The 72,089-nt window shown below is 36.6% G+C and overlaps 1 protein-coding gene across 1 annotated transcript; it reads left to right on the top strand.

Annotated features, from left to right (window-relative positions):
• The first annotated feature begins 22,805 nt into the window (after nt 1–22,805).
• Nucleotides 22,806–52,794, top strand: ARFC1 (ADP-ribosylation factor C1). The gene is made up of 2 exons (XM_089396253.1): nt 22,806–23,608; nt 52,197–52,794. The coding sequence occupies exons 1-2, from the start codon at nt 23,417–23,419 to the stop codon at nt 52,548–52,550; spliced, it is 546 nt and encodes a 181-aa protein (XP_089252379.1). The 5' UTR covers nt 22,806–23,416; the 3' UTR covers nt 52,551–52,794.
• Nucleotides 52,795–72,089: the final 19,295 nt, after the last annotated feature.

The raw sequence follows: 72,089 nt of genomic DNA, 5'->3' as shown, positions 1-72,089 counted from the left end.
GAGGTCAAGAAAAAGTCTCTTGGAGAGCATTTACCACATGAGATGATTAGCTCCCGTTCAGAGAAATTTTAAGCAGAAGCTCTAGTAGAAGATATGGATCTAGATGACCCATGACTAATTGCCCTTGCAGAAGAATGACATGGAAAAGATGTGAAGGAAGTGCCAAAATGTGAGGCTAAGATTTTGTATAAGCCCTATCTTCGAAGCTAGCAATTGGGCTTGAGTTCTTCATAATCTAGTCTTGGGGTTCAAATGATGGATTTCAAGGTGGTTTCCTGGCAAGAAAAATACGCGAAAAAAATAAGGTTGTAAGAGCAATAAGAAACTTATCCAAAAAGATGGTGAACAATTAGTCAATTCGAGGAAAGTCATGCAAATGTCAGAAGCATTTTGTCCCTTGAAATCTTGAATCCTTGAGAAATTTTCTATGTTATTATGATTATCGTATTAATTTTCTTATTGTTTATTCTTGATAGACAACACTTGTTACTCTAAAATATCTCTAAAATTTTAATTTTTTTTTTTTTAAATTCAAACTATATACAATTTTTTGTGATTAATAAAAAAAATCTTTCTATCCTATATATAAATAAATTTTAAATTAAGTTAATTAATATTTATTTTATATATATAAAAGGTTAAATAAATGGAAAAATAAATCAACAAAATACTTTATTCATAACTTAAACATCTATAACCTTTTTCACTTAAAATTAACATGTTATTAAAATTTTATAATTTAAAAAAAAATAAAATTAAAAAACCATAATCCGCATTTCAAAAACTTGTTTTTAATAATTTATTTCAAATTAAAAATAAAAAATAAATCTCCGTAGTGCTAACATGTTTTAAACAAGTGAATATTTTATAAATCTCCGTAGTGCTAACATGTTTTAAACAAGTGAATATTTTACGAAGTAGTTAAAGTAAACAAAATGTAAAGTAAAAAAAGAATTTAAAAAATAAAATAAAAATAAACTATAATGACCTAAAATAATATAAGATTTGTGACATCAATAAATAATTGTTTTAATAAAAAAATAAAATTAAAATATATATAAGTTTTAAGGTGATCTTTATTTTAAAATTTATTAATAATAATATATAAAAAATTACTTAGATTTTTAATAAATATTTTATTCTATTTAAAGCTACACTTTTTGGGAATCTTTTTAGCATAAACATAAATTCTAATTTATAATAAAAGCACTGGGATTTGACTCAGAATTATTACAAAGCACTGGGATTTAACTCAGAATTATTACAATTTTTCTAAAAAAGCGCTGCTAAAATATTTTGAGGATTTGAGATTGAGCATATAAGTCCAATTCAAATCTTTAATCAAGAACTCCACAATAAAAAAAAAATGTTCTTATTTCAGCTAAAGATTTTCCAAAATATTCCTAAGATCGAAATACATTTGCATCTCATTCTCAACTATTTGTCACTTTAACTTTGACTTACTTCTTGTTTTCCTTGGCGAGATATTTTTTGCCTTTTTTCCAACTTTGGTCCATCCCGTGTTATCTGATGAATCTGGCAAGTTCCCTGTTTGGTGACGATCTCTACTAGCAACTTCGTCCTTTTGGCTCCTTAATGACTCTTCATCCTCTGTCTGATTAGCCCAAAAAGTTACTTGTTCAATTTTATTTTTTGAAGAAACACAAGAGAAGGCATTATTCTTAGGGCTCTTTTGAGCAGGTTCCTCTTCTTAAGTTGGGTCCAATTGAGTTTTTATGACTTCCGCATCTTCTTGCCCATATTGTGCCTCTTGCATATCCTCTACCCTATCCTAGGGTTCTTCTTCCTTATAAATTGCATATTGTTCTCCCTGAGCGCCTCCTCACCATTTGGGCTTCCAGTTGCTTTTTCAGGTTGTCTACATATTGCCGATTTTCATGGCTTCAGGTCAGTTTTTGACTGTATGCATGTCTCATAAAATGCTCAGCACCAAAATGAGATATTCTCATAGTCAAACTTTTGAACCCACAAGTAATTTGTGTTTCTCAAATTTAGTTTTGTTGGAAAACCCTTGTTGAAATCCATCTCTACACAGATCTGGGCACATGTGGGGTTGAGATAATCTTTTTATTTCCGGACTTCAACAATGGAAGACCAAAAAGCATCCCCAATTGTCTTAAGCAAAGAGAGATTCCAGAGATGCAGAGGCAGATTTGGGACTCTAACCCAGATTGGAGCTGAATAAATTATGGTTGTAAGAGGATCGAAAGAGGCGGGCCCTAACTACATAAAAAACTTCATGCTTCTCCAAAACCGGGGACCATTATTAAAAATAGTGTTCCTATCTTCCAACTCTTTAAAAATCACCACAAAAAAAAACACAAGCCAAAGGGTAAATAATAAGATCGTCAAAAACAAGTGGTTTCTAATTATGTGAGATCCACTCATGAAGATCAACTAAATGATGCCAAAGGTCATTAAATCTGCAAACTAAATCTTTTTTCGAAAATACATTACTTCATTAATAGCTTCAGCCCCTAATAGAACTATGATCATAGATGCTTCATGTACTACCCGAACTAGAGGAAAAAAATATGATCCATAATTAACCACATCTTTAAAAGATAAAATACCTTTACCCGAAATAGAAAACACTTTCAAATTCTCTGTTGCCATGGGAGGCATCAAAGATCCAAACCCAAAATCTAAAATAACTAGATGATCCAACCCTAGCCACCACAAAGCTCCATCCATTTGTTCTAACTAGATGATCCAACCCTAGCCACCACAAAGCTCCATCCATTTGTTCATTTTGTCACATTTTTGAAATTCTAAATAATATCAATAAAATGTTAAAAAAATATTTTTTCCATAAATTATTATTTAAGATTTAAAAAAAAACTCCACATTGAAATTGAATTAATATAAAATGAAAAAATATTTAACTTGCAAATTAAAATATATTCCCAAACAGCATATTCCTAAAATATATTCCGAATACGCTTTCGTAGCATCCACGACTCCATCCGTCAAAGCATATGGATATAAAATATTATGTAATTGCAATCCAAATCCAACCTCCGAGTAATCAAATTCCGGAGGCGGTTGAAGGTGAAGTAGGAGGGCATGCTCTAATAGTCGTTTTTCCTTTAGTAAACTCGATTACTTTAATACCCATTAAGTAATAATTATAACAGTTACATGATCCTTATTCTTGACACCCATTAATTAACAAGTATGATTATAAAAGTTACATGATCCTTATTCTTGACACCACTGAGAAAAGTGAGAATCTATTTGATATTAGAGATTTAAAAAAATATGCACCTTTTTAAAAGCATTTACTGTGGAAAAAGTCAATCAATTATAAAGTGGTCATATAGAGATAAATAATTTTTTTTTAAGAATTAACAATATTAAAAATTATGTATGAAAAATTAAATTCATTAAAAATAATGATAAAAAAAGAGAGTCAATATTATAGGAAAGGTTCACCATATTTATGGGTTTTATATATATTCTTTCTCATCGCAATTTTAATAAAATCCAAATATGTAATAATAATATGATAACATAATTATATTGAAGATGTTTTTTTTTGAATTATTCACTTGTTGATTATCATCTATCTTTTTTGTTTATTGGGTGAAATTTATCTTCATGTACACCGATGACATTTGTCCCCGTGGTATGTTGAAACTTGTTGGAATCCTTGTTGCACTGGGGCCTCCACAAGTATGCTAATTTCATTTACACGGTTTGTGAATATCATGGCACACGTTAAACTAATAAGTTCACCACATTATTGTTACACTGTGTATATCATGGCCACGTGGAATGAACCTACGAGACATAGTTCATGGCTTCATCACCCATGAACTCATCAATCACCTTTACCTCAAGAAGCTTGCAATTGTATTGCAGATGTGGTGCATGAAGTTGTAAGGAAGATGGAAATTGTTGCAGAGGAGAAAGCTCGTGTTTTAAAAAATGCACGTCTTACATTAGAAATGTGTGATAGGGAACTTGAAGACAAAAGCACAGAGCTTGCAGAGTTGAAATTTGAGAGGCAACGTAAGAAGCAACAGATAGAGGAATTGGAGGCTATTGTTCGATTAAAATAGGCTGAGGTAGATATGTTCCAACTCAAGATTGATTAAGCTAAACGAGTGGCAGATAAGCTATAGCGCCTCGTACTCCAAAAAAAAAACAGAGGAATATGCTAGCAGATACCCTAAATGGCGACTAAATGAGGCTGAAGCAGAGAGAAGATATATATTTGAAAAAAATCAACTTCAGGAAGTTCATTCACGATGACAGCCAGACCCCTCCCAAATGTTCATGTTGTGCAAAATACAACGTTTGCTCAAAACTGTATATAATGTTCCCAAGACATAACCACATAGTCAAACAGATCATTCTGGATCCATTCCTTATAATGAGTGAATTTTGGTCAAATGTTTATTTGAAAGGACATTTTAGTGGGATCTTGATAAGAAGTACCTCTACAGAGTCCCTTTTCAGAGTTGTCAAGTTATGGAAGTTGAAACACTGTATTTTACACATGTTAAAAAAACATTTATTAATGATATTTATGATGTAAACCGAAATCTATAATTAGATATCTATGTGGGATCTATAACCCTACTTGTGAGATGCCTATGTTATTCTTTTTTTTGGTATTCTTGTGCATCAAAAAACCATGAGAATATAAACATTATTCACTTTCAAAACTATATATTCATTTTCAAAACCATATATTCATTTTTTTGCACTTGACTTTCAAAGCCATATATTCATTTTCAAACATTGAGGTTGGGGGCAAATGACACCCTTCCCTCGAAGAAAAAACCAATTTATTGTTATTATTCTTAACTTGTTTTGATTTGGAGCATGGGTTATGGCACAATTTTCCAAGTTCCATAGGTGTTTGTTATAAAGTATTAAGTTATTTTTGAACCTTAAGTTTGTTTCCCTATCTTTGTTTTGAGTTTTTATGCTTGCACAATTCAATCATTGCATATGTCCATCTAAGCTACATTCACCATCGTATCAAAATACGGATAAACTTAAAAGAAAGATCCAAAGTAACATAGAGAAAGAAAAGGAAAGCATGGTGAGATAACCGATACATAGTCGCGGCTACATACAAAGAGAACCCTTTGATTACACCAGGTTGAAATCACGTGCATCTCAGTAGAAACCAAGCAAGAGTGGAAGGTATTACATAAGATAAGAGTGACAAATAACCCAAGAGATGATTAACATCATGACAATTGTGAATATTGTGTCATATGACCATTACACCCATCCAAAACAATTTATCTTGTTTGTAAGATATAATTTTGAGTTGCCTAGAGTTATTTTTAGGTCCTTAAAAATTGATCACGCAACATCAAAATCTGTTTGCTCATTTTTTCTATGATATTATGTCAAGGACAATTAATTTAATATTTATGGACATTTTTATTCTCTTTTGGATAGACGACAACAGTGTAGGAGTGTCCTTGAAGGTAATTTTTTTGCCCTGTGATATATATCCTGTAGTTGTAAAATGGAAGGATCAATATTTACTTACATGCATTGATGTAATACTTTTCCTCGACTAATATGATAAATGAACTTTGCTTTCATGCAAAGCATGATTTGTTGTAAAATTTGTGCCTGACGTACAATCAAGGAGCATAATTGAAGAAGCAAATGCTTCACAGTGAGTCTTATGAACCAAATGTAGCATAACCTATATTGTAAAATATATTCACGATGTTTATCATCTCAGTTGAATTATTTAAGCTTATTGCTTGAAAACCCTTTGTTTCCATCAAGAGGAAACTTTTACGTGTGATAGATGTAAGGCTAATCGCACTACAACAAGAAATAAGCGTGACTTTTCTCGTGCTATGGTTGTTGGTTTTGCAATTGAACATATGGTTGATCTTATTATATTTGTAGAGCAATTTGGTGCAACTGATTTAAAAGTCAGGAATAGGCTCTTCTTGTTTTTTATTTCACTTGATTATTATTCACAGCTAGAACTGCTACATTTTAATAGTCCATTGAACTGTGTTGTATTTTACAATTCACTATGTTTTTGAAACAAAGCACTCCACATATGTAGTCCAATGGTTTGTCTATTTATCCTAATATCCAAATTTTAAGGTAAAAAACTTATGGGTTTAGAATTTATGGTAAAACTTCCCCGATCGAGGTGCGAGCCAACCCTAGTGGGCTTGTACGGGCCCAAGGAATAATGAGGCTCATTAAGAGCGTGACGACCACCCTTTGTAGGCAACCAGCACTTGGAGCGGTGGCGATAAGCATACGAGGGTTAATGCATGGGGGAGGCAATGTGTTAAGGATAGTTGGAGAGGGTAAAATCTTGTTTGGATTGTTGAGGAGAGTAGTGTGGGTACTTTCGATCCCGTGGAACAGGTTTGCAAGGGAAATTGGGGACAGACGGAGGCAACCGATATCCTCAAAATTTGGTAACAAATCTTGGTATGTTATCGATCTTCAACCTACAATTTTAGTTAGAATGGAGCAGTGTATTCAGCCTTGGGTCGGGGAATTGAATGTGTCTGGGCTGTGGGGTGACGGGTTCTGGAAGGGCCAAAGGCATGGCCTTACTGGGCTCCAGGTTGGGTCAGTGTCCATAGTTTGCTAGTCCCTGTGTCTATGGAATTCAGGATTTGTTTGTCTCTCATGAGTGCATGCATGGTAGAGATGGTAAAGGGTAGGGAAGGTGGAAATTCCCCACCCATGGGGTTGGAAGAGTGGACAGGGGGTTGGGTCTGTAGAGAATGGGGGGGTGATTCAAATTGCTACAATGTAGGGAGAGCCAGGGGCTCAAGAAATCCCAGATATACCATCGGGTGGCAGAGGGGCGAAGGCAGAGAAGCCCAGTCAATCAAATTATGGGTCAGTTTGGATCTGTGGTCTCGAATTTCTTGTTTTGGGAACCTCTATTTGGATGGAATTCATCTCAGCTATTGGTGGTCGATTTGGATTGACGTTGAGAAATTGAAGCCTATTATGGACAAAGTGGTCTTGATTCCCACTACCTGGGCATTCTACATAGGGTCACTAAGTAAGGGGTTCGATGGGCTATGGGATCAGTCCCGTGGCCGACTCGAAACCCATTTCAATTCCTGTAATAATGTTTGGTTGATGAAATCAATTATTGTTGGAAATTGTTGCTATATTACTGATGGCATGGTAATAGTTGGTATGACCAGTTCATTTTAGCTCTGCACTAGGTAGAGGAAGGCATGCAATAATGGTAGCATTAAAATCGTGTGTTGGCATACAATTACTTGCAAACAATTGAGTGGGTTCCTTACTTGACTGGTGTCTTTTGAATCTGAAGCAGGTCTGTAGTGGGGCGTGACCATTGGCAATCTCAAACACCTAACTTGCGGCCCTAGGTAGGTGGAAAGCTGAGAGTGCAGGAAAAAGAAGAGCATTTGACAAGCAGCGACAACAAAATGGCTCGAGTGAAGGGAACAAAGAACAACGTAGGTGGAAACCGAGGACAAGGGAGGCAGAGAAAGTAGCCTTGTCACCGAGAAGCCAACCCAGCTCCTCTAGTGGGGTGGCTGGGATGGGACGGGGGCGTAAGTTGACCTCATGTATCATTGACGAAGCATTCCAAGCTTACCATGGCAACAACTCCAACCCAGTTAGGCAACTGATCGCAAAGTGGGAAGAAGAAATCCGGCAGACAGTGGAAGACTTTGATTTGGACATGGATGAGTGGCAAGCAGTGGCCCCGAATCCAAGCCATACTCGTGGAAGAGTAACACAGTACAAGTAGACTGTGCGCCTATTCTAGATGATGAAGAGCATTCTGGCGAAAGCTCTGGAATAGTTTCCTCCTGACATGCATGCAACCCCTCGGGGGCAATCAGTGAATTCAAATTTCACCAAAGAACTGCAAAAAATTCAGTTCCAACTACAGCAACAGAGTGGTCGGCTGAGCCGAATTGAGCAGCACATCCCTTACATACCTAACTCGGAGCTGCCTGGTTCTATTGTGAAGGACCTCGTTCTGTGGATTATGCTGATGATGAATAATGACAGTGCACCCATGGTTTTCTTTTTGAAGGCTTCGGTCATATAATTTTAGACTTATTATCATATATGTTTATAGTTATTTAGAGAATAGGAAGTATAAATACTCTCAGGTATATATGACATCGTTGGACAGACTTATGTTTTTTTGCTTATGGATGACATATTTTGCAGTTAGGTGGCCAATAGACCTAGTTTCCGGCTAAGGCCGCGTAACTCTTGGACATATGGATGTGACCTATGTTATTTTTGAAAATTGATAGAAAGGTACCAACAAGCTTACAATTTTTTTTTAATGGTAAAACTTGACTGAAAAAAAAAAACGAAAAAAAAAAAAAAAAAAAAAAACAACCTGCATATTGAGAAATAATCATGTTTTGAGGTAGCATGGTAAATAATAAAAACTATTTATCCTCGATTTTCATTTTTCAATTGCATATGCAAATCAAAAGGCCACACATAACAAAAATAAAAAATATCGAAAAAATAACAAGGGAGACAAGGAAGAGGTAAAATTGTTGAAAAATGAATACTTGTTTCAAGTTCAATTTCTATTTAAATAACTGTTTAGTGTATTCCTATAAGAGATTTTGGCAATCATGTTACCACATTGTCCACGATTTAAATAACTACCATAAGAGTCACTACTATTATTTTTTTAACTATCTATTTTTTAATACGCTTGTTATTTATTTGGAGAGTGGGGTAAGGTGAATTTTTTTAATTACATTTTTATTTGGTTTTAAATTTATTTGTTTATTTGGTTATTTTTTTTATTTATTTTCCATTCTCGTCTGAGTTTGTTTTGTTTTTTGTTTTTTGGTTTTTTTTTTTCAATTTAATTTGCAAATTTGTTTTTATTTGTTGATTAATTAAAGCAAGTTGTTGAGGATTGGAGATTTTTTTAGTATAATTATATTTTATATCAATAAAAATAAATCTTAATTGTTTTGTTTTTGTTTTATTTTTTATTACATGAATAAGTCTTTTGCTTCTACTATTAAGTGTAATATCCAACGTTGTTGCTTAATACCTTTTTTTTCCACTGGAAAAATCGTAATCTTTCATTATGATTGAAAAATTACATGTTGTAGATGCCTTTCGGCATATGCTGTAAACAGATTTCCAAAAATGGTGCTCGAAATAAGGTGCAGAGATCCTTCATCACCACGCAGGGTGTACGGATTTCAAGAAATAAACATGTAAAGCAAAAAATTGTTAATGTACAGGTAGGGAAAAAATTCAGATTTTTCGCCCTTTTTTCTTCTCAACCTTTCTCCAACCCCCTTGTGACTCTGTTGGAGTTATAAGTGCTAATGTTGTTTCAGCCACAGGTTGTGGATTGTCTTTATCAGAGTCTGATGTGTTTGATATGTGTTGACGTTTATTTCTGCCCATATCCATAGTATCTGATATCCTTGCCAGTGCTGTGTCTATATGTTCATGTGGATTTGTGTCTTCTACTATTGGTTCTTTTTTCATCTGGTTGGTCTCATTGGGGTTGGAAAAATCCATCTTTTCTTCCTCCTCATCATCTGGGGGAGGTGGAGGAAATTGCCATCCCTTCGCTTGTTTTTCCATTTTCTTCTTTCTGCAATTGTCTTTTTTTACTGTTGGACACGTGCTTTGTAGGTGTCCTGTTTGTCGGCAAATCCGACATCTGAATGTAGTATTTTCATAATCTAAGATCTGTGTCCAGCTCCTTTGTCTATGCTTCAACTGTATTTGTTCTGGCAGGCCTTTGGTGAGGTCTACTTCCACACATATTCGTGCAAAAGTATATATTCTTTCCTCCACTCGCTGGGTGTCCATTTTAATGTAACGCTCAATAGTATTTCCAATCCCAACTAGTACTTGATGATTCCAGAGATGTATTAGGAGATTGTGTAGCCGCACCCAAACTAGCATCTTGGAGATGACCATTGTGTTTACATCAGATTCTGGGAACCATGGTGTGATGAAGAGTCCAGTAGATCCCCAGAACTAAGGTCCTTCCTGTATTACTATGTCTCTGTCTATAGCTGATAGAAATTTCACTATGAAAAAACCTTTGGAGCAGAGATGTATTTTGCATTGAGTGGTCTAGTTCGTGAAGATCCAAAGAAATAGATCAGCCGATTTGGGCCAAAAGCAGTTAAAGCTACAAATTATTGCTTGCCTTTCATATATAGTGCAGTGCTCATCTATTTCTGATATATCTATGTTGTATTATGGGGTGTGATTCAGCTGTTCCACAATGTATGGCCTAGCATCCATACCTGTTTGATTCGGTGCTGCTCCTTCTGTGCTTTTCCCTTGTAGGACGTTTTTGAAGGAAATGTTGCCTGTTTTTTCCCTATTGAACCAGTACCACTTCCTTCAGCCCTGTCAGGTTTCCTGTTATTGACGGTTGCACCCCCTCTTATCCTTAGATTGAGGATGATTGTTGACAGAGGTGCAATTTTGTATTCCCAAAGGTATTTTGTGTCTTGTAGCACTCTGCCCCCATGTATCGGGTTTTGTGATCTGATGGGGTATCCCAGCTGTTGCATTATAATTTTCTGCATTTTCTCCACATAATCTGTCTCTTTTACCCAAATTATTTTCGATTTTCCTTCCGGGTTTTTTACAAATACTTGGAAACTGTGAGCTCTTACCAGGGTTCCAGATCTTGTTTTCGGCAGATCTATCCCTGAGATTCTGCTCTGCATCTTTTGCTCACTTCGAACCAGCTTATTCAGTGAGTGGGCTTCCAGATCTGACCAGAAAAGGGGTCGATCTGCAATATGAAAGTCTGGATCGTAGAGCCCAAGACTTGATTTGTACATAATGCCGCAGATCGATGAAAATGTTGCCCAATTTGGGCTCAATGGCGGTTGCTTGGACAGAAAGAAATCAAAATCTGCATAATAGTATAAGTCGGAGTTCTGATTTGCAAAAAACTTAAATATTTCTTCATACCTTTGGCGATGTCGGCGATTTTCTGTCCTGAGTGCTCCATTTATGCTCAAGACAGCATCCTCACAATGCACGATCTCAGAAGCAGTTAATGCCACAGAGCAAACTGTTAAGTGCTCGATCCGCCTGCATTTCAGAAGTATAGCCAACCCATTTAAGCCGATCGGGGGTTTATCAGTTGTATTCGCCGCCTGAGGGAACACAATATGCAGCGGATCCAGCCGGATTCGCACTTCCGTTCTTCTTATAAACCCTGACTGCAGCAAATAACATGAAACCCTTACTCTTGGTGGTGCGAATATGTCCAATGCGAGTTGTGCGGATTCAGGCTTCTTGCTTATGGAGTCTTCGAAGGTTCAGCAGACACGGGTAAGGATGAGAGCCATTGCCATCGTAGAGATCCAAACCAGATCCTTCTAATTCACCATTGTTGCTTAATACCTATTTCTTATGTAAAAAGTAATTGATAGCTACTTTAATTGTTTACAGTTAAAAACCTCTTAAACCATGTATATATAAAGTATGCTACATAGTAATCATAAACCACAATTTAAAATAAATTTACATATGATATTATATTTCATATAATATCATATTTATATCTCTTAAAATTAAATTATTATTATATAAAAAATTGTATTAAAAACTATAAATATATAAATTTTGAAACGCAACATCAACATTTTTCAAATAAAAAAAATAAAAAATAAAACATTGTCTAAATAAATAAATTATATTTAAAAAGAAATCTAAATAATTTATGCAAATAAATTAATTTAAATGAATATTATAACTAAAAAATATATGGTAATTTATTTTATATTAAATTCATTATCTAGTTATTAATTAAAAAATTATAAATTATTAAACTAAAAATAATATAATATAATATGAATGACTATATTTATATTTATTGTCTTGCACATTTTTATTAGTAAAGTATATAGTAAAATTAAATATTTAAAAAGTAAAACGTAAAAATAAATTATTAAGCATAAATATTTAGATTTGATAGGTGTACTCCTTAGCAGATATTGCAATAGGTTTTTGGTTATTAGTTTGGGTTTGACCAAAAAAATTGCAAAAAATTCTATAGTATAACATTACACATTGAAATATATGTTTTTTTAAAAATAATTTAATTTATTTATATTCAATTTGATTGGCTATCAAATTGAACATGTTATTGCCCTTTGCCTCTATTAATGTGCCCATTAAGTCTATTAATTAACCACAAGTACATAGATCACATCAAGGTGTAAGATGGACATTTATGATACAATTTGTTTTGGGAAGGTGATAAAATTATTGCTAATGAGTATAATCATTTTATATTCTTATTTATAAAAATGGCTAATGATTAATATAATCTAATAAAAAATATATTATTTAAAATTACATATATAATTTAAAATGATTATTTAAAATCACATATGTAATTTAAAAAGAGCTCGTCTTCCTCGGACGTAAGGAAACAGGTTAACGGCCCAAGACCCAGAGGCATCTGGCAGGAGTGAGAGCCTGCTCCCGATTACGGACCACCAGCAGGGTTATGCCAGGTGGCGTGGTTTTCCTATTTAAAAGTGATGAGTCAAACCCAGCATTCGCGGATAGCAGCCAGAGATGGCTGTCCTCACTGTTGGTTTGACACCTGAGTTGATAGGTTTTACCACCTTCGGAAAAAAAAAAAAAAGATTTATTACTGGTATGTGAAAGATATATTTTTATTTCTACATTATATTTTTAAGGGGTAGAGGTCACTTAGGTTTTTGTGAGAACTTAACCACATATGATAGATTTTACACTATTAATGAATAAACGATATTCAAAATAATAAGATGTTTGTAATACGAATAAATATAAAATTTCTCATATTCACAAACCAAGGCATAATAGAAATTTATGATAGGACCTTGTTAAATGTTATGACACTTTGTTTGGTACTTTATATACTCACAATTCATTTTTATAACATATAAGTTTTAGTTTTTTTTTTTTGACAATTTAATTTTAAACATCATGAAATTAGTCATTTCATGTAAATGAACCAATAAGAAAAATTCAAATTTAAAAAAATTCAAAATTTATTTTTGATTTTCAAAATATTTAGTTTAATATTTAATTTGAACTTTATAAAAATTACTTATAAATTTTAAAATTAATTGAAAATCAAGTCTTTTGACTAAAATAAAAAATAATATATCCTACTTTCAACAAATATAAAAATATGTCTCTCCCGGGTAAAGTATATCAAGACTTGCATTTATTTTCCTCACAAGATTCTAAAAATGACAAATAAAGGTCTGCTACTAAGAATTTGAATGTTGTTTCCTATTGCTTCATTGGAGAAGGAATTTATTCTAACAAATGGCTTGCACAAGGAAATGTAAAAGATGGGCAATTTAAAATTTCCATAAATGGCTAGAAGATGGGTCAATTTAAAATTTCCATAAATGGCTAGAAGATGGGTAATTGATGGGCAAACGGGATGCAAGAGTGATCTCAAGACCAAAATTCTTTCTTCTATGTAGTTGGAATATAGAATTGAATTATGTTGGAAACAATTTGCTTTCTCTAAAGTTTGAAAATGATTTAGCTTTTTAAGATATTATTTTCAAATATTCTATTTCCTCAATATATCTCAATAATAACAATAATAAATCTTAATAATTATTAATAATAAATATATTTACAATAATAACCTAATAAATACAATAAATAATCCAAAATAGTTCTTTAATAATTTATAATAATATTTTTATATTTTATATTATAAATAATTTTAGTTTTTGAAATATCACAATAAACAATAAAATTCAAAATCAATTTGAAACATACTTATTATAAATTCATTCACAATATCATATGTAGAAATTATATTCATGAGCCCAGGGTAATAACTTCTTCCAACCATCTAAATTAAATAAAAATGACGACATTAATTTGATCTTTTCCATTTTCATAATAATTAAATATTATATTTATATTGTTTTAAATGTTTAGTACTAGAACTTATCATTTGTACATTAAACTTTCTCATAAACAAAATATTTATAATCCAAAACATATATATAACTAATTAGGGTTTTTTTTTTTTTTTTTTTCAAAAGGTGGAAAAACCTAACAAACTCAGTTTTGTCAAACCAACAGTGAGGACAGCCATCTCTGGCTGCTATCCGCGAATGTTAGTTTAACACATCACTGTTATCAAGGAAAACCACGCCACCTGAAATAACCCGCTGGTGGTCCGTAATTAAATAACTAATTAGGTTATGTGCAATGTAATTAAATAAAGAATTACAAAGAATACTTTTTTATTGCATATAAAATTTATTATTCTTATAAATTTTCTCATAAACAAAATATTTAGGTTGAGAGGTGTTTTGAGGTTAGTTGTATTGATAGATGCTCTCGAGCCTAGTATGATATAGATGACTTAATATGGTAGATATATTGTTTTGATTTGGTAAAAATAAAACATAAATAAAAATTCTACATTACTATTTTTATTTTTATTAATTTTTGTCAGGTGGTTAGGTAAACTGTTTGGAAGTTATTGGTGGTTTTTGAGTTCGAGGTTTATGAGAACCCATGGTATTCATGTGGAATATAGCGTATTTATTCATCTAAACTCTGGATCTACTAAGTGCAGAGAGGGATCAAATATCTTTTCACTCTAAAAGAGATTTGCATATGAAGAGATTTGATCCCTCTCGACTCTAAATACTGAATTAAGATGGATCTAGGCTGGTATGGTAGAGATGTTGCAACGTAATATAATGTTTTGTAAACATTTTGACTAAGTCAAAATAAAATAATTAATAATTATAATTATCAATAAAACATTTTGATATTTAATCCCTCTCACCACTTGGTAATTCCATAATTAAGATAAATTTAGGCTGGTTATAATCATAAATATAATTATAACCAATCATATTATGTACAATGTAATAAGTAAAGAATTGCAGAGAATACTTGTTAGTGAATATAAAATTTATCATAAAAACAACTAAATATATCATAAAAACACAAACATTAAATTGGGTGCATATTTTTTTTGAATGTGGTTCATGGACACCGGAGATCAGTGGCCACTACGTCCACGGAAACAATTGTGAAAATTTCATCGGAAACAATTGTGAAAATTTCATTTATTGCAACAACTGGAAATTATTTTTCTAATTGTTAATTTATTTAACAATTTATCTGTTGTCTGCTACAACAAATACCAAATAATTTACACTGTGAATTTCACAAATAAACTATAGCATTCGAAACTAAGAAAATATAGCACACACACATAAATTTTACACAGTTATTTTTGAACAAATGTCTCTGAAAAAACCCAAATTGGGAAAATTGGTGCAACAGTGAGGGTTTTTATTTATTATTATGCAACAATGGAATTCTTAGTACAATCTAATGCTGAAAATTGGCAGTCCACAACAAGAAAATTTTGCAAAGATATTCCCTAAGCAACCTTGGTACTCGCGTTGCCTGCACTCGCGTGTTCCTGCACTCGCATATTCTTACACTCGCGTTCTTTTACTCGCGCATTCTTGCACTCACGCGTTTCTGCACTCGCATTCCTACACTCACACGTTCTTGCACTTACACGTTCCTACACTTGCACTCGTGTCGGGAATAACTTTGCCTCTTGCTACCGGATCTGGAAATCTTCCTCTAGGTCACTGTCTCTTCCCCTCACTGACACTACATCCCTCTTTGGCTCGAACTCTACTATTGCTAGCTTGACTTGCACAAAGAATTGTTGCTCTAGTGTTATATATCCATCACCACATCGATCCCTTCTTATATCTTCCTATTCAGACTCCGATGGCCAAGATTAAATTTTAATCAATGGCTCAGATTATTTCTAGGTCGATCCATGTCAGTTTCTAGAGAATTCTCATCTGACTTAATTAATTTTGATTAATTAACCAATTTTCCTAAGTTTAGACTTAGGAAACATTAAAAAATAGGTTAATAATCTAATTCAGTCATCTCTACGTGGAATTTCTAGAAACGATTTATGGGTTATGGAGATCTCATGTATTCTTGCCTCTCCACCAAGTTTCGTGACTAGAACACATCCGATGCTACAAAAACTAACACTCCCTCTTAGCGAGGACCATGTTCTAGTGCTGCACATCTTGCCACAACACCTTGTCTTGTGCCATCTCCTATCATGTTATTGATGTCTGGCCATACTGCCCACCAACCACTGCGTAAATTTGATGCTACATCCGTGTTGCTATTGACGCTACCATATTGTTGTTGATGCTACCATATTGCTGCCAACTCTGCATCTGCATTACAACTCCCTCTCATTTGTTGCTACTACAACTACTACAACTGAGAGGCATCCGAAACACAGAATCTACTATGTTCAATATGATGCATTTGTCTCCTAAGTATTGACTTCTACTAGATACTACACTGTCCACCAATGAATCTGCATTGTTGCTAACTCTACACTGGGCTCCTCAACACCTAAAAAACTAGTCTGCAATTGTCACTCTGGAATCTGACTGCATCGCTGACACTGATCCATCATGCTACTGAATACTATGGCCCCCCATAATAAGCTGATGAATGATCCATGAGGAGGTCACCTCAAGGATCCTGCCCAATCTCTACAGTTTTGGACTATAGCTCCAAGTCGCCCCACCTCACTCCTAGAGGTATAGTTGCAAACATAGCAAAATTTGATCTACTCATATTGTTGTTGCTACTGCTCTGCTAATGCTTTTTCACTGTTGTTGCAACTCCTGCAATAATGGGTCTGATCTCCTCAGATCTTGAAGCGTTGGCTTCCATAGGACTTCTCCCTCTGAAACTACACTCCCTCTGAGTCTCGATTTTCCTATGGGAAATCTCTCTACTCCCTCCTCGCAACGCGCACTATTCTCCTGCACTGGAAACTGGATTGTGAAGCTCTGCGCTAGGAATCTTCTGGTTGGAACTACATTTGCATACTGCAACTAAATTTGCAACTGTCTAATGATAAATTGTATCTGCTAACATTGAACCTGCTACTATGATATTATAGGCTCCTGTAGCAAAAGTGATGGTCCCACTGCAACAATCAAGAACTGATTTAAGTGATCTCCTTATTGCAATTATGTTGGACCCTGCCAAATATGGCACACTAGAGTATTATACTCTCCCTCCTAGATATGGTGCCCCACTATCTCCTTTCAAGCCTAGTCCCTGGCTAGGACCCTTCCTTTCTTTGCAACTCACACTAGACAACTCACACTTCCTTCGACAACTAGAAGTTGATATGCTGCTTAGAGTTGCATTCTAGCTAACTCGCACAACCTCCTTTGCCATTCTCGTAGGACCATCATTGCAGAGCTACAAAATTTGAAAACTCAAAACTGGAGAAATAAACCTCGAAAATCTCCCTCTTTCCCTCTGCTTGGTTGTCGAATTTGCTACTCACACTCCCTTCTAGAGTGAGAAAATATGCTCACAACAGCTGCCAATCTACAATGGAAAATTGAACTTTTGAAACTCGAAGTTTCGTGAGAGAAATCTTCCCTCTCTTGTGTGTGCTTTTCTCTTCCACCCGACATTGATTATGCAATTACAAACTACTGCAAAACCCTCTGCGTCCAACCAAAAATCTACTCAACGAAAATATGAGTTGTTGCTACTCCCTCTGACTGCTGGAATCATTATCCCAAGAAACTCGACTTTTGCACTGAAAAATCGAACTCCTTCCCCAACAATTCGAACTACCAAACTCAGTATTCACAACCTCTAAGAATTTTGGCCTGTTGTTCCCTCTGAATAATGAAATTCTCTCCTTTGCTTTTGAGCTTACCGGCTAATCACTCACGCTCTGATACCATGTGAAAATTTCATCTATCACAACAACTGGAAATTATTTTTCTAATTGTTAAGTTATTTAACAATTTATCTGTTGTCTGTTACGACAAATACCAAATAATTCACACTGTGATTTTCAAAAATAAACTGCAAAAGAAAATAGTGTTGGAAAATGAGAAAATCTAGCACGCACACACACACATAACTTTTACACAATTATTTTTGGACAAATGTCCCTGAGAAAATTGGTGCAACAATGAAGGTTTTTATTATTATGCAACAGTGAAATTCTGAGTAAAATCGAGATGTTGAAAATTGACAATCCACAACAAGAGAAATCTGGCAAAGATATTCCCTAAGCAACCCTGACACTTGCGTTGCCTACACTCACGTTTCCTACACTCGTGTTCCTGCACTTGCGTGTTCTTGCACTCACATTCTTGTACCCGTGCGTTCCTGCACTCGCGTGTTCTCCCACTCATGTTCCAACACTCACTCATTCCTACACTTGCACTTGCGCGTTCCTGCACTCGCGTGTTCTTGCACTCACGCATTCCTACACTGGGAATAACTCAACCTCTTGCTGTTGCCTCTCCAGATTTGGAAGTCTTCATTCGGATCATTGTCCCTGCCCCTCACTGACAATGGGTCCTTCTCTGGCTTGAACTCTACCATTGCTAGCTCAATCTACACAAGGAACTACTGCTCTAGTGTTTCATCTCCATCACCACATTGATCCCTTCTTATATCTTCTTGTTGGGACTCCAACGACCAATATTTAATCTTAATCAATGGCTCAGATCATTTCTGAATTGATCCATGTGAGTCTCTAGATAATTCTCACATTGACTTAATTAATTCTGATTAATTAACCAATTTTCCTAAGTTTAGACTTAGGGAACATTAAAAAATATGTTAATAATCTAAGTAAGTTATTTCTAGGTGGAATTTCCAAAAATGATTTATGGGTTATGGAGATCTCATGTATTCGAGCCTCTCCACCAAGTTTTGTGACTAGAACTCATCTGCTGCTACAAAAATTAACAATAATCCCGGGCAAATCCACCCAACGGGATCACTTTAAATCCTGCCAGCTTACTTGACTAGCCTAACCCCAAGTGTGTTGAGGAGAATCGACCCTATGACTTCCCATTAGAGAGGTGATTATACAATAAGACTTAACCAATTGAGCTAACCCTCGGGGCTAAATTTTGTCTAATCATTTTTTAAGTCATGGTTCTAAATAAATTGAAAGGATGAGATTGATTGCCACTAAAAATTACCAAATGGAACATGGATAAATTTGACCAAGTAAGGAAGATTTTTTGAGAACATAGTTTAGCTCCTTCGGTAGAAACAACCTTTGTTTAATATCTAATTTGCATTGAAATTTCTCTTGAATAAATTTAATATTTTTATAGTTTTATAAGCTAATTTTATCAAATTAATATAACTAGTGATTTCTTAGGAATGTTTCTCAATATTCTTATTGAGATAATCGCTTCGATATATATATTTTTTCATATATGTTTTTTTGAGGATGACCTCTTTGATGTTTTCGGGTTTTGTTGGGTATATTTTTTAGATGAGTTTGTTCAAAATAAGACATATATTTGTTAAAATGACAAGTTTGAGTTCTATAATTTGCATAATTTAAGTGTTCCTTTTTTGTTTTTTGTTTTTTTTTAAGAGATTGATATGAGGGTTTATATTATAGAAAGAAATTTGGGATCCAACCAAAATCATTACATTTCTTCAGAGTTGCCAATATTTCTTACAGGTTTGATATTGAACACAATGATTCAATCCAAATCCTCAAGCGACTACTCCTCAATACAAAAAAAATTATTCCCTTTCTAGCTAAAGATTTTCCAAAATACTCCAAAGATCCAAATACATTTACATTCCATTTCTTACTACTTATCGATTTGACTTTGACTGACTTCTCGTTTTCCTTGGTGAGATGTTTTTACCCTTTTTCCCAACTTGGATCCAACCCATGTTTTATGCTAATTCTGAAGAATCACCCTTTTGTGATTGATCTTTGTTGTTTTTGTCTCTATTCCTATTTGGCTAATCAACCCAAGAATTTTCTTTTATACTCTTGTTTCATGGGAGTTCAATGGAGGATCCAAAATTCACAAGGTTTTGATGGGCATGGGCCTCCTCTGTCTTTTCTTTCAGTGGATCCTCTTTGACATGCATTTCCTCTTGACTATCTTTTGCTTCCTCTCACCGATCCTCTTTGACATGCGTTTCTTCCCGACTTTCTTTTACTTCCTCCTTGTCTTAGGACTCTTCTTCCTTGTATACAATCTAATGTTCTATTTGAGCACCTTCCCACCATTTAGGCCTTCAATTATTTTTTTTGGACTTTATTATTCTGAAATCGCTTGGTGCAATTCTTGATTACATGCCTTGTTTCATAGCACACTCGAAATTGGAATGAAATATTTTCATAGTCAAGCTACTGAACCCATACATAATCTGGAGCCATTAGGTTTATCTTGGTAGGAAAGTCTTTATTAAAATCCATCTCAGTGCATATTCAAGTATAAGTGGTCTTAAGGAAATGCTTAGTTTGTGAACTATGTCAATAAAATCCCTATTCCATTTCCAATAGAAGTTAATGAAGGAAAATTCTAGAGATGTAGGGGAAGGGCCGAGAGCCTTACCCAAACTGGAGCCGAGGAGATTGTCGTTATAACCAGATTAAAAGAAGGAGACCAGGGCAACATGAAGAAACCAACACTACCCTAGAACTAGGGCCTAGAATCCCAAATAATCTTCTTATCCTAAAGATAATAAAAACCAACAACAAAAAAACCTCGAGCTAGAAGGTAAATATTTAGATCATTAGACAATATAGGTTTCCACGAATTAGAAATCCACTTGTGGAAATCAGTTAACCGTGACCAAAACCCAATAAATATACAAACAAACCTTGATCTAATTTTTTTTTGCATAGCTAAAGCCTTCCTCCTCCAAGGGAGCATTAAAGGTAGGAGCTTCTTGAACTATCAGAATAACATATCCATATTTCAAGATGGCATTGTAAGAAACCTTGGCTTGAGCTATCTGAAAGGGAGTATTTGTAGAACCAACTGACATTCCTTCAAGAGAGACTGACTTATATGCTTAAACACGGAAATTCACCATCGATCAGAGGGGTGCAAGAATTGCACAATGGGTTTGTGGGGAGGTTCGTGCTACAAGGGAATGGATAGTTGACTATGGAGAAACATTAGCCGTTGCAGAAGTCTATAGAAACCACTCCATTCCACTTCTGCTTGCTGTATACTAGTGTCGCAAAAGTCTATAGAGCCCACTCCATTCCACTTATGCTTGCTTTAGACTAGTGTTCCAAATTTTTTAGAATAACAAATCTATTTATTTATTCAAAAATACCTTTAAACAATAAAAAAATCACAATCTCACCCAAAATGATCTTTCACAACAACAAAAAACAAATACATGTAATAACCAAATTATATTTTTTCCTTAATTTAAAACACTAAAAACAATATATTTTTAAAATCATATTTTAATAATGAAATTATCATTTAATTAAACCACAACTATAAAATACTATTCTATCAAAATTATCCAAAATTTACAAAATGTATATATTAAAATCCACGAACTAATTAAAAAAACAAAAATCTTAAATTTAATTCGAATTGCCTTTAGTGAGACTTTTTGGAAGCTTTTCGGGTCTAATTTCTCTAAAATGCAGCGGAATTTATTGAAATCACAAGCTTATGGATAACCCTTGCACAATTGAAGTGACCTAGGGTTTTTTCAGGGTGTTGAATCCATATATATAGTAAAAAACCCAGTTTAAATAACACAAATCAATATTTCACCTCAATTTTTTCCGCTAGTGGAAAGTCCAAAAAATCTCACTAAAGACAACTCGAATTTAATTTATTATTTCATCAAAGTTACAAAAAACTTATATTGAGTCACACCATTATATTAAGTTATTATAAGGTGGTCATCAACCCCACCCTAGAAGATCAAAAGTATCTCTTTGTTTTAACTAGCTCAAAGAAGAAAATTAATATAGTGAAGATTAGAACCAACTCTCATGAGCTCCATAGTGAAACAAGTTGTTGGGTAGTTCCTAAAACACCATGGATGGAAAGGATTTGCCATCTATGTGAGAATAGGAACATCGAGGATGAAAACCACTTCCTCTTAGAGTGCCCCGCGTACAACCACATTAGATCTCAGTTTCATAATCTTTGTCACAACACTGACCTTCCTAGCCTTTTATGATGTCAAAATTATAATGAGCTTTGGGAGCTTCTCTCCAAGCTTTTTGAGCATAGGAATAAAATCTTAAATCAAACTAAATAATTTGTTTCTTTAGGTCCGATAGACCAAAGTTTGGTCTCAGTGGACATTAACCACCACCATCATCATCATCATCATAAATTTTTATCATGAAATATTATTTATAAAATTACTTATATGTGAGAAACACCATTATATAAATTTTTATCACAGAGATATTATTTATAAAATTTTATTATTACTTATTTTATATTTTTTATACATATTTTAATTAATCTTATTTAAAATTAAATAAAAATTTGTTAAATATAATTTAAACATTTTAATAAATTTTTAAATACAGTTAAATAATTAAAAATGCATTATGTTATTTGACTAATAAGCTTACAAAGTATACATATTCTGCTTCTCTGATTTTGAATCTGTGAACTCTAATTTTGAACCAGTGACCTTTTGAAAAAGAAACACACATACTCTTCACGATTAAACCTACTCAAACTAATTAACCATTTAAGGAGATATTATTACCTAATCTTAACCAATAAAAACAAAAACATTACCGCACCGCTTTTCCAGAACATTTAAATACTATTACATAAAATTCACGGAAACATCGGAAAAACCATAAACCAATTTATATATTACAATGGACCGACTTGGTTTTAAAATCCAGAAGACTGTAGTCTTCCGTATTTAAAGGCAATCAGAAACTAAGATCTATATTTGCGTGGTAGAGTTTTGCCTTTGGATTGACAACCTCCGATTACGTGCAATTGGACAGTCAACCATCACGGCTTGAGCTTAAAGCCCGCCCATCCGAATGACGGAGCAAGCTTTTGGGTGAGTGGAAAAGTCCAAAACGAGGGCTCATCGATTGGAGAGGCCGAACAATACGAATAAAAAATAAGATTTACCTGTTCGGCTGGAACTCTTGTCCTCTTCTGTCTTTTAGCGGGTCATTTAACAGGCCATCGGTTAAAGGGTTTTAAACATAAATAATCCTCAGATCTAGGAATAGATGATCTGATCATGCCATATGGTCTAAAGGTCCTTTTAATGACATTAAAGACCCCGGTTCGAGTTTTTGCTTGAGCGTTTGATGTCAGGGATGTTGGGTGTAACCCTAGACCACCCAAATCTCTCTTTCAGTCGGGGTTTGTTATAGATATAGCTCAGCAGGAAGCCTGTTAGAATCGCGGATCTGGTTGATTTTTGGGTTGGAATTAAGGCTGCAGATTTCAATTACTTAATTGGAAGGTTCAAAATTTAAGCCGTAATCGCGGACAGTGTTGGGTTTGATTAGTTTGAAATGGGGGCCTTGATGTCTAGGTTGTGGTTTATGCTGTTTCCAGCCAAAGAGTATAAAATTGTGGTCGTAGGTCTCGATAATGCCGGAAAGACGACGACTCTGTATAAGTTACACCTCGGAGAAGTGGTGGTCACGCATCCTACAGTGGGGAGTAATGTTGAAGAGCTTGTCTATAAAAATATAAGGTTCGAGGTGAGTTTTCAAAAAAAAACCTTCTTTCCATTTTTGGTTTCAATTGTAGAAAATCTGTTTTGGTTCATGCAAGAGGACAAATCTGATCTTTTTCTTGAAGTACTGGTTTTCGGTTTTTTAGTTTTTGGTTAATGGCGTTTTCATTAATAAAGCCACTAACCGAGGAATCCATTAACCCAAATTTACATCGGCCTGCACTTGGCCTCGTCTCGTTTAATGAGATACATCCATGGATTGTCAAAGTGTCCGAAGCCTTCACGTTCTCTCGGATGAGGTTATTAACTTTGTTTACTACATTAACACAATATCTTTGGGGAGTTTTAGACTTGGGTGGGAGCCTTGAAAATTCTTTCATTTAACCACTCAATCATATCCCAGAAGGATCAGTTTGCTTGTTCAGTTGAATGTGTATGTTTGAGGGATATATTGGAGAGTGCCATTGGTTTGGTATGACAATTAATTGCTTTTGTGCCGATCGGTGGTTAAGGTTTCCATTCTTTTGTATTGGCCTGAATATGGATCTTGGTTTCTCGGCAGTTCTTATTTATTTTTATATGCAAAAACGAGATATTATATTAATAATATACAGAAGGTATATGCTTTTGGAGCCTCGGGTATTCCCAGAGCCTATTATTTTCTTCTGTCACACAGACTTCTGCTTATATATCTGCACCATGTTTTCTTTATTTGACTTCTGGGACGGTCATGATTTCTTAGAGGGGGGCTGCAGTCCTAGGTTGCAAACGTTATAACACAAAATGGCCATGAGTATGGGCTCTTAAATCGTATTTCAAAATAACGGTGGTTCTAAGGATCCCTCTGTTAACAACCTTTAGACTCAAAACAGCCTCTTCGGCTTTTTCAAAGTTCAAACTTACAAAAGACATTGACAATTGTTGCTGGAACTACAAGAGGTATTGATGCCAGCCAAACAAAAGAGCTGTACTTCTGCTCCACCCATGAATATTCTCCATACTGCCCCCACTTTTCTTGCTGAAACTATTCTCCTCTGCTGAGTATACACAGGTGTAGCAGGAGCTGTATCCACCGTTGGTGAAGTCTTGAATCAAACTCCCAGTTCCTATCTCGAGTCTCGACCTTTTTCATCGGGTACTCTTCTTTGAATTCCAGCTTACTCCTTTTAGTGCTGTTTTGCCTCACTTTCAGATGTTCATGGGCAGGCATCAACTTGACCTATTCCTTAAATTCAGCTTCTTGATGATTAACCATTACTCCTATATTGTCCTCCAGGACAGTTGCCTTACCTTATATTGTAGCAATTTTTTCTGCCATTACCACAGCTTGGGTTCAACACCTTTTTAGTACCATTTTCTTCATTGTAGAGTTCCTGTGCCTGATTGGACTTTGAGCAAGTCTTCTCAAAATCTCTGGAACTTGAACTTCCTTGCCACAGAGCCTCCGGAATCTGAGATACCCTGTGCCATTTTTTATCCCCAATGTCAAATCGCAGAGAGTATACTTGTAATGCTTCATAGAGGACTTGTTATGTTGAAGTGATGCAAGTGATCTCATCCCATTCAGTCAATCCTTCTGATGTATCATGGTTTTCAGTAAGCATTTCACTAGTAACCTGGATGTGCTCCTCACACCTTAGGTCCAGTGAGGATGCTTTAAGTAAGGAATTTGATTGACGATCTCTTGGCCGCTTTCTAGGACCCTACTCCATATTCTTCACTCATACTTTCTTGTTAATTTTAGTTAACAATGGTATTCTTTATGCTTAGCACAATTTACTTCAATGTTCCAATAGCAATCACAATAATCACATTGTGATTATTGTGATTAAAGGGGAAAATTTTGTGGTATAATAATTTTTTTAATTTCTCTATAGTCAAACACGTTTAAATAAATTTTTAAATCATCCCTAAAGATTGACTATAGGAAAGCATAATTTTTTGTTGATTGGGGTCACATAAGAAAAATCATTTTTTTACAATTATTTCAATTGCTTAGCATATGAATTTCATGGTTCTTCATGGTATTTAAATTTTCGAAATTTAATTGCTAAAGTATTTTGCATGCTAAGGCTTAGAGCATCATTTTATGCTTGACATTTATTGAATTGCTCATCGTTAAATAACTTTAAATGTGGTGTCAATTGCTTGAATTTTCGGATATTTCTTAGCAAATTTTTGGGGTAGTTATTAGAGTACTTTGTCATGGAATTGTGATAAATTGCATATCTTTTATTTCATAAACTGAGTATTTTTTGAGCATCTGATATTAATTTGTGAGGAAGCTTTTGTTCTCTTTGAGCTATAACTGCACTTAATTGTATCAAAAAGGTTTGAAGTAAGCTTGTGGTTTAATTGTGATATTTTAAAAGGTTTATCTTTCAGTCTTTGTTTAGTAAGGTGAGCATTTCATTTTGGTGATTAAAAGCTTTGATAGATTGCGACATAAGTGCTTCCAATCCTCGAATCTAACTTCATCTCATCTTCTAATCATCTTCTGCATTTGCATATTAAGTTAGTTTTGCATAATTAAAATTTACTTCCAAGCATAAGCTTGGTTGATAGAGAGATAGGTACCCATCCATTTTTGCTTGAGAAGCCTGCTTTTTATAGTACTTAAAACAGTGACTTTGCAGTTGTCAGAGCCACAACTCTCTGCAACGCCTGACCAAGTATGTGCTTCACCTTATCTTCTCTTCGCCAATTACTACGAAAATTAGGCTTAATATAGAAATGATTAAAGGGTTTAAGGCATTTAACTAAAATTAACCAAGATTCATCCATCTCACATTAAGTTTAGGATTTGCATTTCATATAAGATAGTCACTCATCCAAGCAACAGTTGCAAATAAATTACTTGGTCTTAAATTTCCTAGCAAGATTGTTGACTCCATAAGGCACTGATATCAATTGTTTGAATCTAATCAAATCATATAAATCTTGCTAAACTGTGTCTGCTGAACTGGTTGGTTCCCAACTATTTCTCATTGATTCCTTTTCCATAGGGTCTACCCCCCTTAGCCTGTTGTAGGGAGATAACTTAAATAAAGAGATTGGGGATCAGGGTGACAACCACCTATCTAAGTCGTTGTTGTGGTGCCTAGACATTCTGTGCGACAATAGTGCCCAGAGACGTGACCTAGAAAAATTGAACTTTTGAGGCCAAAAGCGTAGTCAAACTTGGTCAACAAGTTCTCAGTCAACGCTAGTCAAACCTGTGATAGAACTCTGAAATTTCGGCTTTCAATTTTGCCCAGAAAACTTGTCCTCCTTGCCACACATGTGAGAGATAGAAGCTGCCTAATAGCTGTACGAACCAATCAAATGAAGAGAGAGAAGAATGTGTGAGTGATGATGATGCTAAATGAGGTGAGAGGTCTCTTGTATTTATACAATTCATTGTGGGTGAAGAGACACATCCATTGGGCTTCTTGAGCCTACATGTTGATGTGGCTGACTTGAACATTTTGCACATGTCTGGGCATAAATTGCAAATCACATTTCTGCTTGTCCAAATGAGATGATCTTTATATCAATTTTGGCTTTATATCAATTTTGGTCCTCTCGAAAAGAGGAATTTAATGCAATCATCATCTCCATCAAATGAGTTGTCGCAAGGTGGAATTTGGCCCTTTTTACCGATTTTAACACTTCCTTTCAACTAGGGAGAATTCCACATGCCAATCCATTTGTTGTCATCGGTCATCATGCCATCTTGTCATCATATACCATCTTTGTCATCTCATCTCTGCTCTGTTGAACCATGAAGTAATAATGAAGAAGAATCGATCGAGAGTGATTCACAAGACCTTACCACTCTCCACTGACAAAAGTCAGTCTAGAGGTAGAGCCTCAAATGATCCTAGATCAAGTTGTTGAACACCATGTATCCTAGACATAGGGAGTACGACAGTACACGATGTGTCCATTGGTAGTGCTATGGTCCCTACCCATGTTTCCCAACTCATTGGCCAGATGAGAGGTACTTACCATGAGTCTTGGACATCCATTGATAGTGCTATGGTCCCTACCCATGTTTCCCAACTCATTGGCTAGATGAGAGGTACTTCCCATGAGTCTCGGACTACATGGGCAAGATGTATGCTGGGGCATCAACAGGAGAAGGTGAGCTACTCATCTTGCTCATATGCCATGGGAGAAGGTGAACCCCCATCTATGCAGATGTCAATTGTAGGGGAAGGTGAACTACTCACTTTACACACATGTCACCATGGGGTATCACAGGGGAAGGTGAAGCACTCACCCTGTACACAACACACCATATAGGGGAAGGTGAACTACACTCCCTATGGTTGCTTATAGCTCCAAGAAGTACCCCAAGCCCTCGGGAGCTCCCAGAGCTCAATGTTCAACTTAAGTGGGACCCTCATGAGAGGGTCTTTCCATGACTCCAAGTCTCTCTCAGAATGCTAAGAATTAGGCCTTCCCCGAAGGCTTCGCGAGGATATCTAAGATCTGCTCATCAGTGTTGATGTGTTGGAGCCTTATTTCCCTCGTTGTACCATAACCCAGATAAAGTGGTACTTGATATCAATGTGCTTGAAGCGGCCGTGGAACACAAGATTCTTTGAAAGGCGGATCCCACCCTGCTTGTTGCAGAAGATAACGATGGTATCCAACATGTGCGCAAATATCTCACTCAAGAGCTTCCTCAACCAAACAACTTCGCAACAGGCCATACTAGTTGCAATGCATTTGACCTCGACGATGCTTCTTGCAACCAATTTTTGCTTGCTCATCCAAGAAATTGAAGCAAACCCTAATGAGAAGCAACATCCAAACATGCTCTTACAATCCACCACATTGCCAACCCAAACAACATATGTATATCTATGCAGCCTCAAATTTCCGACAATTATCTCAGTCCATAATAGATTGTGCCCCGAATATATCTCAAGAGATTCGTAGTAGTAATTCAATGTATGTGATGAGGCTTGACCATAAATTGACTCATCGTGTTCACAGTGAAGCATATGTCAGGACGAGAGTTTACCAAGAACATCAGGGCCCCCACAAGTTGTTTATATTTAGAAGGATTTGTCAATTTAGGCCCAACAACACACTTCCATATAGCTTTTTGAAGTTGAGTTCCATTGGAGTAGACACAAACTTGCAATTCACCATCCCACATCTCTTGAGCAACTTCACAATGCTTTTTCCTTGAGAAAGAAAAATCTCACCTGGCTTTTGCCAGACCTCCAGCCTAGGAAGTAGTGCATCAGTCCTAGGTCCTTCATCTCGAACTCGGAAGCTAACTCCCTCTTGCATTGATAAATGAGATGGCCTGCACCTGTTAGAAAGAGATCATCCACATAAAGGGACCAAAATGAGAGACATTTTTTTCAACCTTGAAATATAGGTTAGGGTCAGCTTCGCTCCTCGTAAATCCAAACTTCATAAGATAGCTTTCAATCCTCTCATACCAAGCCTTGGGGCCTTGCGTCAACCCATAGAGGGCTTTCTTCAATATGCATACGTGTGTCCTTTGATCCTGTACTTCGAACCCCTCAGGTTGTTCCAAGTAGACTTCCTCCTTAAGCGAGGCATGCAAGAAAGCAGATTTAACGTCCATTTGGTGTAGCCTCCATCCTTGAAAGGCAACAAGAGCAATAATTGAACGGATAGTGGTATATCAAGCAATTGGTGCAAATATCTCATCATAGTCCACTCCTTCCTTTTGAGAGAAGCCTTGAGCAACGAATCTGGCTTTGTATTTTTCAACACTTCCATCAGCTCCATGTTTGATTTTGTAAAGCCATTTAGAAGTGACCACAAACTTGTCCTTGGGTCTAGGAACCACATCCTAGACATCATTCTTCATGATGGATTCGTTCTCTTCATTCATCTTATCCTTCCATACATGATGTTTCATGGCTTTTTCGAATGTACAAGGCTCAGATTGAACAATAGTACTCATAGCAACGAGGTATCCTTGATACCCGTTGGTCTTCTTACTTTCACGAAATGTCCTTCTTAGAGCAATATGCTTTTCAACATCTTCAAGAGTGTCTTTGAGCCACAAAGGTCTTCCTTGAGGTAGAGGGATCACCAGGAGGTGGGTCAATGGGATCCATTAGGCCTTCGACATAGGGCATAGGCTCATCGCACGGAGGTTCATCTTGCTTTCCTATAGCATCATCATTCTCTTTTCCTTGAATGGGGAGGTCTCAGGCTTTCCCAAGAGCAATGTAACATCATGACTTACTTCCACATCTCGTTGACTAGGCACATAGATTCTATATGTCTTTAAGTTTTCATTATAACCCACAAATGTTCCTTTTTTCCCCCATGCTCCCAACTTATTTCTCTTCTCTTTAGGCACATGAAAATACACGGGGCAACCAAATATTCTAAAATGAGAAACACCAGGTTTCTTACCAGTGGAAACTTCTTCAGGTGTTTTGAAATTCAATGTTTGTGGACACCTATTTTGAACATATACAACAGTATTTACAGCTTCTCCCCATAAGAACTTTGGTAGACCTAGATCATGAAGCATGACACGGGTGGCTTCCATGATCATTTGATTCTTTCTTTTAGCAACTCCATTTTGCTCAAGAATGTATGCAACAATTGTCTCCCTCTTAATGCCAATTTCTCTACAATAGTCATTGAATTCATTTGATTCATATTGGGTCCCATTGTCGATCCTCAATATTTTGATCTACTTCCCTGTTTGATTCCCCACCAAGGTTTTGAAAACACAAAACCATTTGAATACTACATCCTTCTTCTTTAAGAAATAGACTTATGTTTTGCGAGAGAAGTCGTCCACAAAGATAACATAATATAAGTATCCTCTTAATGATGTTACGTGCAACATACCAGAGAGGTTAGAATGGACTAGTTGAAGAATATCAAAAGTTTGACTTTCTCTTGAAGGGAATGGTCCCCTTGTAAGTTTCCCAACTGCACAACCTTGACAAACACCTTCATGATTCATTTTGAAATCGGGTATACCTGTGACCATCTTCCTTACCCCAGGTAAGGCTTTGTAATGAAAGTGGGCAAATCTTCTGTGCCATAATTCATATTAAAGAGAAGTGTCGCAAGACATGGCTCCCGAAGGACTTCCTCCAACTTGATAAAGACCATCAACCCTAAAGCCAAGTGTAAATGCATCTTTAGGGTTTTTTTTGCCAAAGACATACCTTTCCATCAAAGAATGCTACCTTGAAGCCTTTATTTTCTATCGCAAAAATAGATACTGGGTTCTTTTTCAAATCGGGCAAATAAAATACTTGTAGATGAATGGTTTGACCCTACAAGTGAAGAGTGACAGTTCCTATTCCTTTCACGGGATAGGTGGCATTATCTCCAAGTATGATTTGCTAGTTAGTCTTTTTTTCAACCAAATTTGAGAGGGCCTCTTTGTACCCAGTGAAGGGCCTTGAGGCTCCACTATCAATCAACCAATGATCAAATGTATTCGGAGGAGAGATACTAGATAAAGCGGAAATAAGCTAAAATTCATTTTGTTTTTCTACAACATTACATTCCTCGTACCTAGAATTTCTTGATCTTTTGGGAGGACGACCATTTCCATATCGAGCAACGAGAGCACTCCTCTTTCCTTTATTGTTGAGCTTATTGTTCCTTTGATTGCCACTGCCTTTGTTATTGTCATCATCCCTTGGAATATGCTTCTTGTGAGGACACTCTCTAGCATAGTGGCCAAACCTGTTGCAATTGTAACATCTTCCTTTTCTTCCTTCTTTGAATCCCAACTTAAATCCTTGACCTTGTTTCTTTGGACCAACAATGTTCTTCCTCTTAGCAGGAGTGGAGAAAGTAGTAGGGTCATTTCAAAACCCAGAATCCTGTTATTGTTGAGAATGGTGGTGTTAAACACATCCCATGCTCTTGTAAGACCTCCAAGTGCAATAAGAGTGAGCTCCCTGTCACCAACAACTTTTCCAATAGATAGAAGATCATTCTTCATTTCACTAATCCTCATGAAGTAGGATTGAATAGACTCTCCTCTATCTATCTTGATGTCTTTCAACTTGTTGTTGAGAAAGAGGATTTGATTTGCATTGTTTATTTTGAACACCCCAACCAGCGTATCATACATCTCCTAAGATGTTTCCAAATCAGAAAATTAAGCAACCAAATGCTTTTAAAATGGAGTCTACAATACTTTTCTTAGCTTTGACCTCACCTTTCTTGTACTTTGTTTTTGCAACAGTAGGTGCATTTGAAGGAGGCTCCACCACTCTTCCCTTTACATAGTCCATAACATCATTCTCTTCCAAAGTCAAATCCAAAGTCATCTTCCATGCATGATAGTCAAATTTGTCCTCGAGCTTGTCCTTAGATTTTAAGCTAGACCAATATTCTTGTCCAACAACTTTCCTTAGTGATTGCTTTTCTCACTCTTGCTTGGGATTTGTCTTCACCTAGGCTCTAATACCGTGTTAATTTTAGTTAACGATGGTATGTTCTATGCTTAGCACAATTTACTTCAACGTTCTTTAGTAGCCCAATAACAATTTCCAATTTCCAATAGCAATCACAATAGTCGAATTGATCGTAAAAGCAGATAGAACATGAAACAAAATGTAGAAGACAAGCCAAGGCAAGAGGACACCAGATTTCGCTGATGCCAGGAAGAAAGCCCCAATGTGGGGAAAACCTTTGATCAATTCTTCTTATTATTATATCAAATGGCTAGTAGAGAGAGAGTACAAAAGTCAAGTTGACTTGCCCAATACAAAGTCAAGACAACCTTGTAAATTTCTGTAGGCAATTGTAGTCAAACTTCAACCCTAACTAGAAAGTCAATATTGGTCAAAACAACAACAAATCATCCTCAAAGTAACTCAGATTTCCTTAGTCAAACTCAGCTTGATTAGGAGGACAAATTTAACCCAAAATAGCTGAGTCAAACTTCTTTTAGGAGAGAGAAAATTGCTGTCAACTCTGAAGTCAATGCAGGTCAAAAGGCCTAGAATTTCTCGGTTTGTGTGCCTAGAGGTGCAACCTAAAAAACTGAACTTTTGAGGCCAAAATAGCAGTCAAACTCGGTTAGCAAGTCCTCAATCAACGCTGGTCGAACTTGTCACATAACTTTGAAATTTTGGCCTGCAATTTTGCCCATAAAACTTGTACTCCTTGCCACACGTGTGAGAGATAGAAGCTGCCCAATCGCTATATGAACCAATCAGACAAAGAGAGAGAAGAATGTGTGGGTGATGATGATGCCAATGAGGTGAGAGGTCTCTTGTATTTATACAATTCGTTGCGGGTGAAGAGACACATCCATTAGGCTTCTTGAGCGTACATGTTGATGTGGCCGACTTGAACAATTTGCACATGTGTGGGCATAAATTCAAAATCACATTTCTGCTTGTCCAAATGAGATGATCTATATATCAATTTTGGTCCTCTCGAAAAGTGGAATTTAGTGCAATCATCATCTCCATCAAATGAGTCACCCAAGGTGGAATTTGGCCCTAGTTGCCAATTTTAACATATCTTGATTAGAAGCAGCAAGTTCAAACATCTCACAATGGAGTTTCTGGTAGTCAATATTTTGAGGATGCCTTCTCTTTGAAATTAAGGATGTAATATTACCATTCTCATCTAGATCTGATATTCCAGGTAATTCAATATTTTCCATACACTTTTTGCTTTTGGCCACTTTGGACTAACTTTTTATTGAATTTGCCAAGTGCTCAGTGAAATATTTGTTCTATGTTGTCTGCTGTGGAAGCATCATAGCAGTGATCACTTTCAGAACCTTTAACATCGCTGCTTGATTTGTTTGATTTCTCCGCATTGCTTATGCTGTCATGCTCTTTAGACAGATTTTTCAACTTTGAAAAGTTGGAACAATCTTAGTAGTCGCAAATGTCTAAGTTGTCCAAAATGCATGGAAGAAATTTGGAAGGAGTGGCAATGTAATCATCCATCAAATTCCATGTGTCTCAAACTTGGAGGCATCTTGGATAGCTTCAAGTTACTGGATTCATAACTAAGGTATCTCAAGTGCTTTAGATTTGACACATTGTGAAACAGAAGCTAGGGAACTTTCGCCTCAAAAAATACCAACTCCTTAAATATCTTAAGGCACTTGCCCTCTACCTTTGCGAAATTTCCATGTTGATGAATTCTGAATGATTTATGCATTAAGTGGAGTGTTGCTACAGATAACCAAATGCCTTTTGTTTGTTGGGCATCCTCCTTTTCCTCTTCTATGTTAAAATTTGGCAATCGAGGGATGAATTTTTTAAACCACCTATAATAAAATTTGATTTCTAACAATTCTAATATGACTTTCCAAAAATAGTAAGTCACATCTCAATTTGGAAGTGAGTTTCCAAAAATAGGAAGTCATGTCTAAATGATCAAGGATGATCTCGACATATGGAATCCACTTTAAAATCAAATCAATCATGATTATACAAGTCAAGAATTAAATTTTTTATTCTTACTAGTATTATTATTATTATGATACTATTATTTATAAAATAGTCTAAAGTCATTTACCTTTAATGGATTAATAAAAACGAATTCTCTCATGAAATAAGTAAATTAAATTGAGAATATCTTATTTGGCAAATTGAACCTCTCTCTTGGAATAAAATAGTAACTCCACACTTGAGAGAATGTAACTTTCCCTCAGTGATTCAATGTATGGCAAAAGTACAACTCCTCCTCATTAAATGCACTTGTAACTCTCTCATTCAATTCAATTTGTAACTCTCACTAAATATTCTTTCTTGTCTAAGTGTAACTCTCTGTCTCCTTAACTCGAATTATAACTCCTCAAGACATGTGTACCCCTTTCTCTATTCTTGGGATGAGTTGCACTTCTCCTCAAGTAACTCCTCCTTCATGGAATTTGATTATCTTATTATTGGCTCGAGGCATGAATTCATTTTGTAACTCCTCTCCTTTCTCATCTATTTAAGCAAGAGCAAGTGATAGATGATGTAGCATGTTCATTCTGAAGGAGAGCTAGTGTTGAGTGTGTGCAAGAGAAGTGTGAGAGCAGGTGAAGAGTAAGAACTAGAGAAGAGTAAGAACAAGAGAAGAGTTGGAGCAAGTGTGAAGGACAAGATCTGATCAAGAGAATGAGATCTTCAAGCAAAGAGCAAGAGCACTTCAACTGCAAGTTGATCAGACATTGGTAACTTTATTCATTCCCATTCTCTCTCTCTTTCTTTATGTCTCAAATTTGGAAGGAGTGGCAATGTAATCATCCATCAAATTCCATGTGTCTGAAAGTTGGAGGCATCTTGGATAGCTTCAAGTTATTGGATTCATAACTGAGGTATCTCAATTGCTTTAAATTTGACACATTGTGAAACGGAAGCTGGGGAACTTTCGCCTCAAAAAATACCATCTCCTTAAATATCTTAAGGCACTTGCTCTCTACCTTTGCCAAATTTCCATGTTGATGAATTCTGAATGATTTATGCATCACAATTGTCGATCTGAAAAGTTTTGAAGAAGAAATCTGCACACTAAGTAATTGTAACATCATATAACATTCAATTTTCTGCATAGACCTTTCAAGTTTCTGCATAGAACTTTCAGATTTTTTAACATGGTATCAAAACCTTGGTGAAAGACAAGTCAAAGGAGACCAGAGATCACCTGAAGAGACCCCACTTGCCGCCAAAGTTTTTTTTGATCAAGATGACTTCGTCCTACTTCAAGGTAGAGGAGAAGCTTAATTATGCTTCAAACTTTGGTCCATGGCTAAATATCACTCTTGAAGAACACAAAGTTTTGGAGTATGTTGAAGGCACAGTAGCTGATCCAATAGAGAATTCAAATGTTGTTGTCAAATCCAAACATAAAAAGGGTGAAATCAAAGCTAGGAAAATTGTCCTTGATTCTCTTAGTGATTATCTAATTACTTATGTTTCTGGTTTGAAGAAAGCTAAAGAAATGTATGGCAAACTAATTGACATGTTTGCAATTAGTAACTTGAACCAGATTATTGCCTTAAAGAATCAGTTGAAGGACAACAAGATGATTAGAGGAGAGACGGTTCAAACATACTTCTCTCCTTTCCTCCTTGTATGACCATTGTGTACTCAAAAAAATTGACCCACTGGATAAATTGACCTCTTCAAAATTTTGCCTCCTCTGTGTTTTAGCTACTCGGCCTCTTCGAAATATTCTTAAAATTTCCCTGCACTCTTCCTCCATTCTCTTTAGTTTCGCCGAGCCTCTTGCACTAGAGAAAATCACTTCCTCCACTTGTATGTCTTCACTTCTCCCTTAGGCTTATTTTATAACTTCATTTCGCGAAATCTTTAACCCTATTCTCTTAAGTAATTGATAGTCGAGATTAGATCTTGCCTCACTTGAGATCATATCTGAGTCACTTAAATAATTTCATTGTTTAATTTTATTATTAACTTTGGCTTAATAGTCCACAATAATTAATTGACTTTAATTATTGTACTTTTCCTAAGTTAGACTTAGGAAAGAAGTTACAAATCACTTACTCCACCAAGCAAGCACCTAAAGAGGCAATCAACAATTTCCTACATTCTAATTTCTAAGACAACAACTCTCATGTATAAGACCTTCTAAAACTACCAAGAACTTCCACAGGAACCACTCACCAAATTTTATAATTACATTTAATATAAATGTCATAATGATTTGCAAAGACTATCTTTTCCTTCCTGAATGAAGTCATCGACTCATCGCTACTGCTTGTAATTGTTATGTCATCAATATGTGCAACCATAATGATGATTTCTTGACCTTTTTCTTTGATATACAAGTTAGGATTGAAATCACTTATTTTGAAACTTATTGTTTTAAGATACTTGTTAATCTTTTCATATCATCTTTGAGGGGCTTGTTTTAGTCCATACAAGACCTTCACCAACTTACATATTGATTTTTCTTTTCCTTTACCCGCAAAGCCTAAGGCACATGAGATCTCCAAGACCCAGAAATCGTTTGGGGAAATTCCACCTGGATGGAGAGATATCGAAATAATTAATATTTTTAATGGGGTTCCTAAGTATATCCTAAGGAAAATAAAAATATTAATGTGTATTAATATAATATGGGTGAGAAAGTTCTAAACAACGAGGATCAAACCAAATCTAATCTTAGCCATTGATTACGGACTTAATCTCGGCCGTTGAATCGTCAACATGAAAAATATAAGAGGAGGTTTGAGGGTTAGTTGGAGACACACCAACTTGATCAAGAATTCAATTTTCAGGGGCAGGGTTTGCTGAAAAATCGAGTTAGTGATCTATTGCAGTGAGGGGCAGTTCGACAGAAGGTCGAGAATACATAGCAGAGAGGTAGAGAGTGTGCCAGAGAGACAACACAGAGCCTTGGAAGGCTGACACAGAGGATGAGTAGGCCAGCGCATGTGATGCAAAGGGCTAAGAAGCTGATGCAAAGAGCCAAGAGGTTGACGCAGAGGGCTGCAGAGCTGACGCTGGGCTGAAGAGGCAACGTTGAGGAATTTTCGTGGGCAGATTGAGAGTTGAGAGTTCAGTCATCTGGTTGCTGAGCAATCGGAATATCTGTCTTGGAGGAGAGGTACTTCTGCCAAGGAAAATTTTTGAAGGGTGAGCCATTTCTGGCACCCTAGTTGTATTTAGAAAACTGCATAATAATAAAACCCTCATATCTGCTGCACCGGTTTTCCCACATTGGGTTTCTCCAGGGACGATTGTCCAAAAATAACGGTGCCCCTTGTGTGTTTCTCAGTTATTTATGTTGCTGATTTGTATATGTGTGAAGGCTGCATTTGTGTTTATTTCGATATTTATATTTATAAATATCTTATTAATGGAAAGAACCAAGTAGGAGATAATAAACCAGATAATGCAGTAGGGATTTCTGATGTGTCAGATTTAGAAATTTCCACACTCTCCGTTCTTGTTTTCGATTTGTTTTATTAAAAGAAACTAGGACATAAGAATGCACAACAACACTCATCAAGGCAACATTTACCTGTTTTGGTGATTTTGACCTTCTTCTTCTCTTTCTTTGCTGAATCTCATCTTTGTTTAGCATCTTATAGAGTCCGATCGAACCATTTTGGTCTTTTATGAAACTAGCTTTAATTGTTTGAAGACTGACTGCCATCTTGTTGTTCCAACTTCAGTTCTAATTTTTCTTACTCCACTTCTTTTTCATCTTCTTTTCTGCACCTGCTATTATGACAGGACTTTTGAATTCATGCTTGTCATTATCACCTTGCAAAGCTTCACCTTTCCATTGAGATGTGTGCGCTTGGGGAGTCTTTCATTGAAAAGTAGATATCTCTACGTATAATAACCTTTCTATTAACCATATTACATGTTTAAGATCATATTTATAAAAAATGACCTTTTTTATATTTAAAAAATATTATCTTCTTCTGTTCAATTTTAATTCTTCCCTATGAATTTGATTACAAATCAGTTGTATGAGTTTTGAACCATCATACTGTCACTGAAATTGAATCACCATTGTACACTTTCTGAATAATTGTTCAGCTAAGCGGGCCTTGCGATATTTGAATTTCTGGTTGTTTGTATATATTTCTGTTTCTGGTGATCACGACACAGTTTTAATTAAATCGATTTATTCTTCATTTTTTGTGAATTGAGCGGTTCTGAGTTGCTGTCTTGCAATTCAAGCTGCTTTCCAATTTTTCATTGCTGTACAGATTTGATTGAACCACCGTACAAAATTAATCACATTTCCATATAGTAAGTTGGAACCAGTGTTGCGAACATCTCGATAACATCCTGATTTTATCTCAAAATCGCGATTTTTTGGCCTAGCCGATGTTTGCCGATTTTTATGAATATTTTGATGGTATCTTGATTTTGACGATGTTTACCAATTTTTACTGATATTTTCCCGATTTTTACGATTTTTTGGTTTTCCAGACCCTTGCCGATTTTATCCCGATGCCGATGTTTGCAACATTGGTTGGAACTGCTGCTGCTGTATAGTTATACTTGAGTTGTCTATACTCAAGCCGTCAATTTTTCTAATTGTTGCACCATACGTTTTTTGGGAAATTGTTGTAAATTGTTTATGAATTTGCTGCATTAATTTAATTGAATGTGTCCCATCTGTACATTTTCTGCATTTTTGCAGTTGTACACCGCGACAATTGCCAGTGTTTATCTTGACACAATACATTGATGTTGCTCTGGGCCAAAATGACCGGTTTTGATACCATGTTAAACTATGCTATGGAGAATATACAAAAGATACACAGCCTAAATGAGAAATGAATTATATCAATGTAAGATTACATTAAGAATCAAGATGGTGCCTATATAAATTTTTCGAAGAAAAAAAATCACACCTTCTATTTCAGTATAAAATTGAAAGTACATTCCAAAGGCTCTAGATGCACAGTACTGGAGAATAATTAGGTCACAATATTACAACTTAATCTTACAAATTAATCTTACAACTTTATCTCTATGGAAGGTGATGTTCTAGTTCAGATAGACTAAAAATTAGAGCTTGCATCCAATACCAGACATTTCATTAAAAATAAAAACATTTAATGAAGCAAAATATAAGTTAAAGTGTCAATGAAATTGTTCTAAAAATGTGCCACATGTTGCTGATCCTTGAATTCATCTCAGACAGATGTATTGTTCTTTGGGAGGATCATAGATTCTTTTGAAAGAGCATTAGGCTGCATATTTATTTCTCTGTATATATGTGAAACAGTGATTTTTTGAAAGAGCTCCTTGTGTGATTTCGACAGGTGGGCAATGTGAAAAAGGCCCAAATTGGTAACATGTATTCTGTCTAGCATCTAATTTATAATCAACCTTTAATCGCCAAAAACTTGTAGTTGTTGGATATTCCTATCAACTGAACATTTCAGTCGTGTGAGCAATGTATTGAATTCCCCCAGGTTATTTGTGCCAATGTCTAGGTTGGCCTTGCTAGCGATGAAATGATTTTTTGAAAGATGCAACTGAAAACCTTCACCATATAGTTTCCCTTTACCCTAGCTTGCATCATCAAAGTAAAGCCATGCAATATCCTTGTTGGACTAAACTTCACCCACATTATGAGTGGGAATTAACTTAATAGTAATTACCTGTAGAGTTACTTGCACATGGGATTTATAAGTGTCTTCGAAAAGTCTTTTGCTATGGGCCAGCCAAATGTCCTAAGTAGCTTGAAGTGGTAGAGATATGTACCTCTTTTGGCTGTGATTATTGAAGAAGAATCTGTAGTAGTACTCAATGTTGGGTTTATCCCGTAATTGCTGCAGTAATTCACTATGTTCTTGTACTAGTCTAGTGAAAGGGGAGAACCTGGTTCTTTAGTATAAGCCATAATTTTTTGTGCCACCAATGCTTTGCATTTGGATCAAGTTCTTGCAATGAGTTATAGCCCAATCTAGTTGTGTATTGTCCACCAGTGGGGTTAAATGCTGTAACTAATTCATCATTGTCATTGCGAAGTCTTACTCAGGTTTTCTTGAGCTCATAAATATACAATTGCCATAGTTGGTGCTATATTTCAGCCAAGACTAGCACCTGTGCCGAAAACCAACCTTGATCCCATAACACAATAGTTCCTGGATTTCAAGCCTAATTGAGTGTATATATGCCTCTCTCTTGAAGTGAAAGGATTAGATTGCTGGCTAAGAAAACATATTGTTCACAACCTACTAAGTTACTAACACATCTGCTCCAGTTCACACTTGGGCGCCTGACTCCACTTGGGAAGCCTGAGTGAGTGCATTCCATTGGTCGGAAGAGTTTGTTGTGTGTTGTAGCAAAATTTTGCAAAGCTAAAATGCCAAAGATTTTCCGATTACCTGTGCAAAACCTGCAATTTTTGTGTTATATCAGGGAGCCTGGTTACTGTTTTGAACTTGAATTCTCCATTTGCCTCCAGTCAAACAATCCACTCCCTGAATTTGTTAAAGGGCCATTGGGCACTGGAAAATCTAGAGTTGTGTTTCAGCTGAAGATGAATGTAGATAGTGTTTGTATTTTCCTTAGGAAAGATGATGGTTCTCATCTGGCCATGTTGGTACAAGAGAAGTTTCAGATAGATTTGAAAGATCACCCAAATTCTATTTTCATTGAGGGGTTGTTTGGGAATCTCAGTATCTGTGATTGAATGCTGTCTCGCATATATGAGAAAAGTGATTCAGAGTTTATAAAACTGCTCGAATAAACATTGGGAACCAATGGCATGAGAATACACACAATGCTCATACCTTTATCAATAATATTTCGATTGTTGACCCTCCATTGAGTGCTGGAGCAATGTGACAATTAGGAAAGTGTTTTTGTCTTTGGATATGCTGGAGTAATTTATATCTAGTGGCAGTGGAGTATTGAGAAATGTGGCTATTAAGCAAAGCGTTGTTGTCTTTATTAGAGCAACTTATACTCCCTTTGTCGCTGGAGTAGTGTTGGCCATTGGAGGTCCCAACTCAAAGCAAGAGCATATCCCCATAAACCTGTTTTCCAGCCAAGAGACCAATGAAGGCAGCGTTGACAATTCTCGGCTTAGTGGATTGATATACGCGTTTGCACATTTCCCAAAGCGTAGCACTTTGAGGAGATGAACATATCCATATGTGACATATGAGAGGAGATACAGAGCGCTTGCCAAGTTTTTTTTGCATACAAATTTGGAGTATGTGTCATTCAATTGACACCTAAAAACAGAGCATTGCAAACAGAGAAGAATAAAACTTAAAAGCCTTGCAGTCAATTCCGGGAAGAGAGACCTGTGCTTGATTTCTAGAACAAAGAAATACAATTCAGGGCCCTTGGTCCAGATCATTTGCGGGGCCGGCCAATTTTAAGCTTTCTTATTTTCTTTTGCCACCCACAATGTAAGGCAAGATTTTGGCAGCATCATGAAAAGATGGCAAAATCTTCAAAGTGCCTGTTAATTACTTATAGTAAAGAAGACATACAAGTTAAAAGGATCCTTCGTCGATGATCAATTGATCAATTGCTTGTAGATGATATTTGGCATTACTGCACAAGAAAGTTATATGTAGATGATAGATCAAGAGAATCTGTAAACTCAAAGATCGATTGTACATTCTCAAGGATGATGCTCCACTAAAGATATGTCCGCAAAAGCAACCAGAATGAAGAAAATAAATGTCCCAGAAAAATAGTTGAATTAGACGAAGCCTCATCTGCAGAAAAAAATCTTGTCAATGCTATCCAACTGAAACAACGTTTTCTCGAAGAATTATTAAGTCTTTCAACACTGTTGAAACTGGCACCTTCATGTGTAGTTGGTGTTAATTTATATTCGATGCTCATTGGTGTTGATGTTGCCTATGTTATGATAGTTCTCTTTTTGTGGTTGATGAGGAGGCTTTGCTGTTCAAATACTCAAATGACGGTCAATTCCAAATAAACTGAATACCTGTCAAATTCTTCGTCCTCCTACCATTATTGCCCCTTCTTTAATGTTGTAGTTCTTGTATTCATCATTAGCAGTGGTGGTGTTAGAGGTTTTCCTATTGGTTATATGTAGTTGGTCCACATTCTTTGTTAAACATTTAACAGCGTGTCATCAAAATGCAATTGTGGAGCATGCATGTCTCGTGAGATGCTCGACTACAGTGTTTTCAAAATGTCAGGATTATTCAAAATTTTCCTGCGGAAAGTTGTTTCTTCAAGAAGCAGATTCAAAAGACATCAGAAAAAATGTAAAAGTTCTTGATGCGGTCAACTTAGATCACTTAGTCCACTTGATTGACTTGGATAGAATTCAGTCAGGTCTACTTGTTTTATAATATATCATGTGATAGTCGACAGATTTGAATGAAAATCTGTTGTAGATATGTAATGCAGCGATTTGCTTAAGGGAATTTCTACCCATGGAGATGGATGATGGAACAAATAATTTGTTTTTTTTTCACACACCGAGTGGTGGAGTCAACCAGGTCGATGGAATTCTCTAAGATAAATTGGCTGGGAAAAATTTGCGTCCCATTCAACCAACTTGAAGTAGTGTTTAAAGTATGTATAAGTTGAGCATGTCCACAACTATTGAAGATGAAGTCTAGAGCCAGAGGCCTACATTCCCAGATTGACGGCATGAGAGGCCCCAAGCCCCATTGAAGTTTAATGGGAGGGGGGTCCCTCAAAGTGATCTGTGCCCAAACTACCAACACAGATCAACGTCCCAGATTTGTTGAGAAACCCCCTGTCCAGTTTTCAAAATTGGGTAGAGGGGGGTCCTCAAACCACCAAGTAGTTTTACTGCCAGGATCACATGTCTTTCTGTTCCATTTTTAAATGCTATTGCATATATATTTGACAGGTCAAAACCCCAAAATATGTATTATTACTAAGGTTTCTTGACAAAAAGCGGGTAGTTTAATATTATATATAATATTAAAATTATAAACATGCTGTATTAAAAATGAGTTATTGACTTATTATTATTTTATAAGCCTTTTTTAAAGGAAGAAACTGTTTTATAACTGTTAAAACAGATCAGTTTCATAACTGACTTAGACAGTTAGTTCCGAGGGTAAATAAAAGTGAAAATGGGAAACCAAATGGGGGTTTGGAGATTTTGATATCTGGTAGCTGTGCAATGTATTGAGCTTTTTCAGAGACACTTAACGAAGATCAGTTTTGATTCCATTTTTGGGTAAAGTTGCAGTTTTTTCCTTCCTTTTATTGTCCCATACCTTGTTTTCTTCTGCTGAAATGGATGTATGTAACTGCACAATTAGATTTTTCTCAGAAAAATTAGCATGTTTCAGGGATTACAGATTTGCCTATGTTGCTGTTCTTTGAGGATAGCACAGGTGTCCAAGATAAGAGTTGCGAAGAGGACCGATATTCTTTGAGGATTTAGGACTGGAAATCCAAGATAAGAATAGTCCTTAAAGGATGTGTTAATTTTTTATTAACATGTTATTTGCTTAGGACAGTTACTTCAATTTTCCATATTAGCCCATTTATTAATCCATCTTATTCCTATTAGCAATTGTATGAATCATTATCACACTGATAGTAACTGAAGAAAGAACATAAATGCTAAATATAGAAAACAAGCCAGGACAAAAGAACACAAGGATATGGCACAAGCCAGGGAAAAACCCCAAGATGGGGAAAACCCTTGATCAATTCTTCTTATTATCAATATCAAATGTTCAGAGAGAGAGAGAGTAATATAATTCAACATCCAGATTGACTAGTCAATTTGAAGATCTAAGACAAGTAGATGGTCCATCCAATACTGTAAATTGAGCACTCAGTCAATAGCAAATAAATTTAGCATTGTCTAATGATGGTCATGGCATCAGCAGTATTTTATTGAGCTCGAACTTCTTTAGTAGGGGACTGAATCCTGGTTAGGGTTTATTGGTTGATTTTTATTACTGTTCTACATACCTCCAGACCTCCTTTCAAGACTGCGACCCCTCTTCTAGTAATTATGTTCATGCTCTAAGGTTGATCTGGGTTAGATTCAGTCCTCACAAAACTCTCATGTTGTCAATGTAGAGACTGCAGTCAAACCAAGGTAGTCTCATACCTTTTTTGTCCCTTGATCAAGCACCTCAACCTCCCAATTCTGCCGCCTGCCTAAATCAACCTCCCAATTCTGCCGCCTGCCTGTGCAAGTGAAACCCTATACACAATAGCCTTGAAACATTTCCCAAACAACCCTTAAGCGTGCGACTTCTTTCCTGAAGAATCTCGGCATGTAGAAGAGAATGAATGTTGCCCAAAACAGTTCTTCATTTAGCCCAAACTTACCCTGAACATATTCTGTCTACTTGCCTAAGAAACTTGGCCTACAACATAGAAGAGAAGGACTATGTAGTTGAGGCCTTCTTGAAAGAGAGTTTCCACACGTACCCAAACACACCAGACCATCACTTATGCCTGCAGTCAGCCTTGGAGAAAACTCGGACCTACAACATGAGTAAGATATGCCCAGATTCTTCCACGCCTTGCCCCTAATCAATTTCGCTGCCTCAAAGATTTATTGTCATAAGGATGAATGCACAAGGATGTGAAAATGAGGTTGGAGATCATTTCTATATATATAAATCGATGGGGTCAAGAGTCGTGACGCTTGGGCTTCATGATCCTACATTAGGGTGAGGCCGACCTTGAAAATTTGCACATGAGATTGCTTTAATTCAAAAACACATTTTTCCTTAACCAAATTTGCCAATCTTCAGGTCGATTTTGATTCTCTCGAGAAGAGGAATTTAATGCAATGATTATCTTCATCAGATGAGTTGTCCAAAGTGGAATTTAGCCCTAGTTGCCAATTTTAACAACATACCTTGTGCACATCCGGATGGGGTATGTGCCTTGTAGAGGTAGTGTAGTATCACATGTAAAGCCTCCCAGCATAGTGCTCTTGAATGAAGTAGAGCTTGTCTAGTTAGGCCTCAAAGACAATGTTGGCTGATCATAATGTTGATGCTTACAAAAGGCTTATCAATCCGACTCTTCTTATGAGAACTTTCCAAAGGGAGTATTGTCCTTGTACCAATTTGACAATTATGAATACCTCCCTAGTTAAGAGGGAGTGTTGGAGAATGTAACTAGTTTTGGTTTTCATAATTGTCACTTGACTCGTGTCATAATGTAATTTCTATGTATCTATCAAAAGAAGAAAGAAAAACAATTTTTGTAAAGCATGGGTTTCATGTTCAAGTCATTTTGTCATTAGGTCAAAGAATCCATTGTATGCTCCTTGGGTTTGTCGTGAGTCAATGTGTCCTTTCATATTGTAAAAGACCCTTTCGAGCATTTGTATCAAGAAAAGGAAAATTATTTTGTATATAAAGTGTCACGAAGGGTCCCAAGACTAATCTAGAGTCAAGCTTATGATTATCATATTGCAACTTTGACCCTTTGATTAGGGCTTACTACAGTCACTGTAAAACTTTGAGACTAGGTTAAAATGCCTCTCCAACTTGCGGTTTTGAATCCTTTTCAAGGTGACTCTTTTGCTGGCTTACAAGACTACTTTTATACCATTGTAGGCCTCCAAACAAAATTCACTTTTCTTGACAAGTGAAATAGAATTTGCGGCCTAGGATAGGCCTCTTCTAGGGTTGCCTCTAGAGGTTTCAATGCCTCTAATTATTGTGGTTTAGATTCCTCTATAATGTGCTTTTTTGGCTAGCTATAATGGCTGCTATTAGTCCACAAGCTTGTGATTACAGTCTTCGTACTTCTTTATACATATGCATAGGACTCTTGGCCTAGAATGGATATCTTTCTGTGCACCTCAAACCTCTTGAAGTGAGCTTATCTAGTCCTTCTAGATTCCTCAGAAATTTGGATTCCAAGCCCAGGACTACAACCTCATTTCAAAGTTCTGATCTTATTGTAATTTGCTCAAAAAATAGCCCATAAATTATCCTTCTAATTTAGATCTTGGTCTAGTTGTCTCGACCTTCAAAACAATTCCTTTTTCTTGGCTTCGTGGAACAATGCAAAAACCCTTCTAGTGATCTTCCAACTGCCTTGCCTTTGACCTTAGCTTTGATACCATGTTGGAAAATCAATTAGGGCAACATCTAATTTGACATTTCCTTCATTAGATGGTAGATCGTTATTTGTGATATTATGTTCTTCATTATGATGCTTATGTTCTTATCATAAAATAAATGCCAAAACCATGAAGATCACAATCAATAAATATGAACACAAGATATAGGCTCTAAGTTAGGGCATAAACCCTCCAAGGGGAAACCCATAAATAACTTCTCTTATAGAATTACTTCAAAGGAGACTTCCAAGACCAAAAATCTAGACCAGTGCTACCATCAAGAACCAAGCCAACCACTAATGATCCTTCTCCAAGAGAAGCAAAACAGTATTATTCCAAAAGAAAGGCTAATGATCCTTCTCCAAGAGAAGCAAAACAACATTAACAATATTATTCCAAAAGAAAGGCTCTTCTAGCCTTTCGGTCTTCAAAGAAGAATTTGAAACTATGTTGCAACTTTCGAACCTGAAATATTCCCAGAAACCGTAGGTTCTCGCATGTGTGAGCTAGAGCAGAAAAATTTTAAACCTCTAACTCTTCTAGGGCTTTTTTCTTCCTTTGCTAGCCTTCTTGCTTTTCTAGGACCTTTGCTCTCTTTTCCAACTGCAAATTGAATCCAAAGATGTGATGCTTGATGTATGTCTCAAATAGATCGAAGTTACTCCTTTTTAATATTTATAGCCTTCCAAGAGGCTCGAATAGCCCTTTCTAGGCCAACTTCCTCTTTGCTAGTCGACTTGGTCTTTGGAGCCTTCTAGGGACTTTTATATACAAAATAATTTCCTTTTCTTGATACAAATGCCTGAAAGGGTCTTTTACGATATGACAAGGACACATGGACTCATGACAAACCCTAGTAGCATTCAATGGATGCTTGACCTAATGAAAAAATGACTTGGGCATTAAACTCATGCTTTACAAAAATCATTTTTGTTTCTTCTTTTGATAGATACATAGAAATTACATTGACATGTCAAATGACAATTATGAAGACTGAAACTAGTTACATTCTCCAACAGCTTTTGCATTGTCCACATTTCTAGTCTTGGGAAAAATCACTTGGTATTTTATATGACCATGCCTTTTTCATGGTTTTATACATGTGGTTTGAGGCTTTACTACTGCAGGCTCATCTTTTTATGTTATTTTTGGCTTTTACTAGGAGCTTCACTTGCACTTCCATGTCATATTCATACTCGCTGTATTCTTCAATCCCATTCACCCACTTATTTGGTCATTTGATGGACATTAATGAAATTATCTTATATTTTTAGCCATTTAATGCCATAGCTGTACAATTTCAACTCCTAGGCTAGAGGCATAAATGTGCACCAGCCCCCAACAATTGTCCTTGCTAACAACTAAAGAGGCATTAGTTGGGGTAGAAAATCTAGTCTGAAATGTGGTCTTTAAGGTTAGGACCACTAGAGCAATGATCCAACCTTTCCATTATTCTTTCCTGGAAGCTTGATGACGTACAAAGTGGTATGAAGCCTAAATCCATAAAATATTACTTTTGCAAGCAAAGAACGTCGCCTTTTCTCAAGTTTTTAATTCTTCTGTCCATGCTACTACTTTGAAGGGGTCAGAAAGCCTACAGGAATTCCAAGGTCAAATCCCAATTTTCAAGGAGGGGTTCCTTGTTTTCTATTCTATCTTCCTCAAGATCCTTGAACACAAAGAATTGGTTGGGATTCAACAGCATCAGTTTTTTTTTTGATACCATCAAGGTCAGTTCGAAGGTGGCGAACCATACATCAGTCCATACATCTTCAAAGCATAGAGGGATAAACTCTAGATGGATACAATGTAGGGTGCTTCTCGTCCATCAGATTCTCTCCCAGTTCTAGAGGAGCAGTGAGAGATCTATTTAGGGTTTCTTTCTTTTGACCTTGGATGCTAGGAGTATCCCTAGCTCCTAAATTCCCTTAGGATCATATAGCTGGACCCCCCGATGGTTCTAGAGGACTCTGACAGCGAGCCACTGACCAGGTCAACTCCCTGGCCCTCAGCCATTAGATCAAGGCCTTGACATCATTGGCTTCATTGCAAGATATCTCTCTCTCTCTCTCAACTGGCTCTTGCGCTGTCCACATTTCTAGTCTTGAGAATTTGGTTGTTAAGGTTAGGACCACTAGAGCAATGATCCAATCTTTCCCTTCTTCATACCTGGAAAATAGAATGTGTTGCAAACCTGATGGTCTACAAAGTAGTTTGAAGCCTGAATCCATAAAGTATTACTTTTTGCAAGCAAAGAATGTCATCTTTTCTCAAGTTTATTTCTTCTATCCATGCTACTTTGAAGGGGTCAGAAAGACCACAAGCATTTGAAGATCAAATCCCGATTTTCAAGGAGTAGGGGGTCCTTATTTTCCTTTCTATCTTCCTCAAGATCCTTGAGCACAAAGAATTGCTCGGGTTTCAACAGCGTCAGTTTTTCGTTTCCCCCTTTGGGGATATTTGCACTCTTGGAGTTGGTGGATTCTCCTCCTTTCCTTTGTTTTCCTTCTGAGGGACAAAAGGATTTATGCTGTTCACAAAGAGGGTTTCTTATGGGCTACTTTAGTTCAGCCTTCTTGGTCTTTGGGTTGCTCTTTCTACTATTCCTTTAGGGAGGAAGTTGCTTGTCAGGCCTCATATGTCTTGTAAATTGTGGGCTATGTATCACCAGAAGTGTCAGTTGGGCAGGTTGATTTAGTCTGCCTTTTCGGGTGAACCTTCTGTCATTGACTATCATGTCAAAGGACTCCTTAAGATAATTAGAGAGCTCGACTTTTACATAAACACATACAGTGGTTCTTGGAGCATAAAGATTTTAAGGCTCAAAATACATTAATCTGTTCCATTGAGTGACAACTTTTCAAAAATTATAGCAAGGAAAGGGGAGACCAGGGGATTCTACCCAATTTGGATAGTGGACCTGGTTTAATTCATTGTTAAGAAAGATTTGTCCCAATGAGAGAAGATAACCCAGGTTTTTCTAATTATCGTGTTCCCTTTTAAGTTGCCAAATGTGTATGCTCAACAAACCAGAATAAAAAGAAACTGTTACTGAGGTTTCTAATCCAATGTCATTTCAACATATGGCGCCCAACATTCTTTTTTTCAGCTGCAGATAACAGCTTCTGGGGGGACCTGACCTGGGAATATTGCCCATGGTGATAAAGTTTTTATATGCCTTTTCATAGGCATTTCCAGAGATTGAATTCCACACAAGGGAGTTTGTTATTGGAGGAGGGATTACCTCTTGGCAATGACTTGAGAGAAGAATCTCGACCTACTTTGGTGCCATGGTTGTCCTCACTATCTGCATTAGTGAGTTGCAGGTTTTGGGATGCCTGAGAAGGTAAATAAATGCTGCCACATCCCCGTGGTAAATGTCTGCAACAGGATGAACTTTAAATATTTGCAAGAATTAAGGAATTTAGACTGGTTCCTGAAATAAAGGGGTGAAAGGGGCGGATTAATTCTAGATCTTTTGGACTGTTTCCTGACATGATCTCAATTGCCACACATGGTAGACCTGAACCAGAAGTATATTTGTCTCCAGGATAACCTGGTTTATTTTTTTCCACGATAACAGTTAAGAATTTATAATAAAAGGAGGCTGTGGCTGTACTGGACAGCATTTAGATACAAAAATAATATTTGATGGTCCTGGCCAGAAGTCAAAAAAGCAAGGCAGGACATCCAAAGGAACCCAACTCTCATATTGCGTACTCCATCTTCTCCAAATGTGGTGTGTATTAACTTACAAATTGACCTAGCAAATAAACAGTTTGGCAAAGCATAGAAAAACATTCAAAGATAACTAAGAACCTAGTCCATGAAGGACCACTTCAAGCATATCCTCTTGTGGCTCCTCTACATCCTGTTTCCATGTGCTTGTCGTTCTCCAATTTGACAACAGTATAAGCCTCTGCTGTGCTATGATCCAATTCATGTTCACGAGGTAGCAATATGCCTTAAGTTGGTTGTCTTCTGAGGTTGGATGGCTATTGGTAGATGGGGTCTGAGAGCAGCTAGCATCCATAGAGGATGGGGCAGAAACAACTCAGCAAGAATGGCAACATGAATGACTATTCTATGTAACTTCTACTTTGAGAAAGCTAATGTGCAGCCTGAGTTCTTCAGCTAATGTTTGCAGCAATGGATGCCCATAAGTACGAACCTTTCATTCCCATTCCAGGATTGCCAACAGATGCTTGGTATTGCCTACTGTGCATTTATCCCCTGTGCTATTATCTTGTTTAACCTGACTGGTAAACTCTACTTTCCATTTGTTCCATTTCCCTCTACATTTGGCTTCTTCAGTGTTCTTGCTGCGTTTCCACATTCCTCCCTTAACATCCTCAAGTTCACAAAGGATTCAGCAATCAGTCTGGAGTGGCAATGCCATTGCCCAAAGTGCAGGAGCTGGCTGAGACTGCCACGTCTTTACGATGATGTGAACCAGTAGAGGACCACTGCCGAAGCCAGAAACTGAAAATGACATACAGACAGCTCGATCAGCTCACCAGCCTGCTGCAGGAGCCTTTCTAACCCAAATGAAAGAGCCATAAATAGAACCAGAATCCAAGAGAAACGGCTTGTGAGTGAGTGATGCCAGTCACTCACAATTTAAATAAGAACTGAACCATGCTGAACCAACATTCTTGCCAGGAAAGCTTCATTCTGCAATGAGGGCGGGGAACATTCTGGATACACAGCCAAATCAACCCACATTCCTCCAACTTTAATGCCGTCGTACCTTTCAACTCCTTTGCCAGGCTGACGAGATGGACAGCAGTGGCTGGATGCTGAAGATTTAAATTGTCATCCTGTTGCAATTGCATGAATGGACATGTGTTAATTCATGGAGGGTTATTCATCATTGCTAGACCGTAATGGGAGGGCGGAGTGGATTAAATCCCCATTTGTACTGCAATCCCTGATTTTTGAATCTTTATTCACTTGCTCATCTGCCAAATGGTTTTGTTTGCATAAGACCTGAAAGGGTTCTAGACTGCCAAAGTTATAGGTTACTTGAAAATTTGCTGCACTATCCTAGACAAGGAGAGAATCTTAGGTAGCAGCGATAATACAATTATTTAATAATGATTGTTGAATCTCCAATTACCATGGCTCGACAGATTCCATTACATAAAAAATGGACAGGCCCTTAGAGAACATAGGCTTCATTGTCATTATTTGAGGAGATCCCAAGCCCCCACACAAAGGTAGATTCTGTTGTTCCATTTGGGCTAGCAATAACCCCTCCATGCACTTGCCACCCCTCATGATAATATGATTCTCACAATCTTAGGTTGAGGACTATAAGTTAACCTTACAAAGGGTTATGCCCCTCTAATATATAATTTTGTATGGAAGTTGCTTTGGGAAACAAATATCTTGAAAAGTAAGAAAACTTTCGGTAAAAATCACATCATCAGAGTTTTGTCGACGCGCTTCGAACCATCCAGTGTGGTTCATCGTCAGGACAAGATATTAAAAAGAATCATATTTATTTAACGTAGATATTAATTATTTGATATTAATTTTTAACAATCAGGCACACAACATTCTACATATACCTTCGGTGTTTATCTGGAATATTCCGTGCTTCATGTGGTTCTTTTTCCTTCATCCAGAGCGGGCACGTGTTTTCAAATTTACTTGGAAGTCTTTGTTTGTGTTCTGTTGTATACTCAGACTGGTTATTTTCATACTGTCTGAACGGGGTATATATGCCCTCACACTTAGTTGCTTTTCATATTGTTTGAAATGGGCATACATTATCAAACTCACCTTTTGAAATTATGAAAGTGTCATGCAACACTGAAGCTTATGCATGCCACTACTTTTGACTCTTGAGAGAATCATGTTATCGTGCCTATCAATAGGTGAGTTTTTTGTTTGCTACAGTTTATTTATCGCATTCAATTAGTGTTATTTTTTAGGCTATTTTGATATTGATATTAGAAAGTAAGTCGTGCCTTGCCTTACTAGAGTAGACATGCAGACATGTATTCTTGATCTGTTTTCATATGGGTACTTAAAAAACTCCCTTTATAAATGTTTGAATGCAACATACTCTGAATTTTGTTGCAATGCGTTTTCATCAGGTGTGGGATTTAGGTGGTCAAGATCGTCTTCGAGGTTCATGGGCAACATATTATCGAGGCACACATGCTGTTGTGGTAGTTATTGACAGTACAGATAGAGCGAGGATTGCTATAATCAAAGATGAGCTTTTCAAACTCTTACAACATGAGGATCTTGAACATGCTGTTTTGCTAGTCTTTGCCAATAAACAAGATCTTAAAGATGCCATGACACCTGCAGAGATTAGTGATGCTTTATCTTTACACACCATAAAAAATCATGATTGGCACATACAGGCTTGTTGTGCTTTAACAGGGGAAGGACTATACGATGGTCTGGGCTGGATTGCGCAACGTGTAACTGGATCAAATTGACGAGTATTGGAATTAGAATTATCATTTTGTATCAAAGATGATTCCTGATTTCTTGGGTTTCTAATTTGCAAAGAAAGTATTTGTAATTTTTTAAAGCAACCTTTTTGTTTGAGCTGGTTTTTGCATTGCACTCGAATAAATTATGAGTTGGATGTCGAACGCTCTACTGTGATTACTAGGTGCCTTTTATTTGCAAAATATGCCGTCTATTTGTATTGGAAATTTAAAAATTGATTTTGGGTAATTTTGTCAAAATTTCATAGAAGTTGATCAAAATCTGTTCACATGTGAATTTAAGGGCATCAACTGTATTGATCTTTGAAATAAATTTTTATACAACTCTGTGCTTCCGAAGTATTCCATTAGCATGTTGAGTTTTCTCTATGGCAAGTGATTATTTCATATTATATTTTCATCCAAGATTATATGACACAATATCTTCATAAACTGCTACTCCATAGGATTCATAAACAAAGGGCTTTGCTATGAAATAAAGGATGCAATGCTTATGCAAAGACTCCAAGGTCATTGAGCCTCATAAAATATCAAAAAAAGCAATCGTGTCCTTTTTTATTAATCTAAATTATACCAAGCTTAATAGCAAGGCTATTGAGGAGAATGAAAGAGTGAAATATTGATATATCTATGTAAATTCAAATTCCGTGTTTAATTAAAATAATAATTAAATATAAATAAGCGATTATAATTTTTATTATAAATGGAGTTATTTCATAAATAAGGATTTATTTGTATTTTTATTTTTTAAGTTTATAAAGATATTTATATTCCAAAGCAGCTGATATTACATTGATAGCTTTTGTTTTTCAAAAATTCTCTGGAATTTCATAGAGAAGTAGAATGGAAAAAACATGTTTCCATGATCCCAGGTTTAGCCAAAAAAAAAGAGAAAAAAGAAACAAGAAAAACTTACTAACATTCAGACTATCTAGCCCATAAGTAATTACATGGGTTAAGTAATTACATGGGTTGGTGTGTGCTGGGCAGTCAAACAAAACAATGCTTACATATAGCATATTAAGACATATTGAAAGTCACATAAACATAGGGGAAGTAGGCATAGAATATACAAAAATGAGCAAAAATGAGGAGCCGAGGGTCATAAAATGAGCAAAAATGAGGAGCCGAGGGTCATAAGAGAGACTGTTAGTCTACAAAAATGAGGAGCTGTGCGTTATAAGAGAGACTATTAGTCTAATACAATGACCGGAGAGAGAGCATTGGAGTTGCCTTGGGGTGAATCCTTTGATGGTGCATTGATAACAATGGGTGTGTGAGGCTGTATTAATAAGGTTATTTACTATAATCTAACTACTTTATATCAAATAAAAATATAATATTAATCTATGATAGCTGGTTAAACTTACTGCAATTGTTGTTTATTGAATTAATTTTATTATACTTGAAGTCGTATTATGTGAGTATTAACATAACACCATATATATATATATAAACTATTTATTTCTTTAAGTTAAAAGGTTTAAAATTTGATATTGATAAAAATGATTGTAATGATCACATAAACATATTCTATTCCTTTATTTATTGAATTAATTTTATTATACTAGAAGTCATATTGAGTATTAACATATAACACACACTATATATATATATATATATATATATTTTGAAGTTAAAAAGTTAAAAATTTGATATTGATAAAAATGAGTGTAATGATCACATAACTATATTCTATTCCTATAAGTTAGCTTTGTGCTCTATCTATCATTTTTTCCTATTATGAATACAAAAATCTTTTTACTCCATGTAACTAAATTATTCTTGTCATTTATCCCATTGAAGTAGGATATTATGAAATCCACACGATAAATCATTTTACATCTCTTCTCACTAAAAAATATTTCATAAACCTATTTAAATAATTTGCTTACCATGTTTTTGTCGAACTACTATGTTATAACATATAAAATCTTATCATTATTTAGAATTATTCTCCGGAGAAGCAGTTGGGGTACCAGTGTTCCATTAGGGAACTTTTGAGGTTTAAAATGGGCCTCCTCATGAAATTATAAAATAAGATTAGATTACATCATCAAATTTTAGAGGCATAAAAGCAAAAATTACTTTTCCAACTCATATTTTCAACTTATCTCCCTATGGGTTTACTCAAATTTTGAGCGGGAACACTCGGATGTGGAATTTGATTCCTCATCCAAAGAGTATCCATGTTGCATACTTTCAGTGACATGAAAAACATGATTGCAATCACATTTTTCCATGTATTTCACATTTTTCGTATAGCAAGGTCCATCACAAGTATGCAACATGGATACTCTTTGGATGAAGAATAAAATTTTGCATCCAACGAGTACTTCCACTCAAAACAGTAAAACCTTAAGAAGATAAGTTGAAAATACAAATTGAAAAAATAGTTTTATTATTTTATTATTTTTTATCTTTTTATTTTTTTACCCAAAAATCATCCCCCATGGTTGACATCATCATCTTGAATCCTATTGGTTCTTATAAAGTCTATTTTGGTTGTACATTTACTTTAAGAGGCCCATTATAGACCTCAAAAGTTCCATAATGCTCAAGATTGTCATAGGCCTCCTCTCTTCAATCCACCTCCACTTGACTTGCTATTGAGTTTCCAAGACCTTGATGGGGATCTTTCTTGGACTCTAATGACTTTTTGTCTTCTTGTTGATTTTCTTTATTATTGAGATTTGGGGGGAGTTCATCCTTAAAGATTGTTTAATGTTCTGACTTGGCACCTTCCCACCAACTTGGTTTGCGACTATTTTTCCTAGCTTTGGTCTTCCCAACTTTGGACAATTTTTAAGGGAATGCCTTGTTTCATATCAAGCTCTACAAAGACAAGATATATTTTGATAATCTATATTTTTCACCCATAGATAGCTTGGGCCTGTTAGCATAATTTCTACAGGAAATCCTTTACTAAAGTCTGTCACCCAAATGTAGGCATATGTGGTCTTCAAGCACTGTTTTGTATCATCACTTTGGTGATAAAATCTTCCTAGATCATTTCCTATAACATTCAATGATGGAAGATTCCATAGGTGCAAAGGGAGATTATGAAGCCTTACCTAAATTGGAGCAGTAGAAATTGAAGTTGAAACGGGGTTGAAAGAGGGGGACCAAGGTTGCATAGATAGCCCTGCACTTCCCCAAAACCACAGACCAAAATCAGAGATCAACTCTTGATCTTCAGCGGTATCAAAGACTGTTACAAAAAACCCTCTGGCCAAAGGATAAATATTTGAACTCTTATGAAATTAGAGGTTTCTAGTGTTCAAATATCTATGATTTATCTACTAAATGTGACCATTGACCATTAAGTATGCATATCAGACTTGCCTCCAAGAAGAACTTAACATCTCTGAATGCTTTAGCCACCAAAGGAACCTTTATCGATGGGGCTTCATGAACTAATGACCCTGAGAATGAGAGGCAAGATTCAAATTTCACTACATCATGAAAAGATGGGGGACTAGCGGTTAGACGTGTGACCTCTAGGATTAAGGAAAGAACGACACTCATTGCAACTCTTTTTGAAGCAGAGGGCATATTTAAGCATGGTGCCATGGTAACAGAGGACAAATTCAAAGGAGAGGCAACACACATCGCTGCAATTTTTCCTGGAGTAGAGGGAAAAATCGAGTCCTTATCAGTGGACATGTTCTTGTTTCCAACCACCATGGAAGCCAAGGCAGAAGGCAAGTTTGCAAGAGGCAAAAATAACAGTTGAGTTTGGGTTTCCCACTGCGATGGATGCCAAAAAACATGAGAATACACTAGGGTCTTCATCGGATGAAGGGGAGAATCAATACTACAATAGAAGAGGAGTTCATCATCTACAAAATTCTAAGAGAGGGAGGAGAGGCGACCGACTAGGGCTGAACCCTAGCCACTGCAACATAGAAGCTTTGCTTGAAATCCATTCATTTCGAGAAATTTTTCATCAGAATTGTGACCAATATTTGATTTTACTTATCACCCGTTCAAGTAATTTTTGTATTATGAAAAGCATATTTTCTCTTGCTAATGATACTTCATATATATATAATTTTGAACACCAAAGTATATTTTTATTAATAAAAAAAACACCGCAACGTCACTAAATAACACTAGTACATCAAATTTGGATTATCCAAAATTGGATAAAGATGATTGAACCGAATCAAAATACAAGCTTACCGCTGTCTTCTAGCAAAAGCTCCCAATGTTACCATTATTGTAGATTCTATAAAAACTACGTAATATATAGAAAACTCTGGAAAACAAGAACTAATTAAAAGATATTGTCGCGGGTAGCATCATCTAGGCCTTAGTCAAGGAGCTTTGACCCCTGTTCACCAATTTCCATAGCTTCAAAGCTATTGGACAATGTCAATTGTTTCAATTGTGAGAAGAGTCCCATGATGGAAGGAACCTAGGAGATTTATTGCTTGTTATGCTAAATTTTAACTAATATGTGCAAATTGTGGACATGTTCTTCGTGTTCATCTCCTCCTATGCTTGCGAAATCCATTCCATGTCTTGCTTCTCTTGATATTCCATTATTTCAACATGGTATTCAAACAAGCTCTGTGAAAGTGTAGTCTAACACCAATGTGTTATAATCCTATTTTCCACTTCATTTTAGTGGGAGGAACCACAACTCAAGCCTCTTCATCTGTTGGCTTGAATGTACCCTTATTCACCCTTCAATGTGCCTACTTAGGTAGTCCATAGCTCCCATAACACTATCTCCCTTCCACCCATGAGAGGGTCTTGTTATAAATCCCTTTCCTAGATCTGGGTGGATGTATCTAGAGACTTATGGCCACAAGAAGTTAGGAAACTTCCATAATTACTGACCCCAAGCCAACTCATGACATCGTAGGTCGAGCTAATTCAAAATTGGCCTTTCGAAGAGGATGAGCTTGAACTAGGATGTGATGAGTTGGCTTGGGGTCAATAATTGTGGAAGTTTCCTAACTTTTTGTGGCCCTGAGTGTTTAGATACATCCTCCTAGATCTAGAAAAATGATTTATAAGGAGATCCTCTCAAAGATGGAAGGGAGCAATGGACTGCTTAAGTAACACATTCAAGGGTGAATAAGGGTGCACTCAAGCTAGCAATTGAAGAGGGTTGAGTTGTAGTTCCTCATACTCAAATGAAGTGGCAAATAGGGTTAAACAAAATGAAAGAGATTGAAAGGTTGATGCAGACCTAAATTATTCTCAGAGGAATAGATCTCTGCACAAGATGTAAAACTAGAAACCACCACAATCAATTTGTTGGACACAGATTGTCATTGATGTCAATATGGCAATATTCGAGGAGAAAAAGGAGCCAAGAGGAGTAGAACAGAGGGCACATACAGCCATCGCAGCAATAGAGGAACAAGTAGAGCTATAAGGAAGCAGACAGAGCCATTAGAGGAGCAATGGGTGCATTTATATTATCAGGGGTTAGCGGGCCACAAAAGAATTATATGCATGAAGATACAGGGGGAGGAGCATATATCATGCATATGTGTTTTTACATTATCGGAAGCGGAAGACCTGGCTCTAGGGAAAATACATTATCGGAGGCGGATTGCGGACTTGAAACTATATACATGGGAGTGTTGAGTTGTATTGGGTCCGGCACATCGCATCGCTATGAGGGGTCTACGTTAACGTCGAGCCCTGACCCTAACGACACTTCGAAAGTGGGAGCTACAATATGTCAAGCGGTCCATTGCGATCGCCGATAACGATATCGCATTGGACCTCCGCCAGGGACAACTCTCGACTGCGATGCATATCCACGTGGACCCGCCACACATTACAAATATGACTTAATCTATGATCGCATCCGTCGCATATTGCAAGCCGTAAAGCCTTGCCACATTGGAAGCACCAACTGCGATAGGCTGTGGACCCGACAAGCATATTATTTATGGTTTAATACCATATCACATCCAGTCCATCGCAGCAGTGGAGGATCAGCCGTCGACCATCGGCGGAGTCATGGGTCCGATATATAAAGGACCCCCAGGAGTCACGAATCACCGATTGCGATTTCAACGCAGATCCAATACAGGAATAGGTGCGATTGTAATATTTCCTGAAGTCCGCCTTTTAGTTTGTTTCACTGTATTTTCTCATATTCTTTGTGTAATGGAATGTCAGGCTTGCGTAGGGTGTTTTAAGCCAAAAGGCTTACGATCGCTGTTCCGACGGTTCAGAAGGCTGAACGTCAGTGAAAAAGGGGTGAATCATGGCAATTATGATTTCGATCGGGACAAAACATCTTCGTTTAATTGAAAGAACTCTGTGTATGCCGCAATCATTGCCAAAAGGAGCACTGTTACGGTAAACCGGGAGGATGTGTTCTCCATGGATCGTTTGGACCAGTCTAATGAATCTACGTATCCCCAAAAAGTTAGTGAACCTGCACAGTGCAAAGGAAGCCGTGGCAACCGAGGAAGAAGCCTAAGAGGCAGTGTAAGCGGAAACGAATGGACAGAGGCTTGGGAATGTATAAAACAGTAAAAACAGAGAATTGTTGGTGCTGTTGTTGTGGTGAAGAACTGGAGTGTGAGGTAGCAGAAGCAACAGAGGCAGAAGAGGCAACAGAGGCAGAAGAGGCAACATAAGCAACGAAGGCTGTAGAGGCAACAAAAGCAGCAAAGGCAGGAGAGTAGGAGTGAGAGAACCTCAGCTGAATAGAGTGTCGCAACATACTAGTTTATACCAAGGTTGGGTTGGAGCCTCAGAACTGAACATGACTGAAGTCATTGGGGGTAGGTGCTCCTAAGTGCAGAACCACTGCAAAATAGAGTTGGTGCTCTGGAGGTTGGAGCCTCACTGAAGTCCAAGCTGGAGCTTGGAAACTATTCACAATCAGATATATACTTGCATTTATTTCATTGCACTATCTAGAGTTTTAATAAAAGCATTAATTCAAACGGTTGATTTTTGTGTTCTGTGTATACATACATACATACATACATACACACACACACACACATATATATATATATATGCTTTTGGCAATCACTAGAACAATTAAAAAAATAAGAAACACCGATTCACCCCCCTCTCAGTATTTCCAACAATTGGTATCAGAGCTGGCTTCTTCATACTAGCCTAACAGCTTGAAGAAGGATCCGCAGCCATGATGAGAAATCACGAAGCATCAGGAAGACCTCCTTTGTTCGATGGCACTAACTTTGGTTTCTGGAAGAAAAGAATGACCTACTACTTAATGTCCCTTGGACCTAAAGTCTGGCATTTTGTTCAAAATGAATACCAAACGACTTCCACTCTTCCAACAGACCCAGACGAGAGGAAAGCCTACATCGCAAATGCAAAGGCCTTGAATTCCATCACTAGTGGAATCACAGACTCTGAGTTTACAAAAGTCATGCACTGCACCTTTGCCAAAGAAATGTGGGAGAAGCTAGTTGGCTTGTACGATGGAGACTCAAAAGTCAAAAAGGCAAAGCTTCAAACTCAAAGAAGACAATTTGAAAGTTTGAGGATGGAAGATGAAGAAGATATTGCAGCATACCTCCTCGAGTAGCCGAAGTGGTAAATTCCCTAAAAGGATTGGACGAAAAAATTGAAGAAAGTACCATTGTTCAAAAGGTATTAAGGTCTCTTCCAGACAGATTTGACTCCAAAATAAGCGCTATAGAAGAAGCAAAGGATCTAGATACCCTCAAAATGGATGAAATCCATGGAATTCTCACTACCTATGAAATGAGGAAAGGTGGCCCAAGCTCCAAAGATGCAGCATTCAAGGCCTCAAAGTCAAGGAAGGGGAAAGAAAGGAATCACTGTAGTGATGAGTTAGATGTGGAATCCGAATTGGCTCAATTTGTACGAACGTTGAAGAGAGGATCTAAGCTTAAAGGCAAGTATCCTCTTATCTATTTTAAATGTGGTAAAATAAGTCATTATGCAGCAGGATGTCCTCATAAACATGACAGTGATGATGAAGGAAATTCTAAAAGAATGGCACACAAAAAGAAAGGGTTCAATAAGAAAAACTTCTTCTCCAAGCAAGATGAGTCTGATGAGGATGATTTTATGGTCATCAAAAAGAAATCAGGTGAGGAAAGTGATCATGATGAAAGCCAAGAAACATTATTCATGGCACTCGCAGACAATGATGACTCAGGGCTGGAAGGAAATGCAGAGGAACTGTTAATAAGTGCCATTGAAGAAAATGAGAAACTACGAAACAAAATAATTTCTATCAAAGTGGAAAACGAGGAAATAAGGAGAGAAGATTTCTTGGAAGCAAAGCTTAAAGAAAAAGAAGAGACTTGTGAAGAACGTGAGGCCGAAATAGTGTCTCTGAGAAAGGAGTTGGAGCAAATTAAAAAGGGCTGCAAAAGCTCTCAAATACTTGAGACTATTCTGAAAAATCAAAAACCTCAACATGACAAGTTTGGAATAGGTTTCAAAGGAGAATCCTCAAGCACTAAGAATAATGCGAAAAGCTATGCCGATGAACTTTCCTGCAATCCAAAAGATGAAAAAGTATGTTATCAAAAGTGCATCCTAGATCCCAAGAATGAAGAGAGAATTACTCCAAAGAAGAATGTGGAGTCGAATCATGGACACTACAACAAATACAAACCTGTACTCCACCAAGGGCCCATCGCAAATCCAAAGAACGAGGGAGGAGTAATTCCCAGGAAGGAAATCAACTCAAATCGTGGTTGCTTCAACAGGTACAAAACCATCTTTCTTGGACACTACTTTCACTGTAAAAACTTCGGTCATCAAGCCAGACACTGTATGGCTCGCAGAAGTGAAAAGACAAAGCTAAAGGACCGAATAATCAACTCATATGCCCCCAAAAGGCAGGACAAATCAAAACCTTCAATTCATTTGATCCCTTGACCAAATTTGATTTGATTTTCTCTTTCTGCTACAATAATGGACACTATGAACAAGACTGCCCACTCAAAGGAAGAAAGACGAGTAGCAAGACCTCTAACATGGATAAATGCGACCTGGCTCTATATGCTCAAAATAATGGAAACCATTGGTTTGTGGATAGTGGGTGCTCCAGACACATGACAGGATACAGAAGAAAGTTTGTCTCACTGAACAAAAAGGAAGGGAATGTGTCCTTTGGAAGCGGATCTAGCAGAATTGCAGGGAAAGGAACAATTACTCTGATCAATGGAAAAGGAAAAGTTCAAGATGCTTTGCTAGTTGACGGACTCAAACAAAACCTCCTGAGTGTCAGCGGAATCTGTGATCAAGGACATAAAGTTGTTTTCAGCACCAAAGACTGTGAAATAAGGAACTCTGCCTCAGGGGAACTTGTGGCAAAAGGGGTGAGAACATCAGACAACATTTACATTCTAAACAATATTCAAGAAAATAAATGCTACTTGAGTCAGACAGATGAGAGTTGGCTGTGGCACAAGCGACTTGGACATACAAGCTTGGAAAATCTGATCAAGATTAGCAAGATCAAAGCTATATGAGACATCCCAAGGCTGTTCAAACCAAATCAAGGAGTATGTGGTCCATGTCAACATGGAAAGCAGACCAGAACCAGCCACAAGACAAAGGAGCTCTCTACATCGAAGCCCTTGGAGATCATCCATGCTGATGTGTGTGGGCCAACTAGAAATCAGGGACTCCAAGGAGAAAGGTACTTTGTGTTATTTTTTGATGATTATACTAGAATGATGTGGATATATTTTATAAAGTTTAAATTTGAAACTTTTGAGTGTTTTAAGAATCTAAAAGCCCTTGTAGAAAATGAAAAAGATTCAAAAATTAAGTGCCTCAGAACAGACCGAGGGGGAGAATTCACATCAAACAAATTTAGTGAGTTCTGTAATATTCATGGAATTAAAAGGGAATTCTCTGCTGCCAGAACACCTCAGCAAAATGGGGTAGTTGAAAGAAGAAATCGAACAGTCCAAGAAATGGCAAGAACAATGCTATTAGCAGCAGACTTACAACCTAGATTCTGGAGAGAAGCAGTAGGGACAACTGTCTATACATTGAATCGAACTCAATTAAGACCAAATTGTGAAAAAACTCCTTATGAGCTATGGAAAGGAAGACCTGCTTCGGTGAAGTACTTCAAGATCTTTGGAAGCAAGTGCTTCATAAAAATAAATGATGGCTCACCCGGAAAGTTTGATTCTTGGGTTGATGAAGGGATATTTCTTGGATACTCTACACGGAGCAAGGCTTACAAGTGCTACAATTATCGACTGAAGAAAATAGTGGAAAGCATTGATGTAAAGGTTGATGAAGATCTTCCAGAAAAGGAAATTGAAGAACATGAAGATGACTTTCTCATTGAAGAAGAAGAACCTAAAGAAGAAGAAATAGATGGGGAAGAAGAAGAAGAAGAAGAGGAAAGAGAACCACCTAATACCCCTTCAAAGATGAAGTATGTCCAAAGATATCATCTAGAAGAGTAGATCAATGGCGATAGAGATGAAGGTGTGCAGACCCGAAGAAGGATAACAATCACACTCAAGAGAAAAGTCATTTCCCTCCTATTTATGATAGAACCAGAAACATTTGCAGAAGCAAGTAAGGATCCTCATTGGGTAAAAGCCATGGAAGAAGAAATGTCCCAAATTGAGAAGAACAAGACATGGGAGCTGGTACCTTGTCCAAAGGACAAAAACATAATAGGAACCAAATGGGTGTTCAAAAATAAAATGAATGAGGAAGGATAGGTTATCAGAAATAAGGCAAGAATTGTCTGCAAAGGCTATTCACAAATTGAAGGAATTGACTTTGAAGAGACATTTGCACCAGTGGCCCATATGGAAGCTATCAAGATGTTCTTGGCATTTTCTTGCTCAAAAGGATTCAAAATCTATCAAAGGGACGTGAAATCAGCATTGCTAAATGGGGATCTCAAGGAGGAAGTCTACATGGAGCAACCAGAAGGTTTTGATCTAACAACAGGAAAGGACTTAGTCTGTAAGTTGGAAAAAGCTTTATATGGGTTGAAACAAGCTCCTAGAGCTTGGTATGCAAGATTGGATCACTACCTACAACAACAAGGCTTCAAAAAGGGAGTGGTTGGAAGTAATCTATACATAAAGACAGATGAAGGTAAGTTACTAGTTGCTCTTGTTTATGTCGATGATTTGATTTTTGCTAGTAATAATGATGAAATGAGCCGTGAATTTTCTCAAAGCATGTCAAAAGAGTTTGAGATGTCAATGATAGGAGAGCTGTCCCACTTCCTTGGACTTCAAGTATCTCAAACCAAAGCAGGATTGTGTATATCTCAAACCAAATATCTAAGACATGCTCAAAAAATATGGAATGGAGGACTGTGCACCCATGAGCACACCTATGACCACAAATTGCAAACTGAGCAAAGATGATGACTCCCCTCTAGTAGATGCAACTCATTACATGTCAATGATTGGAGCCCTTCTATACTTAACAACTACAAGACCAGACATAATGCAGGCAGTAGGAATGGTGGGATGATTCAATTTGCTCCCAAACAATCCCACTTATTAGCTGTAAAAAGAATTCTCAGATACCTGAAAGGAACTTCTGATTTCAGTCTTTGGTACCCAAAGATCTCAACACTCATTGTCACTGCATACACCGATGCTGATTGGGTTGGAAGAATAGATGATCGAAAAAGTACTAGTGGGAATGCGTTCTTCCTAGGAGACTGCTTAATATCCTGGCTCAACAAAAAAAATCATCCATATCATTATCCACAGCCGAAGTCGAGTATATTGCTGCAGCAGACTGTTGTACTCAGATACTATGGATGAAGGAAGCTCTAAAAGATGTCGACATATGTACAGATCAACCGATTACCATCTATTGTGACAACACAAGTGCTATCAGTCTTAGCAAAAATCCAGTGATGCACTCAAGAACCAAACACATACCAATCAAGTATCATTTCCTTCGTCAGCAAGTAGCTGAACAAAACATCGTCCTGGAATATATCAATACTAAGGAGCAGATAGCTGATATTTTCACAAAACCTCTTCCTTGAGAAGCATTCAGATATCTGTGTCAAAATATGGGGGTTATTTCTTTATCATCACTCAAGTTCATTCATAAAGATGTAGCGGGACAGGGGGAGCAGTTTGACAGGGGGAGTCCATATGCATTCCTTTGCCATTGATGTTAAAGGGGGAGAGTAGAAGAATATTTCCATCAATAACAAAGGGGGAGATTGTTGGACACAGATTGTCATTGATGTCAATATGGCAATATTCGAGGAGCAAAAGGAGCCAAGAGGAGCAGAACAGAGGACACAGACAACCATTGCAGCAACAGAGGAACAAGCACAGCTATAAGGAAGCAGACAGAGCCATCAGAGGAGCAATGGGTGCATTTATATTATCGGGAGCTATCGGGCCACAAAAGAATTATATGAATGAAGATACAGGCGAAGGAGCATATATCATACATATGTGTTTTTACATTATCAGAGGCGGAAGACTTGGCTCTAGAGAAAATACACTATTGGAGGCGGATTGCGGACTTGAAACTCTATACATGGGAGTGTTGAGTTGTATCGGGTCTGACACATCGCATCGCTATGAGGGGTCTACGTTAACGTCGAGCCTTGACCCTAATGACACTACGGAAGTGGGAGTTACAATATGTCAAGCGGTCCATTGCGATCACCGATAGCGATATCTGTTATGAAACCAGCGCACAAAAAGATAGAAAAGATAGTTGAACGCCTTAGAATTCATCCTCTTCGAGGGGGTAACCTCCTTTACATTACACAAATGAACAATTCTTGGATGATTCAAATGACAAAACCTCCTTTCTATATATAGGAGTCTAAGGGGTCACAATATAACCAAGCCGACCTAACAATAATAATATAAAGGCAACAAAATAACAATAGAGGGATTCTATGGGGCACAGTAATAACAATATGGGGACAATAGGCGCACATTGATCTTAATAAGGGATACAACTACAAAATTAATGGGGGCATCATTAGTATTATAGGGACCTAACATTCCCCTCCTTCAAAAAAGTGTTGTCCTCAACGCTTGAGTAGTTCTGGATGCTTCTGTATAAAATTATCATCCTCCCATGTGGAATCTTCAGTGGATAAGTTCTTCCACTTGATGAGATACTTTGAAATGGATCGATTTCGTAGTTGTCGAGTTCTTGTTTCTATGACTGCTTCCGGTTCCAATATAATTTTTCCTTCCTCGTCAAGTTCTGGCAATATTGTTTGAACTGGGAGCTTGTCACCTATAACCTCCTTTAATCATGAAACATGGAAAACTGGGTGCACTCGAGAAGCTGCAGGGAGCTCCAATTTGTATGCCATAGTACCAATCTTTTGTAACACCTTGTACGAACCATAATACTTTGGTGACAATTTATTATTCTTCTTAGCTTGCTTGAGGGACCCTTTTTTATATGGTTGTAGCCGTAGGAATACCCAGTCACCTACATCAAAACTTCTTTCACTGTGATGTTGATCTACCTGTTGTTTCATTCTATTCTGCGCCAACACGAGGTTATCCTTTAAGAGTTGGAGAACTTGTTGTTGATGCTCGATGTGATGTTCCATTGCTTGAACCTTAAAATTTTCTCTTAAATATGATGTGATGGATGGTGGCTGATATCCATAAAGTGCCATAAATGGGGTCATTTTTGTTGTAGTATGGAAGGAAGTGTTATACCACCATTCAGCTAGAGGCAACCATTTGACCCATTGTGTCTGTTTATCAGATACAAAGAAACGAAGATATCCTTCCAAACATTTGTTTACTATCTCCGTTTTCCCATCAGATTGAGGATGATAAGATGAGCTATGAGCTAACTGAGTACCGAGACAAGAAAATAATTCTGTCCAAAAATTTCCTGTAAAAATGGGATCTCTGTCACTTACAATAATCTTTGGGTTTCCATGTAGCTTTTGAATTGTTTCCATAAATGCTGTAGAAACTGTACTGGCTTTAAATGGATGTGATAATGCACAAAAGTGTGCATACTTGGTAAGTCTGTCAGTTACCACCATGATGACACTCTTTCCCTCAGACTTCGGTAAACCTGTGATAAAATCCATTGAAACCTCCTCCCAACGTTGGCTTGGAATGGATAAAGGTTGTAATAGACCTAGTGTCTTAATTGTTTCAGCGTTATTTTGTTGGCATACTAAACATTCCGCCACAAAGTTTTGAATATCCGATTTAAGGCCATCCCAAAAAATTCCTTCTTAGCTTCTACATCTTTCTTTAAACCATCCATCTTAGATTTTGTTACTTTTTGTGTAAGTGTCACTTGTTGCACTTGGTCTCGTAATTTTGATATATCATGTTGCATTTCTTCCTCTTCTTCATGAGTCATGCAAGAGATTTCAGGTTGCTTACTAGGTGTTTGCATTTTATTTCCTCGGGGCATCAATTACCGATAATAATGCTTTACTATACCCTTTGAATTCCTTCAAACTAATTTTTCAAACCAAGCTTATGCAAAAATTAAAAAAAAAACTACACACCTTTTTTCACTTTGTAGGAGCTTGATATTGAATTTGATGTATCTCTGTAATTTTGGATCATCCAGTTCTAAAATTACGACATGCAGTAGCCCTCTGCGTCCTCTTTCCAATGCCACCAGTCTGATCCAAATTGGATTCTCCAGGGAAGAGTTATGCCAAATCTCCCACAGTGACCTGATTATAGGCTGGTTCAGTAGAGCGAACTTTGACGACGTGCCACGTGTCACTGTTTCGACTTTTGGCTCTGAAAATATACACAAGAAACTAAAGTCCGTCCTCTTTCTGTACCTTCTTACGAAATTTCAATCCGATGATCAGAGAGAAAGTTATGACGATTTTCCCCAAGTCACCTGTTTGGAATGTAATTCAAGAGTCTGCAAAAAGACCAACTTCCTCAAATCATATCTTCGCAAATATAGCACAAAAAGCTCTGAAATTCAGACCCGAGGTTCAATGCGATTTCATCTCAAATGGTTTTTTTTTTTTTTTTCGCTTCTGAAACGTCACAGAAAAAAAGTTATAGCGAAAATGCCACGATGACCTATTTGGAGCAGCGAAACCCTAGAATCCAAAGCTTTGATACCAAATGTTATGAAACCAGCTCACAAAAAGATAGAAAAGATAGTTGAACGCCTTAGAATTCAGCCTCTTCGAGTGGGAAACCTCCTTTACATTACACAAATGAACAATTCTTGGATGATTCAAATGACAAAACTTCCTTTCTATATATAGGAGTCTAAGGGTCACAATATAACCAAGTCGACCTAACAATAATAATATAAAGGCACAAAAATAATGATAGAGGGATTCTATGGGGCACAATAATAACAATATGGGGACAATAGGGGCACAACAATATTAATAAGGGATACAACTACAATATTAATGGGGGCATCACTAGTATTATAGGGACCTAGCAATATCGCATCGGACCTCCGCTAGGGACAACTCCCGACTGCGATGCATATCCACACAGACCCGCCGCACATTACAAATATGACTTAATCTATGATCGCATTTGTCGCATATCGCAAGCCATAAGGCCTTGCCACATTTTCAGCACCGACTGTGATAGGCTGTGGACTCGACGGGAATATTAACTATGGTTTAATACCATATCGCATCTAGTCCATTGGAGCAGTGGAGGATCGACCATTGGCCATTGATAAAGTCATGGGTCCGATATATAAAGGACCCCCAGGAGTCACGAATCGCCGATCGCGATTTAAGCGTGGACCCGATACAGGAATAGGTGCGATTGTAATATTTCTTGAAGTCCACCTTTTAGTCTGTTTAACTGTTTTTTTCTCATATTCTCTGTGTAATGGAATTTCTGGCTTATGTGGGGTGTTTTAAGCTGAAAGGCTTACGATGGCTGTTCCGATGGTTTAGAAGGCTGAACGTCAGTGAAAAAGGAGTGAATCATGGCAATTATGATTGCGATCAAGACAAAACATCTCCATTTAATTGAAAGAGCTGTGTATGCTGCAATCATTACCAAAAGGAGCATTGTTACGGTAAACCGGGAGGATGTGTTCTCCATGGATCGTTTGGACCAGTCTAATGAATCTACATATCCCCAGAAAGTCAGTGAACCCGCACAACGCAGAGGAAGCCGTAGTGACCGAGGAGGAAGCCTAAGAGGCGGTGTAAGTGGAAACGAATGGACAAAGGCATGGGAATGTATAAAATAGTAAAAACAGAGAACTGTTGGTGCTGTTGTTGTGGTGAAGAACTAGAGTGTGAGGTCGCAGAAGCAGCAGAGGCTGTAGAGGCAGCAGAAGCAGTGGAGGCTGTAGAGGCAGCAGAAGCAGCAGAGGCAGGAGAGTAGGAGTGAGAGAACCTCAGCTGAATAGAGTGTAGCAGCATACCATTGTATGCCAAGGTTGGGTTGGGGCCTCATAACTGAACAGGACTGAAGTCATTGGGGGTAGGTGCTCCTAAGTGCAAAACCACTGCAAAACAGAGTTGGTGCTTTGGAGGTTGGATCCTCACTGAAGTCAAAGTTGGAGCTTGGCAACTATTCACAATCAGATATATACTTATATTGTATATATTTCATTGCACTGTCTTGAGTTTTAATAAAAGCATTAATTCCAACGGTTGATTTCTGTGTTCTGTGTATACATATACATATCTATATATGCTTTTGACAATCACTAGAACAATTAAAAAAAAAAATAAGAAATACTGATTCCCCCCCCCAGTATTTCCAACACAATTTGGATGCCAAAACATAAATACTCAACCAACATTACGTCTAATTGGACACCACAACACTAGAGAATGCAAGGCACACAAGCCTAAGAAGATTCAAAACAAAAATAAACCAAACACCGGACACACGAATTTAGCATAAAACCAAACTAGTAATCAAGGAACAAAGCAATGGAGTAATTTGAGAACCAACCTGAATTCAATGCCTTGCCTTGAAATAGTTGTTGAGTAGTCCTGAAACTTCATGATCACCCTCCCACATTCCCTAGGAAACACTCCCATTATCCCACCTTCACCAGGATCAAAACACTTGTGTATTCATTCCCACAATTTCACAACAAGTTGAGCATGTGCAAGGAGAAGAGTAATCTCTTCACATTTATGAATTGACTTGGAATTCACTGACTACCTCGTGGTTGGCATGGGCCTTATTAATTGGGCGGTACTTGTTAAACATTGATTTGAATTCCTAAGGTATGGTGTGACATGATAACGTGCCATTAATTCTTAGAACCCCAAGTTTTATTTAGTGGCTTCATTTGCTAACATGTTAGCTTCTGTGTTTTCTTGTTGTAATACTTGATTTTTATTTTTATTTTTTGAAACTTTGATACCTTTAGTGAGATTTTGTACAAAATAGAAGTGATTTTATAATTGATAGGCTGAAAAGTTTATGCATTGATTGAATAAGGATAAGAGAGTCTCTACCACACTAATAGAAGATATTTGACCAACTAATACCTATCTCAGTCGTTGCAATAAAACGAAAGCCCCAACTTGACAATTAATACATACACCTAAACCCTAAACAAAATACAATTCCTCATATCCTTCATGAGGATCCCAACACTTGCCACCCCTTTAAAACCAAACCCCATATAGAAGAATAAACCGTGGATGTTGAATCACAAACACTTTATACATTTATGTTAATTAAATAAAGTGTTTTTACATTCCATATAAAAATATCTCCTATTAAAAATTTCAAACTTTAAAGTGCATCTTTTGTGTTTTTTTCATAGAAAGAAAAATCTTTCATCACTTAAATAAAATTACTATCATAGTATTTTTTCGTTTTTGTCTTGTTTATTGCATTTTCGTGAGTGCTTGCCTATGCCATTAAGGTTTCCTCATATGTGAGTTGGCGGGGATTCTTTAGAAATTCAACGTCTCTCCTCCTTAAAACATCCATGCTTCTTCTTGCTCCATATTCTCTTTTCACTATCACTTTAACTATTTTGTTTGTTGATTCATTTGCTATATATGGCCATTATGTATTTTGATGGTTGTCTGGTTGCTTCTTATATGCTTGTTTGTTTATTATGTAGCCAAATTGTCATTAGTGTTGGAGTGTCTTTAATGTGTGTATGGAAACCTTTGTGATTTCTCTCTTTGTTGCACATCTTTGTTAAGCACACAAATGTGTATCTTTTCTCTTCCATCCCAATCACATTTTTTGTTTGGTAAATGCCTTGTTAGGTACATTGTTATGTATTTTTTCGTGTTTTTTTTTTCATGAGATAAATATTTTTATTTGTTATTTTTCTCATGAGATAAATATTTCTATTTATTATTTTCTTAAAGTAGGTTAAAAACTCTAAAATAAATTTGGCTTTAACTTACATGATTTTATTTTTTATTTTTATTTATTTATTTTGAAAACCTTTTTTCTCAAGCCTTTGTTGTTGAGACGATGATAGGTTCTTCCTCAAACCTGCATTCATGGGTTCTCAAATTTGTTATATACTATGATTTATGATAAATAAAAAATGAGGATAGTTTGGTGGGTTAACTTGAGCATTTTCACACTTTGAGTTTCATATGGAGGTCTCGACGTTGATCTCTGGGTCTAGTTGTTTTTGTCATCTACCTCATTCAAATGTCCCTATTGAATCAAGCATCATAATTAACAATTATGGATTTATTCTGATTACCATATTTGAAATAAAGAAAAATACTTTGAATTTCTCACAATTTTCTTAAGAAAAATTAAAAAAGAAATAAACAAAAATACTTTGAATTTCTCACAATTTTTTAAAGAAAACTTGAAAAAAAATTATAAAAAATTAATAACTTTTATTATAAAATAATTATTTTATGTATTACGTTAATCTTTCATTCATTTAATTTCTATGTAATTTATTTGACTAAATGCCATCTTATTAATATATAGTAATCACATAAGTTTAATACTACTCATTACGTCACTTTCTAAAGTTTATTATTTTTCTCACAATCCTTTTGATTATTTTGACAATTATTTGCAATGGTACATAGTTAGGTGTCAAGATACTAAATAGCCTAAAATAATACATAATAGACGTAATGATGCTAGTATTAAAGTTGGCACTGGGGATTTTACAATCATAGCTATACTTTAAATAATCAAATCTTAGCTTTCTTTAATGTAGCATTCAACTTTGCTACTGTGTTAGTTAAGAGATTCAAATGCTCAATGATTAGGTGTAGTCTCAAGCAACAATCGAGGATTTTGAAGTATTTCAAGATTTTAAAATCTGTGTTTGTGGGTAATGTATTTAACCTATTAAACATGATGAATAACAACTCAACATATTCACCGTGATAAAGAATAAATTGTCATCTCAATTATGAGATGGCCATAGTTATGTATGTGAAAATGAACAAGAGTACAATGGATAATGTTAGGGTCTTATCCTATCTTCTTTATGTTGGGGTATGTAGGAGTTAGTTAATCAATGTATGAGACCATCTTCTTTGAAATTGGCCTATTAGATATTTAATGGATAGTTATTTTATGTAAAAAGCTAATTACTATTAAATAAGGCTCACTAGGTAGTTGGTATTCA

Source organism: Pinus tabuliformis, chromosome 1_2 (genome assembly GCF_031772625.1).
Source record: "Pinus tabuliformis cultivar Carrire ecotype Pingquan chromosome 1_2, CPIR1, whole genome shotgun sequence".
In the NCBI taxonomy this organism is placed as follows: Eukaryota; Viridiplantae; Streptophyta; class Pinopsida; order Pinales; family Pinaceae; genus Pinus; species Pinus tabuliformis.
This window is presented reverse-complemented; position numbering and strand designations above follow the sequence as displayed.

Excerpts from the sequence above, each read along its gene's own strand:
- ARFC1 (XM_089396253.1), top strand. The coding sequence starts at position 23,417 with ATGGGGGCCTTGATGTCTAGGTTGTGGTTTATGCTGTTTCCAGCCAAA. Across the intron at positions 23,609-52,196 it reads ATAAAAATATAAGGTTCGAG|GTGTGGGATTTAGGTGGTCA; the intron begins GTGAGTTTTCAA and ends CGTTTTCATCAG.